A 72,089-nucleotide genomic window follows, 5' to 3' on the forward strand; every position below is an offset into this window, starting at 1 on the left:
TCTTTTTGCTTTGAGTAACTATACTGTAGAGTTGGCTCCTCCTGTTGTAAGGAGGCCATATCTGAAAGACTATATTCAGAACTCCATTTATGAGACCAGAACAATAGTCTCAGTGATCTTCTGCGGGTACCTATAATTCTTATTGCCTTAAAAAAAGTCACAATATATAAGAAAGTTAATAATGTTTGTAATATAGCCTCCAAAATAAGCTCACATACAGCAAGCACGTGGGCCATTAGGTAAGTAAAAAGGGGGATGGAAATGATTAGGCCCGACTGCACAGGCATCTGCTGATGATGGACACAGTTGCCCTGGCACTCAGATCTGTTCCTGTTCTAATTTGTTTTAAAACTCAAGGCCATGAGTCTTGATTATTTCCTGTAAATTAACTATTTTCTTTTAAAGTATCATGTAGTAGTGCGTGGCACAGTGAGCTAGGGACAAAGTTTATAGGGAAGTTTATAGGGACAAAGTCTGAGAAAGAAGCACGGCTACTGCCTTATTCTCTCTTCATACCTCACAGGTCAGCGTACTGCTTGCTATTGTGTTGTGAATTTTTTCTCCCTAATATCTCCATATGGATAGGAATTATGTTTATCAGTTTGTCTAGCATATCCAGCTTCATGGTAAGAGAAAAAAAACCAAAATAAAACAGCTATAATTCTATTGACTAGCTTGTGTTACCAGCAGCATGAACAAAAGTTAGAAATTAAAGATTCCATCATTGAATAATTGGAAACACGTACATGTTACTTCTGTCTATCTTTAAATGTGAAGCCTTTTAGGAGAGTTCAAGGTGCATGTGTGTGTGTGTGCGCATGTGTGTGAGTGTGAATGTACATATTTAAATAGTCTCCTTTAATTTAAATGATCTTGGGATCCCTGGGTGGCGCAGCGGTTTGGCGCCTGCCTTTGGCCCAGGGCGCGATCCTGGAGACCTGGGATCGAATCCCACATCGGGCTCCCGGTGCATGGAGCCTGCTTCTCCCTCTGCCTATGTCTCTGCCTCTCTCTCTATCTCTCTGTGACTATCATAAATAAAAAAAAAAAATTTTAATTTAAATGATCTTAAATCTAAAATGTCCTTTTCATGAAATTAAAAAATTAATAATTACATTATGTCATCAAAACATTTAAGTCCTGTAAAGAAGAAAAAAACATGATCCCACTAATCATACCCATCTGCTAACAATGTTTTATATTTCCTTCTAGTCTGAACATTTATGTGCTCTGTACAATTTATGGTTCAGTAATCATAGTGTATATTTTTCCTTTGAAATTTTAAAAACAAGATTATATCATGAATATTATCCCAGATATCCATATAGCTTCTACGCTTCTGTAATTTTTTTTTTTAAAAAAACAGCATCTTGGGATTGAGCTAAAGTCTAAGGACTTGGAGCCACAAGCTTTCCTCTTTCATTAGTAACATGCCAGTGGCCCATTCACTTTTCTCAGCTTCTAGCTCACTGGGCCACACACTATTACATGATACTTAAAAAAAATAGTTAATTTACAGGAAATAATTAAGACTCATGGCCTTGAGTTTTAAAACAAATTAGAATCGGCTCTACGTGAAGGATTCTCTCTAGTGTAATGCTGACTGAGAAAACAGGATAATGTCTCTATCTGTGAAATAAACTATCGCACAATCTAAACATGCTCATGCTGAGAAGGAAACATTCAGCCATTTCAAGATACAAGAAATTTGATCTTTTCTCCTTGACATTTCTGCACTCTTCAGCGCCATCTTGGGCTGTTGGCCCACCCCATTACTTATACATCCTGTTTGATCTGTGTTCATCAGTTATTGCATCAGAAGCCCTAACTCTCCATTAGTTCAAATAAACTGAAATCCAGAAAAAATAGACCTGGGTTAACTATAGACTTGGCTCCTTATTACTCTATGTATTTATTTGTAGGGTTTTTTAAGAAAGTGTTTCTATTTAAATTCAATTAATTAACATATAGTGTATTATTAGTTTCAGAGGTAGATTCATCAGTCCTATGTAACACCCAGTGCTCGTTACATCAAGTGCCCCACTTAATGTCCATCACCCAGGTACCCCATCCCCCCACCTCTTTTCCCTCCAGCGACCTTCAATTCATTTCCTATGATTAAGAGTCTCTCATAGTTTATCTTCATCTGATTTCATCTTGTTATATTTTTCCCTCCCTTCCCCTAAGCTCCTCTGTTTTGTTTCTTAAATTCCACATACGAGTGAGATCAAATGATCATTGTCTTTCTCTGATTGACCTACTTCGCTCAGCATAATATCCTCTAGTTCCACCCATGTCCTTGCAAATGGCAAAATTTCATTTTTCTTTTTGATGGTTGAGTAGTAGTCCAGTGTGTGTGTGTGTGTGTGTGTGTGTGTGTGTACACACTGGATGGACCTATCTATCATCTATCTATCTCACATCTTCCTTATCCATTCATCTGTCAGTGGACACCAAGGCTCCTCCCACATTTGGGTTGTTGTGGACATGGCTGCTGTGAACATTGGGGTCCTGGTGTTTCCCTGCATCTGTATCTTTGGGGTAAATCCCCAGCAGCGCAATTGCTGAGTCTTAGGGTCGCTCTATTTGTAACTTCTTGAGGACCCTCCACACTGTTCTCCACAGTGGCTGCACCAGCCTGCGTTCCCACCAGCAGTGTAAGAGGCTCCCCTTCTCCACATCCTCCCCAACATGTCATTTCCTGGCTTGTTCATTTGAGCCATTCTGAGGTGTGAGGTGATGACTCCTTGTGGTTTTGATCTGTATTTCCCTGGTGCTGAGTGATGTGCAGCATTTTTTCATGTGTCTGTTGCCATTTGTCTTCTTTGGAGAAATGTCTGTCCATGTCTCCTGCCCATTTTGCAATTGGATTATTTGTTCTCTGAGTGTTGAGTTTGGTTAAGTTATTTATAGATTTTAGATACTAGTCCTTTACCTGATGTGTCATTTGCAAATATCTCCTCCCACTCTGTCGGTTGCCTTTTGGTTTTGTTGACTGTTTCCTTTGCTGTGCAGAAGCTTTTTATCTTCATGAAGTCCCAACGGTTCATTTTTGCCTTTATTTCCTTTGCCTTTGGAGACGTGTCTAGCAAGAAGTTGCTGTGGCTGAGATCCAAGAGCTTTCTGCTTGTGTTCTCCTCTAGGATTTTGATGGATTTCTGTTCCCTTTTAAGTCTTTCATCCATTTTGAGGCTATTTTTGTGCATGTGTAAGAAAATGGTCCTGTTTCATTCTTCTGCATGTGGCTCCATTTGTTGAAGAAATTGTCTTTTTTTCCACTGGATATTCTCTTTCCTGCTTTATCAAAGATCAGTTGACCATGGAGTTGAAGGTCTATTTCTAGGTTCTCTATTCTGTTCCATGGATCTATGTGTCTGCTTTTGTGCCAGGACCATACTGTCTGGATGATCACATTGTAATATAGCTTGAAATCAGGCATTGCGATGCTTTCAGCTTTGGTTTTCTTTTTCAACATTATTTTGGCTATTTGGGGTCTTTTCTGGTTCCATAAAAAATTTAGGATTATTTGTTCCAACTCTGTGAAAAAAGCTGGTGGTATGTGAATAGAGACTGTGTTGAATGTATATAGATTGCTCTTGGTAGCAAAGACATTTTAACAATATTTATTCTTCCAATTTCTGTCTCAATTTCTTTCATGAGTGTTCTATAATTTTCAGAGTATTTGTCTCTTTGGTTTGGTTTATTCCTAAGTATCTTATGGTTTTTGGTCCCTTTATGTTTAAATCAATTCTTTCCTTTGCCTTAACTGTTTGCTTCCTTCCTCAGTGTCATGCATCATCTCTCTGTTTTAAATTATATTTTGGTTCTTATTTTGGGATTATTTTAGAGAAAATGTTTTGTTTTTAATTATTATTCATTATTATTCCTCATTTTATTTTGAAGAATTTCATTACTTTTAGTGACTAGTTCTATATTTCCAATTGAATCTGAAGATATATCAATCCATATCCATCCATCCATCCATCCATCCATTTTTGCATTCTTCAATTTATTTATTCATTTATTCAGAGTCCTCTTTTAAAGTAGGCAAAACTTAGTTGGAACACTTTTATGAGTTGACTCACTTAGTTCAGTTAAAGAAAGGATTAATTTAGTCAAGTACTCATTTGTGAACTATCAATTTTTTCAGAGCACCCATCCATGAAATCAGAATCTGTTTCCTAGAAATGGGGTTTTTATGCTAACATTTCCTGTTGATAATATAAAATACTTTTTTCCCAACAATTATTTAAGATTTCCTTTTCATATCTTTATTATAAAAACTCACAAATTTTGTTTCCTAAACTGATATATTGGTGTTACACTGATATTGTTTCTATCTAGAAAATAGTATTTCTTTTTTCATATGCTAGTTGTCATGATGCTTTATTGTTTTTACTAACACTGATACGTGGTCTATGAATGTACTTTGAAGAGTGACTTTTGGTTATACTAATGTACTAAGATGAACTATTTTCTTTTTCTTAGGAGGTTTCATTAATGCTTTTTACTGCTCTGTATATAGAAGCAAGCAATTATTTAACTTTTTTATACTCTTCAATCATTCTGTAAAATACCTTTGATGTTTTCTTCAAGATTATTCTCTGGATAGTCCTCAAACACAGATATTAGTAATTATTATTTTTTAAGATTTTATTTATTTATTCATGAGAGACAGAGAGAGAGAGAGAGAAAGGCAGAAACACAGGCAGAGGGAGAAGCAGGCTCCATGCAGGGAGCCCGACGTGGGACTCGATCCCGGGTCTCCAGGATCAGGCCCTGGGCCGAAGGTGGCGCTAAACCACTGATCCACCTGGGCTGCCCAGATATTAGCAATTATAAATAGATATTTTGGTGTAATAATGACTGATTAATTACCTAGCTCTTGCTTCTGGTTTGTTACATTTTAAATCAGATAATACTGAATTAAAATCAAGTAAATATTTTAAGTGATATTACAATTTTCTCTCCCCTGGATCACTCTTTGTGTCAGCTCTCCAGATGATTGTTTTCATGTTGTATAGTACAGGGATAAGTATGTCTCCTTACAAGAATATTTTCAATCTAATACCAATCACCCTATGCCACTTGTATTAGCGACATTTCTTCTTTGCTTAGTAAATACTTGTTGAAGATGATACCATTAAAAATTGTCTCTTCTTATGCTAACCATTCCAACTCTTTCAAAATTATTCATGTACATTTAATCAACTGAAAGTAAAACCCTATTTTTTAGAACTTACTTGAGCATCTTCAGAACAATGTGTAGTTTCTGCTAAAGGAAGATTTTGGGAAAGAAATGCAGAATCAGTCCAAACTTCACCATATGTGTGTACAACGATATCTTAGGCATTCCATTTCTCAGGAGAACACTTCCCTACTCTATTCCCTCAAAACTTATTTATGACATAACCTCTATGTGCTCAATAATTGTACGACCACTCTTTTACTCACATCAATTTTGGCCTTTTATGAACTGATTTTTACTTTTTTGTGTATAACAGATAAGTCTGATTTAACACAGCTTGACCTGCAACATTGACCATAGAACATTTAGATTATAAATCAGGGATCATTAGTACCAGCATATTTCTTTCTGTTACATTGTTACACTTCCACAGTTGATGAAAACACCTTTCCCCACAATCTTGCCAATACAGAGCTTTCTGCAGTGGCAGCCTGCCACTACCTAGGGACTACTCTATGCTCTCCTTCTCTCTCTGTCTCTATTATATAAGTAATATTTAAATAATTTGTCTTAAACATTTTCCAACAGTATATATATGTGTGAATAAAATGTAAATAATTTTCCTTATTTGTTCTTAAGGTAACTATTCTCAACAGTTCAGTTAGCACTTTTATAAATCCGTTTTTAAACACATTTCACTGATATGCATGTGTGTGATTTTTTGCATACACATATTAAACCATATGCATTGTTTCCTTATTTTTTCTTAAAAATATAGTAACAATATAAATCTATTTTATATTATATATAATAATATATTTTATATTATGTAGATTTTATATAAATATATATCTATTTGCATGTATGTTTTTTGTTGTTTTTCTTTTTAGTGAACATTTAGGCTGTTTCTACTTTTTCTTGATTATATTTAAAAGAATACCTATAATTGAGAATACTGAGTAGGAAAATATGAATATGTCTAATTTTATTAGGTATTACCAAATTGATTAACATTTGCTTATTAATATAATTGATCACTTTCCTCATGTCTTTAATTACTTTTAGCTTGTTTTATCTATCAGTTTTAAAAAACGGCATGGAAAAAAAATTCCCACTTTATGAATTTGTCAGTTTCTCTATAGTGTTAATTTTGCTTCATATGCTTTAAGACTAAGTTTTCAATGATACACATTTTTTTATTATTATATCTTCTTGATGGGCTGCTCTTTTGTCATGACTTTATTATCTTCCTCTTTATTTCTAATAATTTCCTTGAATTCTGTCTTGTCTAAAATTATGCTATACCAGCTTTTTTTTTTCTTTTGGTTATTATTTCCTTGGAGTACCCTTCTTTCTTCTTTATGAACCTCATATGTATATAATTGGATTAATAATAAGCCATGGTTCTTAATGCACTACCATCATTAATAGTCCTTTTATTTTCATTTACATAATTTAATTTTTAATAATTAATAACACTCATTAATGCATGTATATGTAGGTGTTGCTATGTTTAAAGTGTCAAATATACATTTTAGGGTTAGATTCATCATTCGTTATCAAGTTTCTTTTTAATACTTTTGAATTTTGTGACTAATTTCTTGTCATCTCAGATTAGTACATTACTGATTTTACTATAATAGTGAGACTGATGATGAGTTCACTTTGGGAGTAGAAGTGCTTGTGTTTTCTGTATTATTTTTGGCCTCTTGTTTCTTGGCAGAAATATTTAAAAATCATTTGACCCTTTTTGTGGGGATTAGCTTAATTAAAATGCATAATTTAATTGGCAAATCCACTTGATATAAAAAAATTAAAATCCTAATGAACAAAGGAGTAAGGTCACCATAGTCAATCTCTTTGGGTTGAGGAACTCTCATTCTTCCCTTAAGATACATTGTATAATGTACGATAATCATTCGACATGCCACAATGAGGGTACTAGTGTTCATTTGTATGTTAAATATTTAGTAAAGGCTAATTTCTTAATCATTTTAAATACAAATTACATTTCAGAGAACATATATTATTTTCCTCATCATAATGACTCAGCTAGTGTAGTGATTCTCAAAGTGTAGTCAGTGAACCCCTGGAAGTCCCAGAGACCCTTTCTAGAGGTCCACAAGATCAACATTATTTTTCTAATAACACTAAGAAATTATTTTCCTGGCTTTTTTGTTTGTTTGTTTGTTTTAACTCTGTCTACCTTTGCACAGATGATGCATATGCCACAGAAGATAAAGCACCAGAATCTTACCATGAATCAAAATAGTGGCAATAAACTGTGCTGGTAGAGATTGTATTGTTCATCGCCATGCATGTACAGGAAAGGAGGGGAAAAGTTTCACTTACAAAAATGTTGGATAAAGCCATAACAATAATTAGTTTAATTTAATCTCGATTCTTGAGTACATGTTTTTTTAAAATATGGTATATGACAAAGTATGCATACAGCACTTCTGCTACGTACCAAAGGGCAGTGGCTGTCTCAATGTACAATTGTTGAGAGCTGAACTTGCCTCTTTTTCAAAATGAAATACTATTTTTGTTTGAAAGAAATTATGGTTATTCAGACTTGAGTATTTGGCAGACATTTTCTCAAGAAAGAATGAAGTGAGTCTGTCACTTCAAGGAAAACAACTGACAGTATCTGTGGCCAATGATAAAATTTGAGCTTTCAAGTTAAAAAAATCAGAATTTTGAAAACATGAATCTGCCATGACAAACTTGACAGCTTTTCAATATAAGCCTCAGTGCAAAATGAAAATGTGGGGCTCCTTGTTCAAAAGGAAAAAAAATCCATTAAAGGTATTAAAATAGAAAGCTTTTCTCCTTTATCCATAGTTTCCTTTTCTGGCTTGTCATGGTGTTTTTGTATTTGCTACTTAGTGTTGCTCTAAGCAGAAGAAATGAAAATTTTTATATTATTAACATGAATTTTACTGTTTATATTATGCAGTGGCAGCTTAATATACAAATACAAGAACATTTGATTTATATGCAAAATCACAAAAATTGCACAATTTGCATTTCATAGTTGATATGAACATATTATTTGTTCTTACCAGAAGAGCAGAAATGATGTACAACTCTAAGCAACTTTTTATTTTATTTCTAGACATTTGTATGGTCTGTGAACACCATCTTCAGCTTATTTATGACTAAGAAAGGGCTGAAAAGAAAAGGGACTGTGGGCTGCTTGATCTTTCATTTTCTTACTGCCATCGTTTTCAGGGAAAATGGTTGGCTATTACAAGAAAGGAACACCAATGACAAAGGGTATGATAGAGTTGCCAGGTTCTTCATCTTTCTTAGGAAGCACTGTGTTCTTTGCATTCAAAACAAATTCTGATTTGATTGCTGGGTGTGGTTTCTCAGGACCGTTAGCACCCCAACTTAGTCAGAGGATTTGCAAGCTTACTTTGTACTTTGAATCTCACTGAATTCCACGTTGTGGGTGCACAAGAACTCTGTGTTTGTGGAGCGTTGTGTACACTGTATGTAAGAGGACACCAAGGAATGGCGGGCTGCTGCATATGGCACGTATCTCTTTTGCTCTGTTTTCCCACTGGGCTTCACTTACAAAACACAAGTTCAAAGATGAAATTATTAAAAATTTCAAGACCACAATAGCAGGGCACTAATAAACCAACTCGGGGAACTTTCTGAGTGTGCAGCCTTTTGCAACTGGGCAGCCTTCACTCCCATAAGGTCAATCCTGCTTGAAGACTCTTATGAGATCAGTGATGATACTAATGAATGTGAACTCTTTATATTGTGCAATGAAACATATCAACATCTGGGAGATTCGCAAAAAGCTGTGAACTGATATTTTTCAAACAATGAAAGTATAATTATACCCACTCCAAGTAGCAAATAGGCCAATGTATTTTAATGTCAACAGAAAACAAGAAGTTCGTTGCCACGGTTTCAGGTTCCACATAGCAGCTAATTTTTAATAACCAACATTCACTGATTTGGGTGCAGGACCAAAGAAAAATATTCAAAGTAACCTGAAAAGACCGGGGAAATATTTTTCCTTTCTTCAACTATATACCTGTGTGAAGCTGGACATTCTTCATATACTTTTACAAAAACATCATATCGCAGTACATTGATGGCAGCAGCAGATATGAGAATCCAGGTATTTTCTATTATGTCAAACTTAGTTAAAAAGACTTGCAAAAATACAAAATAATTTCACTGTGTTGAATTATTTTGCAAAATATTTATATTTTAAAATTATACTATGAATGCTAACATGAAATGGGCTCGGATTATTATTTTTCATTGAATTCATAAACTAAAAATTTAATAATTTCTGTTTTAATTTGGAATAGGAATATCCAATAGATAAAATGCTCTTTGGAACTCTCAATTTTTAAGAGTATCAAGGGGTCCTGAAAACAAAAAGTTAGAAAACTTCTTATCCTGTAGATCAAAGAGGGTGACATGGATTTCTCAAGACAAAATTAAACTCATTTTAACAAAAAATCAAAGATAATTGGTGTTTTTAAAAGGTAGTTAATGTATTACCTCTTAAAAAATCTTAATAGGGTGTTATAATTAGGTTTAAAAAATTGGGATTTAAGGAAGAAAGACAGAATCACCAAACATTAATATAAAAATTATGCTTTTATTGACTATAACAATATGTTTTGTTAATAATCCTCAAGATACACGCTAGTTTTTGTTCCTTTTACTTTTCTTCTAAATTTGCATATTTTTATTTTCTAATCATAAAATACCTTTATTAAAAGAATTTCAAATGTATAGATGTAGAATACTGTAAATCCTGTGAACTCTCACACTTTAAAGACATCAATTTTTGCATTTCCTCCAATGTCTTTTTATCCTCTAATATAAATAATAACATTATAATTGTTTTAATGTATGTCAAAATCTGATATTGATATACTTTAACAAAATGTCTTAAATTATATTTTATAATTTTTTCTATAACATATAAGATATACCTTTAAATATATATTTCAAGTTAAATATGAAGTTTGGATGGTTTCTAGTGTATAAAACAAATATTGACCTGAAATGAATGACTGGGATAGACTCTTATTATTCATATGGTAGGATTTATGATTACTAAGCACATTTATTAGTGGACTTTTCTACTGTGCAGTTAGTCACAACCAATACATAATTTATTAACAAATTCACCATTATGATTTGTGAAAAATTTAAATTTAATTATGGTAAAAATGAGCATTACAGAGTCTCTGGTCTAAAAAATGCTAGAATCATTTAAAGGAAACATGAACATAAATAACTATGATAATAGCAGTATGTCACAAGCCTATTAAAAAATGAGGAAAGTGTCTTGTGCCCTGTGGCCCCCATGAATTAATATTTGATGAATAAAATTAATGCTTAAATAAAGAACTTTGGTAAAGTATTTTACCAGTTTACCATATTTTCCCAAAATAAAAAGTTTTTTCAGCCCTTACATCATAGTTTACCCACGCTATTATTCATAATTAAATGAAATATACTGAATACAGCTCAGCTCTTGCTCGAATCAGAGTCCATTGCTCTATTTAGTTGTAAAAAAGAAGAATGTCCATGATTAGCTCACAAATGTCTTTTATATTCAATTTGAATACCATTCTGCCCATCTCTGCTATTGCTTAGTCTATTTGAATTAAGACTAGAGTAGATGAAGACCTCTACACAAGAAGCAACATGTAAACTTACCACAAATCAAACAGTATAAATTGAAATATATACTGTTCTTATATAAGGTTATTCGTCCAGTGTTAACATTAAAGCAAGATTGGTCAATCATCTAGTGCAAATTTATGTAATCCTTTTTGAAAGCAACATGTCAGTATATATAAAGAGACAAAAAGAAATCCACATTCTTAACTCGGAAGCCTAATTAGTGTATCATAAAAAGTATTTAAACAAAACAAGAGAAGCTATTAAAATTGTTTATTGTAGTATTAAATTTATAATATTAATGGCATCTGTAATAAATCATTGTCTAACAAAGGGTTAAATATTATGCAGTCATAAGAAGAGTAAAAAGAATTTGCAAAAATATAGTAACATGTTCAATAAGTCAAAAGGGTAATCAGAATTAGCAGACACTGGGATTAGACCTGCATAAAATTATGAATGCTTTTAGATAAATATCACTGGGGAATGCACAACACAGAAACATAAAACTTATGCCAAAGTAATAGACTTATATTTGATTTATATCCATTTTGCTGAACATTCTTTAATATTGCTTTTTCTTGGTAAAAAAAACCAAACACATAAACAAAGAGCCCAAGAGACTTTCTGAGGCAATTACAGTAAAACATATTTCACTTGAAATTGAGACTCAGGTTGGAAACCTAGCTCTTTCATATACATACATGGATGTGCTTATAGATAAGAAACCTAATTTTGTGAGCCTTAATTTCACTATTGGTTAAATGTAAATTCCACAAGCCCTTCAGAGTTATTAAATTAATAAGATTATATATGTGAAAATCTCCCTTATAGTTCCTGAAACATAGTTGATATATTCAGTATACTTTTGTTGAATCTGAAATCAGGGAGATTTTTTTCATTCTGGTGTTTTAAGAATGTTAATAAACTTTGCCAAAAGGCTTAACGTACTAACCTAGTGAAGGTTATATATACATCAGGAATTCTACTCAAAAAGTGTATTTAGTACTTTCAATACATGTTGATTGTGTGTGCTTGAATGATTTTAAGTAGGGAATCCATTTTTACCTCCAAAGGTTATTTATTGTCCCACTCACAGTCATAAAAAGGGAGTCCAGTGCAGTTGTGTACACAGTTCAGGCAAATTGCTTTGCTGTATTAAAAAAAGTAGCAAATCTGCAATGATCTTCTGTAAGAAGACTCTCTAATTCGCATTTTTAAAATGTTTAGTATCATATGAATAGTTGCACAGGATTGTAAATTCTTTGGTAGTTCGTAGTAGAATCCTACAGTCAAACTAATAGGATTCTATGGAAATATCTACAGAGCATCTACTGGTATAGTGGAAATAGCAGAAGAGTGAGATCTGGGAGAACTATGTTCTTATAAATTCAGCTTCATCTCTGCCCTCTCTTCATCTGTCAGGTTAGGGTTACATTAGAAATTATTTAAGGTCCTTCTTCATTTTTCAAATTCTGTGATCTTATGATTCTATTTATCTCTCTGTTATCTATCTACCAACCAGCCAACCACTCATTTACCTATGACTCTACTGACCTGTCTGTCTATCTAATGGCCATTACACATTTCTTGACATAGAACACATACTTCATTACATTTATTACATTATTTATCAGACAACTTTGTGTCCACAAACATCTGAAGTAACTCTGTTAAAAAGCTGCATAATTCCCTATGGTTGTCCTTCAGGCTAAATTCCTCATATATTTAATGATGGAAAAATATCCACCTCATCATTATAGGCAAGTCTCTAATATTACCACGTAGTCAATAAACCAACTTTTTTGGAGGAGGTGGGGCTAATACTTATAATTTCTTATATTTCATTCTCTTTTAAAAGCACTTGTCCTGCATTATTATATTTGAAACTCAGAGCAATATCTTAATCAAATACTGTGTAATATGTAAGGGATACCCAGAAAGCATATATAACTTCCCGTAAAGCCACATATTTAAGCAGCCAATTGGGGTGAAAACCCAGACCCAACTGCATCAAAACCTGAGCTCTTCTGTGGTATGGTGTTCTGTTTTATAGGAAGAACTTAGATAATGGACATGTCCCCAGGTGCCTCTCTTGTTTATAATGACACCTCTATAGATATCCATAGGCATCCTTTTCCAAATGGAATAGAAAGTGTCTGTTCTAGGTTTCAGGATCCTTGGTTTGCCAAGTGAAGAGAATGAAAGCATAGAGAGAAGGAAGCTTTATGTCAATTTTTCAAAAGGCAGCAGAATTGGGAGCAGCTATACTAAAATGAAAAATTGGAGCAAAGCAGGATAAGCGGAGAAAAGACAACAAAGATGTGATTGAGAAAGTATGCTTATTGAATTATTAGACAGGATGAGGTAGGAAGAAAAAAAGATGTTTCCACTAATGATGACTGATGGTTGGAAAAGATATTTTTGAAACAAGATAGCCCATTCTCCACAAGTCAAGTGACAGGACCAAATCCAAATTTTAACAGAAAAATGTGGCTATGATAGAGTGCACTTGTATGAACATCACAGGCATAGCTCCGTCAATTGATGTTTCCTGCGACTAAAGCAAGATATTACTGAAGTTGCACATTCATCACTTTCTAAACTAGATGTCAGAGATCTTAAAACACTCCAGAAGGAAAAGTCCCATTTTTTATATGGTGAAAGAGATAAAGCACACAGCAGGAAATGTAGTTCTCTTGAGAATTCTTCCCAAAGCTTTTGATAGAACATAGCATTTCTTATGTAGTTTTAAATAAATATCCTACACAGAAATTTTAGCTTTGGGATCCAATTAAAACCATAATTCCTTTGTGCTAAATGCATGTAAGGACAGAATAGATTGGAATACACAGTATTACCATGAACCCGAAGCTCAGTTACAGAGCAGATGTCAATGAGCAGTCTGTAAGTAAGCCAAAGGTACTTCTGGGGTACAGCTCACTGGGTTGTTGGCCTGTGAAAGGGAGACCACTGCCATGGACTTGGCTTATGTGTAGACCAGCCTTGGGGGGCGGGTCATAGGATATACACTAAATGCTATTCATCATTCTGGATCCTGTCATTGGATCCTCTATTCCTGATCACAAGGACAGGTAGTCAGTTTCTCATCATCTCCTTAGGGGAAAATGAGTAGCTTCCATTTCTTTACTTGTAGTCAATTGAATCTTGACCACAACTGATTTAAATGGAGTCTTGACCATAATTTTGTTTTAACTCGGTTTAACTTTTTCAGGTACACTGCCTTCTCCCTTGGGATTTTGCTTTATTATTTGATGTTGGTTAAAAAAGAAATGGGAGGCATACCAGTTATCTGTTTCTGTGTAACAAATTACTTTGAAATTTAATGGCTTAAAGCAATGAACATTTATTAGGTCGTAGATTGTGTGGGTCAGTAATGCTGGAGGGACTTAGCTGTGTGGTTCTGGTTCAGTGTCTCGGACAAGGTTGTAGTCAAAGTGCTGGCCAGGTCGACAATCATTTCAAGGTTCAACTGTAAGAGGATCTACTTCTGAGCTCACTCGTGTGGCTATTGGCAGATCTCAGATCTACTTCTAAGCTCATTCACTGACATGGCAACTGGTTTCCCTAAGAGCAAGCAATATAAAAGAACAAATTAAAAACAGCCAGCCGGAGAGGGTGAAATGTTAAATGAAACATTTTACCCTCTAACCAAAATGATACATTTACTTCTAGAAAATAATCCCAAATCTCATTCCTATTGTTTGTAGTCATAGGTCAGGAGTGTCAGAATGTGAAGAACATTATTTTTAATAGCTCATCAAAAATTGCAATTGATTTGTGTATTTTAGTTGAGTCTGATAAATGAGGAAAAAATACACTCTAAATGTAACCTAAACTCAAAGAGTAAACCAAGCAAAATTGTAATTGCAGAGTACTTGGAAAATAACATAAAAATAAAGTACGTGATTAATTATATTAGGAATTAATGACATAGGTATAATATGACTGTGACAAATCTGTGGCCTTAAACTTTTCTTTTAAGATTTTATTTATTTATTCATAGACACAGAGAGAGAGAGAGGCAGAGACACAGGCAGAGGGAGAAGCAGGCTCCATGCAGGGAGCCCAATGTGGGACTTGATCCCAGGTCTTCCAGGATCACACCCCAGGCTGCATGCGGCACCAAACCGCTGCGCCACTGGGGCTGCCCTAAACTTTTTTATAAAATGAAAAACAACAAATATATGTGAAATGAGTGTTTAAGACAGAAAGTTAGGAAAAATAAGTAAAACTTATGGAAAAACAGAGGATGATAATGATTAAAGTAGAAATGAATAAAATAGAATAAAGCAATGGAGGGTTGCAAGCTTTTTAAAGTAATTACAAAAAACATTTTTCTAATAGAAAAATCTGCAAAGCAAACTGTTAGCAAATCTAATAATTTATGCATGAGGATATGTATTATAAAAGTAGGATACATGGGTAAGTCATGGTATGTCTATATCAAAAAATATTCTCTGTTGCTTAGGTATAGTGCTTTGTAAAAATAATTTCTTATGAAAATAATAGTTTATGCCAAATTAATAAAAAATTATGCTGGAATTCATAGATTTGATTAATTTGACTATCATTGGTAAACTTTGATTTTTTTCTGTGGTTTGCTGGAATTAACCATTGAATGATAATAGTAGGATGAAATACCAAGTTGTCCTCTTATAGTATAAATTCATAAAAATGATGTAACCTTAAACTGTGGCAGAAAAGATAAGTCTTTCAAAACTTCCCTTTGAGGTCAAATAAAAAGCAAGACAAAATATAAACACTTGCTGAAAGCAATAGAGAGACAGGATGGTAGTGAAAAATTATTAGGCTAGGATACATGGGAAGAGTGAGACCCGAGAAACAAGACTGGCATTTGATCTATAAATATAGAACCTGGGAACAGGTGCAAAGTCTTTAGGGGCAAGTGAAAGGATGAGAAGATGGATACTCCATTTGGCATTGTCATAGGGCTAGGTTCCCTCACATTGGATTGGAACCATTAAGAGTTATACTGAAGACTAAGAGTGAGCCAGAAGAAGGTAGGCTCTTGCAGGGACTGCAGTTCAGCTCTGTCTATATCTTGGCTTTGAGTAAGTCCAGATTGCCGGTATGCTCTCAAGCACCTTGAAGATAAAAATCTAAATATGTTGGGAGAAAAAGAGAATGATTCTAGTACTCAAACTATTTCCTCAAACTATCTTGAAAATACAATACTCAAAACAGAATGAAAATGCTAGTCCTTGAATGAGTAAAAATAGCATGAACGACAACCAGTATCAGTAATAATAATAGAAATAAATCTACTAGAGCTCCGGATAGTAAAGTTACCAAATGCTGCTTTAAATAAAGTATGTGTCTTATGTTCAAGGAGTTCAGTATAGGAATAAAAATATTTGAAGTTGGAATAGGGGAATAAGCACATAGAAAATCTGTAACTGAAAAACATGCATATCCAAAATTAGGAACCCAATAGATGGAATTAACAGCAGGGTAGCTAAAAAGAGAATTGGTGAACTGGATTAGATAAGGACAATAAGACCTATCAATCAGAGAAAAAAAAAGAAAAGATAATACATAGGCCTATTTATGTATAATTTATTCCCAGAATAAAAAGAGAATGAGGCAGAAACAATATAATAATAATAATAATTGCAAATTTTCTAAAATTGAAGAAAGACATCAAACTATAGAGTCTAGAAATCCTATGAATCCCAAGTAGGAAACTTTAAAAGAAAAACAGTTGAGGCACATGACAGTAATAATTTTAAAAATCAAAGAGATAGTATAAACCAAAAGGATAAATATATATTATTTTCAAGAAGCAATAATCAGAATGATAGCTGAGTTTTCAACAGAAATGATGGCAACTGGAGGGGCAGAAATACTATCACCAAGGTGTTGAAATAATTGTTAACCTAGAGTTATAATTTATAGTTGATATTCTTCAAGAGTGAAAGTAAAATGAAGACACTTTCTGAAAAACAAAATATGAGAAAATTTGTCAATATACCAACACTGAAAAAGTTACTAAGGAATTTTCTTTAGAAAACTAAGGAATTTTCTTTAGGTAGAAGGGAAATAATCCCAGATAGAAGTTCAGAAATGTAATGCATCAAAAGAATAAATAAGGTAAATGTGAATTAATATTAAACATATAAAACAATAAGAACAATACATTGTGAAGTTTAAAATATATAGATAATGAAAATACATGATCTAGTGAAATGTAATTTGGGAAGTAGACAACTGGAGTTAAATAGTTCTAAGGCCCTTCCTCCAAAAAGAGAGAAAATTTAGCAATTAATGAGAGTTCGGTTTGGAGGAGTAAGTGCCTAGAAAGTTGATTCTCTTACAAATAACTGCTATAAAATTTGAACACAATAAAACTAATTAACTGAGGGCTCTGGAGACTGAATAATGGTAGATAGATTTTGGATTAGAGTAGAAGCCCGTAGCAAGTGGCTGGCATGGAGCGAACTCCCTGGATGTTGTTGCTTTGCCCTGAGGGTGGTCACAGTTGGTGTCTTGGCAGCGCAAACACAGCAGAGCTGTTGTCAGAGCCTACTAGTCTTTTGGCCAGAAGTACTTGTCTTGAAGACAAGACAACCAGGGAGACCAGAAAATGAGGAGGGGTGCCAGAAAGGAAAGTTTTGGTGAAAGGAAATCCCAAGTCTTGAATTTGAACTCAGCCTGTCTCCAGTCAATTCCTGAGCCAGTTCTGCATGGGGCAAACTGAAAGCAGCTTGCATCTTAGAGCTGGAGACTTGATCTGAGACCTAAGCCATCGCCTGCCAGGCACATCAGAGTTTACAATATGATTCTAAGTTAACTGCCTTGTGAAACAAAAACAATGTTCCTTGAAACAACATACTAGAATCCAGAATGTACAATATAACATTCACAATTCCCAGAATACAATCTAAAGTTACTTCACACTTACACATGGAGGAAAATGTGACCACATCTCAAAAAAAAAAAAACCCCACAAAACACACACACAAATAAAAATATAAATAAACCAAACAATCGATGACACATTAAAGATGATCCAGATGTTGAAATTACATAAAATTACATGGTAGCGGGTAGATAGGTAGGTAAATGGATTTGTATTTTTGCAAAGTTCCTACAGTACTAACTCTAAAATAAATTCGAGAAAAATTGAGTGCACCTTATAATTCCTAGAGCAACCATTAAAAATAATGCAAGAGGGTATAATGAAAAGCTGAATTCTAAAATACAGACAAATAAAAGGAGGCAAGAGTGAGGAATCAGAGAAAGAAAAAGGACACACAGCAAACAAATAAAATGGCAGACCTAAATCTAACTAAACCAGTTCCAATATAGATAGAATAGATGCTCCAGTTAAAAAGCACAGATTTTCAGAAGGGAAAAAAAGTAACATCTAATTATTTCTACCAGAGAAGCACTCTAATATAAAGAAAAAGGTTAAGACTACATGGATGGAAGAAGTTGCACTAAAGTAAAACAAAACAAAACCAAAAAAACGCCAAAACAATAAAGACATAGACATAGAGGACTGCTGTAGCTTTATTAATATCAAATGAGATAGACTTGAATACGGAATAATACTAAACATATATACTAATATAAAGAACATTTCATAATGAGAATGGGTCAATTTATTAGGAATTCATAAGAATCATAAATGTGTATGAACCTGATAACAGAACCATAAAACTTAAAAAGCAAAAAAAAAAAAAAAAAAATGACTGAAGAAACTTAAATCCTCTGTTTCAGAAACTGGTGGAAAAACCAGATAAAAATGTTAGTAAAACTTTAGAGGATTTGGACAACACTATCAACCATCTTGACATAATTGATTTCCATAAAACACAGTACTCAATAACTCTAGATTATATCCACGGTACATTCACCAAGAGAAATCATATATTGGACCATAAAGTAAGTCTCGATGAATTGAAATGGATGGAGATCAGGAGATCATAAAGCATATATTCTCTAACTACAAGGGAATTAAATTAGAAATCAATAATAAAATATTTAGGAAGCATCAAATATCAAAAATAAAGCAACCTAATCTATGGATCAAGAAATAAATCACATGGGAATACAGAAAATATTTCAAACGAATGATAGTATATCTTCTAGCTAATGCAATGATGATATGCGAATATTTTGAGCAGCTTTATGCCACCAAATTTGAGACCTTTGATGAAATGGGAAAATTCCTTGAAAGACATGAATTGTCTAAGCTCACTCAGGAAGAAATAAACTGAATAATAAATAGTATATCTCTCTGTATATTAAATAAATTGTATTAATAGCTATAAACTTTCTGACAAAGAAAACTGTAGCATAGGTCACTGTACTAGTGAATTCAAAGAAACATTTAATGAACAAATAATCCCAATTCTACACAAACTCTTTAAAAATATATATAGCACTTTCTCACTCCCTATACAAAGGCAGTATGATGGTATTAACCAAAACAAGGAAAAGGTATTACAAAAAGTGAAAACTACAAAATAATATTTCTCCCAAACTTAGCGACATAAATTAACACAATATTAATGAGCAGCAGTAGGTATTAATTTTAATATATCATGTGGCATTTATCACATGAATGCAAAAATTGTTTGTCATAGTGAAAATCAACCAGTGTAATTCATTATATCAACAGAATAAAGGAGAAAATCCATATGAATATTTCAACTGATGCAGGGAAGAGCATTTGCCAAAATTCAAAATTCGTCTATGGTAAAAACACTTAGAAAATTAAAGGTGGAAGTGAAATTTCTTATTCTGATAAAGGATATCAGCAAAAACCCAGAGCTAATATTAAACTTACCTGGAAGTGATAAATGCTTTCTTCCTAAGTTTGAAAACAAGGCTGAGATGCCTTTTTCACTCCTCTCATTTAGATGGAGCAGGAGACGCCGGTCATTTGAATAAGGCAACCAAAACCGAAAGGTCAGGAAGATGAGGAAGGAATGAGTAAAACTGTCTTCTTGAAGATGACAGGGTGTTTAGGTAGAAAGTTCTCAGGAATTTGCAAAACAATTACTAGAACTAAGAAGTGAACTTAGCAAGATCATAGGATTCAAGGGAAATAGGCAACAATGAATTATTAGAATACATTTAACAGTAACCAGTTAGAAAATAAAAAGTATATTTAAATCTACTTAAAATACCATAAAAAAATCCCAAGAAATTCTTAGGAATAATTTTAACAAAAAAACATTCACAACCTTTTCACTGATAATTATAGGATATCCCTGACAGAAATTATAGAAGACCAAAAATATATAGAAAGAGCCCTGGAAAGAAGTTATAGAGACATGGCAACTATATTCATTGGATACCAGGTCAAAGAAAGTGGAATGTATTCCACATATTAATACATTGTTCAATAAAATATATTAATGAAACAATTGGCAAAATTTGAACAAAATATGAAAAGCAAAGTACAAAAGAATTGTATTAAGGTCAATTTTTAATTTCGATAATTGTCCTGTGTCCAGGTAATAGAGTGTATTATTACTTTTAGAAAGAAAGACTGAAATATTTAGGTATAAATATTATGTTTCACACAGTTGAGAAATTAGTGTATTTGTGCAGATTATACAAATATAGATGAAGAGTAAGCAGGAGAGAGAACACATGATAAAGGTTAATATTTGGAGAATAGGGGTGAATTTATGGGAATTTTTTTGTACTAATTTCACATTTCTATATGTGTAAAATTACTTCAAAATTAAAAGTTTAGAAATTAACATCCAAGATAAACAATGTAACTTTAGGCAATTAACATCCAAGATAAACCATATAAATTTAGGCAATTTCATCTATAATAAAACTTTCAAGGATGTATTCTATGCTGAGGATCACTGAAGCCAGTATGATTTTAAAGATTTAGGTAGGGATAGTAGAAAGCCATTATCTAAAGCAATTAAGACTCTGTAATTTTGAAATAGTCATAGAAAACTTAAAAAAACAGATTAGAAAAGAGAACCTAGAAATAATATATGACAAAGATAGGACAGTAGTTCAGTTGTGAAAGGAATTAAATGAATAGAACTGTGTAACTGGTTATTCATATGGAAAAAAATACAATTACTTTTCTACCTTGCCACATTGAAAAAAAAAACTAGCTGATTTAAACAATAAAAAGAAAACAGAAGAACTCAAACTTTTATTTTTATTTTTTTTGTTTTTTGTTTTTTTTTATAATAAATTTATTTTTTATTGGTGTTCAATTTGCCAACATACAGAATAACACCCAGTGCTCACCCCGTCAAGTGTCCCCCTCAGTGCCTGTCACCCAGTCACCCCCACCCCCCGCCCTCCTCCCCTTTCACCACCCCTAGTTCGTTTCCCAGAGAGCTCAAACTTTTAGAAGAAAGTTTTTTTTTTTTGACTTGGGATGGAAAAAAATAGTTCTTAAATATATTTAAAAAACCTACAAACCACAAGGGAAAAGACTGATCAACTCCCTTATGTTTTCAACTACATCAAAATATACCCAACAAACAGGAAAATAAAATCAGAGCCTGGGAGAAAATAAAGATTTTAGCATTTGGAATATCTAATGAGTTTCTTGTACTCAGTTTTTTAAAAAAAATAACCACCTTGTATGGAACAGTGAGCAGAAGATGGGAGGAGGCAGATGAGAGGAGCTCGGCATTCGGCACCGGGACAGCAGCCGGGCCGAGGCAGCCTAGCGTGGAGCAGCGGCCGGAACCGGGCAGGTGCAAGGATGGCAGAGCAGCACATGCAGCTGAGGCAGCTGGGGTCACTGGGGGTCCGAGCAAGACCACGGGGGACACGGCTTGTTGGACGGGGTCAGGATGGCTGGGGCAGTGACAACAGCTTGAGGGCAGCTGGTGCCGGGGACACGGCGCGACTCGGCCGGGCCTGCTGGTGGTGGCCGCCCTGCAGCACTTGGGACACACCGGGGGGAACCGCTGTGGCCACGCACACCCCGGGCATCATTCCGAGTAACTCAGCTGTTCATTAGGGATGTGGGCATTATTGGTTTGGGTTTCTTTTAACCCAAAGTGTCCACAGAAGTAAAGACGTTTAAACTGGCGGCGGGTGGGGGTGACTGGGTGACGGGCACTGAGGGGGGCACTTGACGGGGTGAGCACTGGGTGTTATTCTGGATGTTGGCAAATTGAACACCAATAAAATATAAATTTATTATTAAAAAAATAAATAACTAGGCTTGCTTCTTCTGGTAAACAGTCCAGCCTCCAGAGTGCTTCCTGGCCTGCGGCCCTGTGAAGGTCCCGGAGCAGGTGCACCTCCCGCGGCTGCAGCCGGAGGAAGGGGCCGCGTCGACCCTCCTCACTCCAGACACGGGAAGCGTGTTGGGAAAACGTCCTGGGCTCCTGCGGAACAGGGGCAGAACCAGCAATGGAAACGGGATCCCGGGGACAGGCCGGTGGCCTCCCCGCGCGGAGGCTGAGGCCGCCCTCGACCCTGCTCGGCCTCTCCAGGGATTCCCACTACTTAACTGCGGGGCTGCGGCCCGGGGAGGCCCTGCAGGATCGAGGCCTAAGGAGAGCCTGTTCCCACGAGCCAATCGCCTTACAAACGCACATCGCCCGCATTTACACGTTTTGAGCTACGCTCTGACATTTTAGATTTTCCTCTGGGGGGAAACGTAGGCAGAAGCAGCGTCGTCCTCTCATACCTGAAAACCGAACAATATATAAATAAAAGGCAGAAAGGAAATCGCCCGACACTAACTCTCAGCACAGATCAGTTTCTAATATTACCCAAGGGGTCGAGGGTCCCGTGCGATAGGACCGGCGTAGGGGCCGATTCCTTCCAGTGGAGACATTTGCTGTTCAGAAAAGTGAGTTAAATGTCACGGTCGCAGCCAGACCCACAACCAACACTCGTTTCTTCTCGTCACGCACAGCCTCACTGGTTAATAAAAATATAAAATTCTGAAGTTTGGAAATAAACGGCGCGGAATCCGCTTAGAGACATTCTGGCACGGCACCACCTATGCGATCAGATGGAGGCTTCTGTGCCTTGCCACCTCGGGAACACATCGCTCTATTTTAAACTTTCTCTCGTTCTCAGCACTTTTAGCCTTGAATGCTGTGCTCTTGGCAGAAGATTTTTTTATGATCGCAAAGCCGTTGCTTTAACTCATGTTTCACGGTAGCTTCTGGGGGAAAGTAGCCCCCTCGAGGCGGTGCCCCTCTTTCCGCCGTGACCGGCCACCCTCGCCTTGGCATCTCCCCAAGGTCATTATTCAGGCTTCAAGATCACGTTGCCGACCTTTCTGTCCCCTTTTCGCCCTCGCAGGGAAGGAGAATGTCCTGCCCGAGTGTGCGGGCTCCTCTGCTCCGCTGGGGGGGCCTGCACGGGAGAAACGGGCTCCCGCGCCTCGGAACCTGCAGGCCAGCCGCACACTCTCACGTGGACAGACACACTCCCGGCCTTCAGGGCCCGGGAACCCTAGACCGAAAGCACCGAGGGTCATAAAACCCATCGGAGGCCACAGACGCCGCGGTGCCCTGGGGGTGTCCTCCTCAGCCCTGCACCCCTCCATCCTCCTGCACGCAGCTGCTGTTGGAGGCGAAGCCCCTCAAGCCCCTCGTCGTCTCCAGGCTTCCAGCTGACACTCAGAGGCCGGATGTCAAATGCTGAGCCCGAGTTCGGACAAGCACGTCACAAGGGGAGCCTGGCACTGCCGGGGCACCACGCGTGGCCTCCACGAGGGAAGCGGTGCTCAGGTCCCCGTTGGAGGACGGGGAGGCCAGGTCCAGGGACTCGAAGCAGCTTCGGGCCCAGGGCCCCAAACACACAGGCCAACCCAACTCACTCGTGTGCCTCATCGGTGGCCAAATCCGCAAAGGTCTGTGACCCGCTTCTGTTTGGGTTTTATCTTCCTAAGGACCTTTCCCTGCTCCCGATCCTCGCAGGCCTGCAGCTGTTCTCCTCAGCACCGTTTCAACTTGGCTGAGCGGCCTTCCTGCCCCCGAGAACCTTGGCGGCGGGCGCGGGCTCCCAGGGGCCCACTGCAGCGGTCAGGCCTGCGTCCCCCAGCAGGTGGTGCTGGCAGGGACATCAGCAGGAGGCGCCACCTCGTCCGCGGCTCCTTGGGGCCACCGGGGCTCAGCCTCCAAGGCACCTGCAGCTGAGCTGGGTCTGTGGACCGCGCGCACTGACGGGGATGCCAACACGTGGGTTTACCGTGACCAGACACAGAAGAGCGACTGCTGCAAAATGGAAAGACAACAATTTCTTTTTTTTTTCTTAAAGATTTTATTTATTTATTCATGAGAGACAGAGAGAGAAAGAGGCAGAGACTCAGGCAGAGGGAGAAGCAGGCTCCATGCAGGGAGCCCGACGTGGGACTGGATCCGAGGACTCCAGGATCACGCCCTGGGCCGAAGGCAGGTGCCAAACCGCTGAGCCCCCCAGGGATCCCCAAAAGACAACAATTTCTTGCCTCCCTTAAATGCTGACAGATTCACGAGACTGTGCCCATAACGGAGCGAGGCTCCTGGGCAGAGCTGGGGTGCCCGCCCCAAACCTTCCCGCGTAGTTACCCTCATCACTGCCGGGGATCGTGCGGGATTTAAACCTGAAGCTCGAGACCCGAGTCCTGGCTCTGCCTATAATGACTTGTGACATTTTGGGAAAGTTACTTAACCTTTCTTAGTTTTTGTTCCTCCATCTTTGAAATGAGTATTTTAATATTGAATAACGTGGTTTTGAGAATTAAAGGAGCAAAAGCACATGAAAATGAATAGTGAGCCAAAAAAAATCATACAAATAGTAGTTAGAGTCACATATGGCTAGAAATGTGACGTCATATCCGTGTAGCAATGTACCAGTGGTTCCCGAAGGGTGCCCCTTGGAACCTAGGGCGACAGCTGTTCTCTGAAAAGTGGGATTTTGGTACTTTGGGGCACATTTATTTATTCCAAAATAGTCCCTGAGTCTTGATAGATGGTCTTCTCCGCCAATAACAAAATGCGGCAGATAATTATCTGTCTTGTGAGGCTCACGGTGGCCCAGTAGGCCTCTCCCCATCTCCGGGTGCTCAGCTCCGATTTCAGGTGTTTGTGTTGTCTTTCCTGAAGGGATCCCTCCCGCCCCGGTTCATTCTTTCGTCGTCTTCTCTCTTGCCTCAGCCTCCTCTCACGGCCCCTGCGTCCTCTGGGCGTATGCACGTGGTATGAGGGGTAATAACGGACATCAAACAGTTTGGTTTTCCCTAGTCTTGGGAAAAGCGGCCAAAAGAGCAACTAAGGCTGTAGTCTATTGATTTGTTTTTATCCAAACAGCCCAGTTTATTGCCGGATTCTTTTTATATATATAACATTTTCAATCATCTTCTCCGAAGTTGCTCATAAGAGACTTTTTAAACTTCCTTTATTTTCCCAAGTCCCTTCAGCCTAAGGTCTTTACATCAGGAGTCTTAAAGTCATGTATCTCCTGCGTAAAGATCTTTTGTCTCTTTTGAGAAATACACGCCTGCTCCCAAAACTAACGTAGCAACCTCTCCGGGCGGAGAACGAAGCCTGAAGGCTAGAAAAGATGCTCTTTTCCGTTTTTTTTTTTTTTGTTGTTGTTGTTGTTGTTTTTTGTTTTTTGTTTTTTGTTTTTTTTTGTATTGAAAACTCAATACTCCGGCTTCAACCTACTGTGGGTAATCCACGTGCTTCATACTCAGAGTGTTCTACACGGTTCTGCTTCTATGCGTGACACCACGTCCGACAATGCTCCAACGGGTTCCACCTGCGGCATCCGACTGAGGTAGGACACGCGCCGATTTAGAGCCGTAGGGTCTGAGGCCCGTGAGGCCACTTGGCCTGTTGCGGTTTGTATCAAGAAGGGTGTTACGTGTTTTTAGTCGCTTTCCTCTGAAGTCCGCGGAAGTTTCAGAGAAAGTGTCTATTGTGGGCTGTGATCAGGAAGCTGAGGAAGAGGAGGGAGAAAATTTGAGCCCTGGTTCAGCTGATGCTGGATCCGTACTAGGTAGGCTTCCTACCAACTCCTTAACCCGTGTGTCTATTTACTTCGATCGTCTATTATTTTCTTAAAGCACCATTTTGTGCAACCCTCGGGGCAGTTGGCCCCTAGTTGAGAATGGCCCATTTGTTTGACCCCTGGTGCCTTTGGCCCTAGTCATGCTCCTGGGGCAGACTCCGGCACGACACTCTTTCTCCGGGGTCCTCCTCTGACTTCTGGCTGCCGTGTTCCTGCAGCTATTCAACTCAGAGTTGGCGTGTGAGGAGAAAAAAAACAAAAACCTATGGACTATCTCATCTCAGGGGTAGAGGTCATAATGTTTAAGTTATTGAGTCACTGTGCTAAGCACTTCACATGGTTTATTTCAACTAATTCTCACAATACTCTATAAGCTTGGTACGATTTTCATTCCTTTCTAACAGATGAGAGCCGGGGACTTGAAGAGGTCACGTACCTGGACCACAGTCATGCCAGGATAGCTAGGAATTGAACCAAGAGTATTCTAACATTCAAAACCTGCTTGGTTCTGAAAAATTACAGTGGCAATAAAATACCTCTATATCAGGATTTTAGAAAAGATTAAAATGAGATAAAGCGGCATATATGGGAGAGTTATTATAGTGAATGACCTACCAACGGGCACTCAATAAATATTGGATTGCTCTCTTCCCTGAAGTATATAGGGGAAGAGGAGGGGATTCTTATCTTTCCTCTGTGTTCTTTCAGCTTAAAAAATAAGACCTTTCATCCTTCTGAGCATTTTTGGTGTTAGGATAGAGCCCTTGTGCCCTATTGAGATGGTGGATGGTGGGAGACAGTCTGCCTGCAAAAGCGTCAGTAAGGCTTATCATTTCCATAGAAAAGACCATTTTTTCTTCTCCCTGAAAGACTCTTGACATCTGTAAAATGTGGATTCTTCTGGGTTGAGCAGTAGTTGATGTTGTTGTCAGTCATTTACATCTCAGCATTCGCTGAACCTCCTATGAGATGGCTTTGTAGGGCTCAGCATCAGAGTGCTTGGTTTACAAGAACTTGCACAATATCCACATGTGACAAAAGGAGAGGAAATGTAGGTGGTGGAGGGGTGAGACCAACACGTCCTCCACGGCTGGTCACGCCCAGGGTTGGTTCTGCATCCCTGATCGGCCAGACTGGCTACGTAAGGGATGATTCCAAGGTACACGTGTGTGTGTGTGTGTGTGTGTGTGCGTGTGTGTGGTGGGGGGAACAACAGTCTGAGTGCGAGACTATGAACTGTGTTGCATTTGGTGGCTGTAGAGGGAGAAAAGGAGAATTGGTCTGTGGTTTTCCTTGAATATGCCTCACTTTGAGTCTGACGTCGTTTTGAAACACCGGCCCCCTAGTGCCAAACTTCCAGAACAGCCTTGGTGTGGACCCACGGGAGACGGCGTCATCCCCGTATTCCACCAAGACCAATGAATGACCCCGTGGCTTAGGAATCCTTCTAGTGGCTAATCTCAAACCTAGTAAATGAAGGGATGTTCAGAAAAGAAGCAAGGCTCGCCTCTAAAGGAATCACCGTTAGTCGTGGCCTTGCCTGAGCGTTGGAGTAATCCCGGTGAGAAGGCTTCACACCCTAAGAGGGTGTGTGGTTGGGTCTCAAAATGAGACGACGTGGGTTCGAATGCCAGCGTCACCACTTCCAACTGGTGCAAAGCCTCTATGATCTCCTTTACACCTGTTTTTGTTAAACAGAATATTAATACTTAGCTTCCTGCTGTTGAGAAGACTAAGCTGGATGAGTCTGTCAATATGTTGGGCCAACTAAGGTGGTGTGTTCGGGCCCGTTCAGCTAATGGCACTGGGAGTGTCCTCACCGACCTCGGGAGCCCTGGTGTGGACGTGCTAAGACAGTTCTGGATCCCCTGGGGAGGCCGTGCCGCCCCGTGAGGCCAGGAAGCACAGGACTGGCCTGCCTCTGCCCGGGTGGCCCCCACGGGGCGCCGTGACGCTTGTGCTAGCCGTCGTGTGCACCACCGCACGGCCCCGGGACCACCGCGCGCTCAGGGGCAGGCGCGAAGGCTTTTCCACCAACTCCCTTTGTAGCGAGAGAAACTGCGTTAGGCAGTGAAGACCCTGAGCTAGGAGCTGTGAGGTCTGAGTTGACAGAGCACAGGGAGCGTCTTGGGGCCTCTGATTTCTCAACTTATAAAAAGAAAGCGAGAAAGAAATAGAGACAGAGGATGTTTTCCAAGCTGCTCCTTAGCTCTCTATTTCATTCCGTCTTGGTTCTACTTGACCGTCCTAACTCCTCATTTTTCTACCCTTTGTTACATTTCTATGAAACAGAACAGACTTTTCTTCCTTGTTTTTCATTTATGATTTTGGCTTCCTTTAGAGTGAAGGCCCTATGTAATGTGAGGGGGAATCTGTGGCTACTTAATTCTGAGGCAGCCTTACTCCAGAAATATTATATCGCGGTAGAGATTCTTTTGATGACCATGCACGAAAATTATTCATTTTAATTCTGTATTTAAGTAAAAATGTGTTTAAGTGCATTCTCCCTTAATGAGGATTACCTTTTAGAATAAGCCTTTCTATGGCCTTTATCTCGCTATTTTCTTTTGTTGGTGATATTCAAGTTTTCTACTCTAGAGGTCAGTATAATGTTAAAAATGGAAGACTTTTATCCGTGATAAGATCCTAAAAAACAAGGTCCTTAAATCTGAACCTCACATAAAACTGAAAAGAGAACTCTCTAACCACAAAAATACACTTGTAAAATGATGATAATCCCAAACAGAATATCCAAAGGGAATTAAACAGTAATTGAGGTTGGTGGCTGAATTGCGTGCACAAAATACTTCCTTCAAGTTATGTAATCTTGGGAACAACAACATATGATGAGCAGAAGGTGGGGAATAACGTAAGAGAAGACTAAACAAAAGAAAGTCATGAAGGAGCATCAGATAGGGTGGGAATAGATTTTTAAGATCGTTCTGGGAAACTCACTGCACGGATCCTAGGGCACCTGCCTGATGTTTAAATGACAGTGACGAGCACAGAGGAAGGACATGCCTCATGTGCATCACGAGTATCTGCATTTTGCAGAAATCACTGGTCTTCTCAAATCCCCATTCAGCTCCCAGCTCTCATTCTCAGTCCGTGAACCTGTCTCCTCCTCCATCTAGAAATCCAAGGCCGTCGCCGTGTAGACTCGGAGTCCCCCTCACATCCGGCCTCGCAGGCTGGTTTACAACTGTCATCAATCTCATCTTTCTAGTACCAGAAGAAAGGATACCCCACTTGTTGTTTAAATCTAATTTCGAAAAAAAATAAATAAAATAAATCTAAATTCGGTTGCTGTTTAAGGTCACGAGTCTCCATCCCCTCTGCCAAGATTTTCTCCAGTAAACACTGAGCTTCATCAGCAGATACCTTTAACCTTATTATTATTATTTTTTAATTTCCAGGTTCATTCTCCTCAGTCAATATATGTTTGAGCATTTCTCATCCAAAATAGGAAGAAGAGAGGAAAATGAACAACATAAAAACCCCGTATCTTTCGATCTTCTTTACTGACTATCCAACCTCTCTTCTCTGGTCCTCCAAATCACTCGTAGATTCACTCTTTAATCTGCAGTATTATGTTTGGCTTCACCAATCCTCTGGAACTAGCCTTACTGGGTTTCCAGGGACCTTCTGATTGACCAATCCAATGGATACTTTTAAATCCTGCCTATACACTTTCCTTTGCATTGGATGCTACAAATTATATCCTTCCTCTTAAACTTTCTAGTCCTTTGTCTTTGGTGACATTTTTATTTCCCCTTCTACTATAAACCTCTGGTTTTCTGCACTGCTCTTTATCCACTGCCCACTTCCTTATTAGGATCCCCAAGTTCCTCCCATACCTGAAAGTCTTTCATGTCTCTCCATCACCCTCAGGTAAAGCCAGGCCAGTCAGCACAGCGTGACAGGCATACTGTGCTCTGATGCTTTGCCTAACACAGGTGCTTGAGCCTACAATCATAAATATTTGTAAAATGAAAATAGGCAACAATAAAAAAAATAAAAAAAAAAAAATAAAAAAAAAAAAAATAGGCAACAATAAATGAATATGGTTCTTAAATGTTTAGAGTTGGTACTCATCTTAACGTTTTCGTGTGTTTATTCAAACTTGGACCATGAATCACAAGTTTTGTTTGGACAAATTAAATTTCTAAATGTTTGGCTGATAGAAAATAATAAAATATAGCTGTAGTGAATCATGCCAATCTACCCACTTAAAATAGGAAATGCTTTATTTTGGTATAAGGGCTTTTTTGGGGAACTTACCTCCTATAATAACATATGGCCAAGTTTTGAGCATGGCATTCATTTCTGTTATTATCACATTCTAAAGTATTCTAGATTCCATTTACTCTTCCTTCCTTAAAAGACCTAGCAATGAATTTATTGAAAGTTATATTTATTTCAGCCATGAAGATGGTTATTTACTTTGCCTTTTTCATGTATTGTTCAGTATCTATCAAGTGCCCAACCTCGCTCTGGTGCAAAGGCAACCATTGACAATATATAAAAAAAATGAGGGTGGTTGTGTTTCAATAAAACTATTCATAGATACTGAAATTTGAATTTCATAGAATTCTCTCATGTGTCACAAAATATTATTTCTGTTCTGATTTTTTTAACTATGGAAAAAAGTAAAAAAAAAAAAATCTATCATAAAAGGCCGTACATAAATAAGCAGTGGCCAGGTGGGCGATGGAATCAGGTAGTCTAGAACCAAAACTGGGCTTTGTGATAAATGCTGGGACTTTGAATGAGCCCTTTAACCTTTCTGAGTTTTTCCCCTTGACTTTAAAATGGAGCTGTCTTAAAAAAAATAATAATAAAATAAAATAAAATAAAATGGAGCTGAAAACACGTACAGTGTTTTGGTGAGAACTGAGAGATAAATCACGAGGATGTGTGGACCCAAAATATGTTCCTAGTAACTGAAAAATCCAGTCTTATATTTGTCTTACCTAAAATCATGCTAATTCTTGAAAGAATAAAGGTCTACTTTTCTTCAGTGTCAATAGCAATAGACCTTTTCTTTTTTAAGATTTTTAAATTTTATGTATTTGACAGAGAAAGAGAGAGAGAAAGAGAGAGGGAGCACAGAAGGGGGAGGGAGGGAGAAGCAGACTCTGCTGGGCAGGGGTCTGGATGCTGGGCTCCATCCCAGGACCCTGGGCCAGACGCTCAAGGATGGAGCCACCCAGGTGCCCTGCAATAGACCTTTTTAAATATAATTAAGCCCATTGCATTTTTATTAACATTCGCTGGGCTTTGCTCTTCTTGAGTGAGTGCCTCTCAGCCCTGGCTCACAGACGACATCCACCCCCTCTCATGTTCTTCGTCAGGCAGCGTGTCCTTGTTTCTTTGAAAAACAACTTGTCAGGGGATGTAGGAGATGTGAGAAAGAAGTTACTGGGAAACTTTACAACTCTATTTTTGGCTTAAAGTAGTAAAATGGTCAACAATGATTTTTTGTCTACTTTGAAGGACTTGCGCAGTTTCAACATCGTAATCTATCACTTTCTGAAATGTTTTCTGATATTGTTAAGCTTTAAAATTATGTCTATAAACGTATTTTGAGCAACCAGGTCATCTAGAACCAGTGGGATGGCCACACCTGACGTTTCTGTGCCCGCCAACCAGCCTCCGGGGTGGCAGTCCGGGAGCTAGAGGACAAGAGCGTTTTGTGGGGGACCTTAGAACTGGGAGCCTTTGTGACATGCAGGCATCACTGCCCTTCAGGTGGTTTTCCCTGAGGTCGGCTGCTGGCTCTGCAGGGGAAGGGAGATGCTGGTTTCTCCTCTTCCCCATCATCGTTGTGTCCCGTGTGCAGGGGGTTAGGCGGGGACAGAGTGGCCTGCCTGTGCCGCCAAGACTCCCTGGGAGGTGACGGTTTGGCTGGTGTCCTGGACGCCTTCACGGGGCTGCCTTCACCCGGCGGGGGGCGCTCTGGCTGGGTGTCTCCAAGGCGCGGGTGTCTGTGCACTGACGCTCTCGGTGACAGGGGCCTGCGTCCCTGTGGCGGGTGTGCAGTGCTCACGGGCTGCAGCACTGGGCCGGGAGGCCAGCCCCACATGGCAGGGGAGGCCCAGCAGGAAAGGATGTGGCCCAGCAGGACAGGACATGGTCCTGAGCAGAGAGGATGCGGCCCTGCAGGAGAGGACACGGCCCAGCAGGAGAGGATGTGGCCCAGAAGGACAGGACATGGTCCTGAGCAGAGAGGATGTGGCCCTGCAGGAGAGGTTGTGGCCCAGAAGGACAGGACATGGTCCTGAGCAGAGAGGATGTGGCCCTGCAGGAGAGGACGTGGTCCTGAGTGGAGAGGACACGGCCCAGCAGGAGAGTACATGGCCCAGCAGGAGAGGATGCGGCCCTGAAGGACAGGACGTGGCCCTATGCGGAGAGGATGGCCCTGCAGGAGAGGACGCGGCAGGCTGCTGAGGACAGGGCCGCTTGGGCGGGTGCACACCTGAGCGGCGAGACGGCGGGCGGCCCGGAGCGACAAGGCTGTGGACACATCTCTACTGTCCTGAGGGCAGGGCCGGAGGCCGCGGGGTCTTCTCTTCAGCCTCCGTGGTGTGTCGCTCGGGTCCCTAGAGCGTACAGCGTCCCGAAGCGTCTTGCTGTCCTGTCCTTTCCACAAATACATCGTGCGCAGAAGTGGCTTCATTTTCTTCTGTGATTTTCTCCTACAACTTGTGGTTTGCTTGTTGGTCAGGTCGCCGCGCAGCTGGCAGCGTCGGGGGCAGCGTCGGGAGCAGCGCGCTCGCTGCAGGTCCAGGCTGCCCCGCAGCCCCGTCCCCGGGCGCTCGCTCGAGTGAGGCCACCTCCCCTGTCAACCGCAAGGCCCTCGGTCCTGACGCACCAACACCTGGATGAGCACGTAGACGTTGGGCACCGACGGTCGTCCCTCGTGCGCTGTGGTGTCGTGGTCGCATCACAAGGCCATCGCCACTGCTCCTTCCAGAGTGAGCAGCAAAGGTGACAAAAATCCACTTCCTCGACTTTGCCACTGATTCTCTGAAGGCAGCGGTGACTGGGGAGGTGACTGACCCCGGGCACGGGAAGAGCCTGGGGAGACACCTCTCTCCCTCTCCCTCTCCCCCTCTCTCTTTCTCTGCGCCTCCCCGGGTTGGGCACAGGTTGCTTGGAAGGGGGACAGGCATGGGATGGACAGCGCATCGGGCCAAGCCGCCTGGGCAGAGACAAGGCACAGTTGGCAGGAAGCTCTGAGGCCCTCTGGCCCGGCCACTCTCCGACGACACCGCCCTGGGGACGCCCACGATCCTAACGGCTCTCAGTCTCTCCTCCAGCCCGTGGAGACCAGGAGCCCGCCTGTCCCCTTCCTGGGTCCCACGGTGTCTCAGCAGACATGGGTCTCACCGTGCTGTGCACAAGGTACTGCTTTCCCACAGGCGAAGCACAGTCCCATGTCCGTCATGCTCAGTCCACCGGCGGGGGTCTCAGAGCCGCCCAGCAGCCCAGGCCCCCAGAGGCCGCAGCTCCATCTGGGCCCTCTTCCCTTCAGTGACTCTGATGGTGGATGGAGGGGGCAGGTGGGTGACGGAGACTCTGGGGGCGGGTCGGCCCCTGGCCTCTGCTGGTGCACGTCACCTGAAGAGAGCCAGTGGGATTGGCCGTCAGGCCCTCCACTCTCTGCCTCCACAGCCAGGGCTTCCACTTCCAGAACCAGGAACCCTGAAGGTCGGGTAGTGGCCCAGTGAGGAACCTGGAAGGTCGGATAGTGGCTCATGAGGAACCTGGAAGGTCAGATGGTGGCCCAGTGAGGAACCTGGAAGGTCAGATGGTGGCCCAGTGAGGAACCTGGAAGGTCAGGTAGTGGCCCAGTGAGGAACCTGGATGGTCAGATGGTGGCCCAGTGAGGAACATGGAAGGTCAGATGGTGGCCCGTGAGGAACCTGGAAGAGAACATTCACGTACAGCTGGAGCTCTCCTTACCCCACAGCCCTCCTGTCAGCGAGGAAAGCCGGAGCTTGTGTGTGGGAGGGGAAATTACCTTGTGGGGTAGGGGGCTCCTCACTATCAGAACTCGGACCCCTCCGTGATGGATTCCCACGATGGCCTTTGCCTTCTGTGAAGCCAACATGGAGCCGACCGTGTGGGGCTGCTTGCGGGGCACACACCTTTCTCCTTGGTGAGTCATTAGATGGCGGCGCAGTGACACAAGCGCGTGCTAGCAGGAGTGGGAACCAAGGGGCCAGAGCACAGAAGGCCGCCCTGGATGAGCAGCTCCTTCACATCGGTCATAAAATGCCGCCACGGGGCGTTAACTCTATTCCGGGGTGTGCAATGACCCAGCGAGGTGAGCGTCTCACTAGCGCTAATGCTTCTTTTCTTAAGTTCTGTGAAAGCGCAGATGACAGCACCTAAGTCCTCCCTGCCCCCTCATGTCTCTCTTGCCCACCCCTGAGACCGTTCGCCTGTACGGGTCCTTCCCGTCACCCAAGTGACCGGTCGTCCAGGCCGCCGTGTCCGGGGGGGGGGGTCGAGCTGGTCACCTATTAACTTCAGCCGGAATTAAACCGATTTCCGTACCGCTCTAAAATTCAGTCTTCCTTATGCAGCCCCTGGGTTTCCATGCTCTCTCTATAAAAAGGCAATGTGACAAACTCCCTTGCCAAGGCTTAGATGTTGGGAACTCAGAGTTTTTATTTAATCCTGGTGCTGAGTTCCTGTCTGGCCTTGGATATGCTATTTTACATTTCAAATATTCCATCTGTAAAGGCAAAATGATATTTCTTCCCCATCTCGCAAGAAGTTAGGAGATGATCTGTGCTTAGTGTTTTAAAGAGATCGGAGACACTGGGTGCGAAATAACTAGTGTTGATGGACTTTCTGCGAACTGGGGAAGGACACTGGGAAAAGCCGAGTCCGAACCATCGTCTACCAGCTGCCCGACCTTGGCATCAGACCCGCGAAGGCCTCTCTTCTCGGGGCGCTCCCCGAGTGACGAAGCTCGGTGTGCCCCGTCACAAAAGGAATCTGGGGCATTACCCTGGACTGTCGAATTAGTGCAGTTCTTTACTCCTTGCCCTACTTGACTTTGTGAGAACACGATTCCGAACCATCATACCGGTAGATTCCAGCATACAGCAGGCGTGACTGAAAAGAGCTGTTTGATCATGGAATGCGCCGTCTTTTATCTTAAGGCTCTAGTTGGTGGTTGGGGTAAGCTCATCCCAGGCCAACGCAGACTTTTGAAGACAAATTATAATTATCTTCGAGGTTTGCCATTTCTGTGGTCCAGACCGAATCTCTGAGATTTGAGGGAATTCCTCCTCAATTTGGGTACAGTTCCTACGGATTATTTCACTTGTTGGCCAACTACACACTGAATTCCTGAGTCCAGGCCACCCGTGTAAACGTCTCTACGGCAGAGGACTTTGTAATGAAGAAGCGTGGACAGTGAGTGATGACGGAAATGCAAAGTGAGATACCGACAGGATGTTGTGTGAACACAAAGGAAGGGGACTATTGCCTTGGAAGTTCAGGAAAGATTTCTGGGACATTGAAGACATTTACATTGGGACTTTGAGGGAAGACTAAAGAAAAAGCGGTAAGAAATCAAAATAAAAGGGCATTCCTTGCAGAGGGTGTAGGAAGTGTATCAAGTGTTGTAGGTTCACCATTTAGTGCTAAGAAACGAGAGCCCGGTGCATAGAGTTACCTACTGAGTTCCACTTAGACGTTCTGGAAGAGGCCGTTTGACCCTTATTGATCACAAATTGACATCTCCTGCAAGAGAGAGCTCCTCTTTTGCAGATACCCTGAAACACAGAGTTTACGTGATTTCTCACAGTCATATATGTTGGGGGGAAGAAGTCTTTTGAAAGTCCTATTCCTCACCGCGGCCCAGCATTGCTCTTCCTTGCGCCCCGTGCCTCCCGGAGAGGACCAGAATCACACGAGATCCTCCGCACAGTGGATGGCTGCTCCTCAACAGGCCCGCTGTCCTCCAGCCCAACGACCCCGGGCGGGGAGCCGCAGAGGCCTTGGCTGACACCTGTAATAGCCCTTTGGGGTGGAGGACACGGGAGAGCTCCCCAGGTACCGAAACATCAGGGGTTCATTCCAGAAGTCTCTAGGCTCCTGGGGCCGCTACTGCAGAGGTTGTGCGGGCTCTTCCCTACTCACCCAGGGGCATGACATTGTAAATGCAAACGAACATTTCATTGCATTTGATTCATTTTTATTATACTTACAAGGCCGAGTACCATACTAGATATTTTCATATAATTATCTGATTTCCATGTATTATTTACACCAACCCCATATGTTTAGGTATTATGTAGGTCTTATGACTTTATTATTATTAAAATCTATATGTGACATGTTGGATCAGTTTGCTGTTGGGTACTTTTTTTAAAGATTTTATTTATTTATTCATGAGACACATACACACACACACACACACACACACACACACACACACACAGAGGCAGAGACACAGGCAGAGGGAGAAGCAGGCTCCATGTAGGGAGCCCGATGTGGGACTCCATCCTGGGTCCCCAGGATCATGCCCTGGGCTGAAGGTGGCACTAAACCACTGAGCCACCCAGGTGGCCCTGTTGGGCACTTCTTGGCTGTACCTCAGAGGAGCCATTTCATCTTTCATTGTTCCTAATACCCAGCAATTTTCTTTTTTTTTTTTCATTAATGTCCTATAGTTTTCATACTATAGGTCTATCACCTTCTTGGTTAAATTTATTCCTAGATATTTTATCTTTTAAATGCAATTGTAAATGAGATCTTCTTAATCTCTTTTCCTGACAGTTCCTTTTTAGTATGTAGAAGTAGTGCAGAGTGTATACAACAGGTTTTTACTTATTGATTTTGTATCCTCCAACTTTACTGAATTTATTTATTAGTTCTAACGGTTTCTTGGTAGATGCTTTAGGGCTTTATATACATAATATGTCATTTTCAAAGGGTAACAGTTTTACCTCTTTAGCAATTTGGATGACTTTATTTCTTTTTGTTGTCTGATTGATGTGTCTAAGACTTCCAATTTTATGTTGAATAAAAGTGGGAGAATGGGTCTCTGTCTTGTTCCTGATCTTAGGGGAAAAGCTTTCAGCTTCTCATTGTTGAATATGATCTTAGTTGTGGGCTTGCCACATACAGCCTTTATTATACTGAGGTCCATTCCCTCTATACCCATTTGTTTGAGAGTTTTTATCATAAATTGGTGTTGAATTTCATCAAATGCTTTTTCTACATCTCCTAAAATTATCATTTTTATCCTTTGTTTTTTTTTTTTTTTCAGTATGATGTCTCACACTGTTTGATTTGTGGATAATGAACTACCCTTGCATCCCTGGAATAAATATCTCTTGATCATGATGTATGATCCTTTTAGCATATTACTAAATTCAGTTGCTAATATTTTGCTGAGGATTTTCAAATCTATAGTCATTAGCAATACTGGCCTTTAATTTTCTTTGTTTGCAGTGTCTGTGTTATTTTTGATATCAGGGTAATTTTGGTCTTACAGAATGAGTTGGAAGTATTTCTTCCTCTTTAATTGCTTAGAATAGTTTGAGAAGATATATATTAACTCTTCTTTAAAAATTTGGTAGAATTCACTTGTGAAGCAGTCTGGACCTAGACTTTTGTTTGTTGGAAATTCTTGGTTACTGATTCAATTTAATTACTATTAATTGGTCTGTTCAGATTTTCCATGTCTCACTAATTCAGTCTTGGAAACTTGTAATGTTTCTAATAATCCATATATTTCTTCTAGGTTTTCCAATTTGTTGGCATAAAATTGCCTGTAATAGTCTCTAACGATCCTTTGTACTTCTGTTGGGTCTGTTGTAACTTCTCTATCATTTCTGATTTTATTTATTTGACTCCTTTTTTTTTTTCTTGATAAATCTGGCAAAGATTATCAATTTTGTTTATTTTTTCAAAGAACCAGTTCTTAGTTCCATTGACGTTTTCTATTTTCTGTCTCTGTTTTATTTCCTCTGATCTTTATTATTATCTTTCTTGTACTAGCTTTGAACTTTGCATTTTCTTCCTTTTCTAGTTCTTATAAGGATAGCTTGTTTATCTGAGATTTTATTTTTGTTTCTTGAGTTTGATCTGTATTGTTATAAACTTCCCTCTGAGAACTGCTTTTGCCGCATCCCATAGATTTAAGAATGTTGTTTTTTCATTTTAATTTGTCTCAAAGTATTTTTTAATTTCTTTTTAAGTTTCTTCATTGACACATTGGTTGTTTAATAGCTTGTTCTTTAATCTTCATGTGTTTGTGTTTTTTTCCAGTTTTTTTCTTGTAATTGGTTTCTACTTTCATACCATTGTGCTTGATATAATTTTAATCTTCTTAAATTTATTGAAAACTGTTGTGGTCTAATATGTGATCTGTCTTGGAGAACATTCCATGTATACTTGAGAAAAATGTGTATTCTGTTCATTTTGGATGACGTGTTCTGTATATATCTATTCAGTCCATCTAGTCTAATGTGTCATTTTAAGACTGATGTTTCTCTATTAATTTTCTGTCTGGATGATCTATCCTTTGAAGTAGGTGAGATGCTGAAGTTCCCTACTATCATTCCTTTGTGCCTGTTAGTATTTACTTTATAGACTTAGATGTTCACATGTTGGGTGCATAAATATTTGCAAGTGTTACATCTTCTGGTTCAATTGATCCCTTTATCATTCTGTAATGTCTTTCTTTCTGCATTGGTACAGCATTTGCTTTATTTTTAAAAAAGATTTTATTTATTTATTCACTAGAGACACAGAGAGAAAGAGAGAGAGGCAGAGGCACAGGCAGAGGGAGAAGCAGGCTCCATGCAGGGAGCCTGATGTGGGACTCGATCCCGGGTCTCCAGGATCATGCCCTGGGCTGAAGGAGGTGCTAAACTCTGAGCCACCTGGGCTGCCCCAGCCTTTGCTTTAAAGTCTATTTTGTTTGATATAAGTAGTGCCATTCCAGCTTGTTTTGATTTCTTTTGGCATAGAATATATTTTCCATCCCTTTACTTTCAGTTTGTGTCTTTAGAAATAAAGTGAGTCTCTTGGAGGTAGCATATAGATAAGTTTTTTTTTTTTAAATCCATTCATCTACCCTACATCTTTTGAAAGAAACAGTCCATTTACATTTAAAGTAAACATTGAGGGACGCCTGGGTGGCTCAGTGGTTTGGTGCCTGCCTTCGGCCCAGGGCGTGATCCTGGAGACCTGGGATCGAGTCTCACATCTCATTCCCTGTGAGGAGTCTGCTTCTCTCTCTGCCTGTGTCTTTGCCGCTCTCTCTGTGTCTCTCATGAATAAATAAATAAAATATTTTTAAAAAGTAAATATTTATAGGTATGTATTTATTGTTATTTTGTTAATTGTTTTCTGATTGTCTTTGTAGTTCTTCTCTGTCTTCTCTTGCTCTCTTTCTTTGTGATTGATAGGTTTCTGTTGTGTTATGTTTGGTTTTCTTTCTCTTTGTGGTTTTTTTTTTTGTGTGTGTGTGTGTTTGTGTGTATGCTTACTATTTTTTTTTTTTTGTATACCTACTATTGGTTTTTGATCTGTGGTTACCACGAGGTTCATATATAACAACCCAAGTATATAACAATCTAGTTTAAGTTAGTAGTCACTTAAGTTTGAATGCATTCTAAAAGTACTACATTTTTACTTCCCTCTACCCTCAAGTTTCATGCTTTTGATGTTATAGTTTGTATCTTTTTTATTTTTTGTAACTTTTGACTGATTATTGTAGATGTAGTTGATTTTACTTTACCAGTGAGACTTTTTTCTCTCATGCCTCTTTTGGCTTCTGGTTACAGCCTTTCCTTTTCCACTTAAAGAAGTTCTTTTAATAAGTGTCCTTTATAAGGGTAGTTTAGTGGTAATCAATTCCTTTTGATTCAGCTTGTCTGAGAAACTATTGTCCCTTCACTTCTGAATGATAATCTTGCCAGGTTGTGTATTCTTGGTTGTAAAGTTTTCCCTTCCAGCACTTGGACTATATAATTCCCCTTCCTCTTGGCCTGCGAAGTTTCTGCTGAAAACTTAATTAATATCTCATGGGTGTTCCTTTATATGTAACTAATTGCTTTTCTCTTGTTGCTCTTAAGAGTCTCTCTTTAGCTTTATTTTTTGACATTCTAATTGTAATGTGTCTTGGTGTGGATCTCTTTAGATTCATCTTCTTTGAAACTCTCTATGCTCTCTGGTCATAGATATCTATTTCCTTTGTCAGATTAGGGAGGTTTACAGCTATTATTTCTTCAAATAATTTTTTTGTTCCTTTATTTGTCTCTGCTCTTTCTGGTACCCCTATAAGGTAGACGTTAGTGTGCCTGGTATTATCCAGAGGCCTCTTAAAATATCTTCAGTATTTTAAATTCTTTTCTCTATTTGTTGTTGAGTTTGGGTGATTTCCACTACCCTGTCTTTCAGATTGCTGATCCGTTCTCCTGCATTCTCTAAAATGCTACTGATTCTCCCTAGTGTAGTTTTCATATTTGTTATTGTATTCTTCAACTCTGCTTGGTACTTTCTTATATTTTCTGTCCCTGTTGCAGTTCTCACTGTGTTCATTCATTCTTCTGAGTTTGGTAAGCATATTTATGACCATTATTTGAACACTCTATCAGATAGATTGCTTATCTTGCTTTCATTTAACTCTTTTTATAATGTTTTCTCTTGTTCTCTCATTTGTGATATATTCCTCTGTCTCCTCATTTTGCCACTTTGTGTTTCTTTGTATAAATTAGTTCAGCTACATTTCACTGTCTTGAAGGAATGTTCTTATGTAGGAGATGTCCTATGGGGCCCAGAAATTCACCATTAGAGCCAGGTGCTCCACAGATGTCCCCTGTGTGGGCTGTGTGTGCCCTCATGTTGCAGTGAGGCTATGACTACAGCAGGTATACTTGTAGGTGGGGCTGACTCCTGACTCAGTGGCCACGAAGCCTAGCTACAACTGCTGCAGGTGGGCAGGGAGAGCTGGTTCCTGGCTTGACTGGAAATGAGGTATGGCTGTGACTGTTGTGGGCATGGTGGTGGGTAGGGTTATTGTCCTGTCTGCTGAGAGGCCCAGATGAGGCACAGGGTGGTATGGAGCTTTTAGCAGGGCATGCCCCCGACCTTAATAGTTTAGAGGCAGGATTCCAATATGGTACCTGCCAGCATTTGGATCAGTATGCAGACGAAGATAGCAAAAATGGCTTCCACCAATGTCTCAGTCCCTAGGGTCAGGCCCAGTTACTTCTTGCCTCTCTGGCAGGTGCTTTCAGATTAGTAAAAGGGGCTCCTTTACCTATAGTCTATGAAGTTTTTAATGTGGTCTTTTTGTACTGGTTTCCAGGTCAGGAGAGTCTGCATGTGATCCCTTTCAGGGTGACTTTTCCTTTCCCTACAGTTCTATAGTTTTCCCGGTCATATCATGTTCCCTGTTTGTTTTCTCTTTCTTTCTTTCTTTCTTTCTTTCTTTCTTTCTTTCTTTCTTTTCTTTCTTTCTTTCTTTCTTTCTTTCTTTCTTTCTTTCTGATTTTATTTATTTATTTATTTATTTATTTATTTATTTATTTATGAGAGAGAGAGAGAGAGAGAGAGAGAGAGAGAGGCAGAGACACAGACAGAGGGAGAAGCAGGGTCCATGCAGGGAGCCTGACATGGGACTCGATCCTGGGTCTCTAGGATCATGCCCTGGGCTGAAGATGGTGCTAAACCACTGAGCCACCCAGGCTGCCCTGTTGGTTTTCAGTACCAGGTGTTGTGGGGACTTGTGCCCTCTAAGGGTTGGGGTGCCTGATGTGGAGCTCAAATCTTTCACTTCTAAGGGAAAAGTCCCATACCTTTGAGATCACTCTCAACTGTGGAATGCCATATATTGAGGTGTGGTTTGTTCCTTAAGGAGACTATATCTCTGTATGTTTTACCTGTCTTGGTGCTATCCTCATTGTGGAGGCTTTGTTCATCTAGTTTCTAGGTCCCCCTCAGAAGGAATTATTCCACATATAGTTATAGATTTGTCATATCCATGGAAGAAAGTAGGCTCAGAATCTTCCTATGTTGTTATCTTGAACCTGTGTTTGGACTTTCAACATGACTTTGAAGGTACATTCAAGTCCTTCCAGGAACCACATATCAAGCTCTTAGGCTCAAATGAGGGTCAGGCTGAGTGGTACAAAACCAGTGACTGTATTCGTTTCCTGCCCTGCATAACAAATCACCACAGACTTAGTGGCTTAAAACAACATACATATATTATCTCCCAGTTTCTGTAGGGCAGAAGTCAGGCATGGCTCAGCTGGGACCTGTACTTAGGATCTCATAAGGCTCCAGTAAATTATCAGACTGTTCCTTTCAGAGGTCTGGGGTCCTCTTTTAAGGTCACATCGTTGTTGGTAGAGTTGAGTTTCTTGTGGTTGTTAAGACTGAAGTACCCAATGCCTTATTGGGTGTCAGCTGGAGGCCACTCTCAGCTCCAAGAGGTCACTTACAAATTTTACCATGACTCTCCCACAGGTCCTCCCACAACATGGAAGCTTACTTCTTCAAAACAAGGAAGAGAATCTGTTTCACCAGTCTGCTAAAATGAAGTTATAGATATTGTAACATATAATGGAGGTGACGATCCCACCACTTTTACCATATTCATTGGCTAGTTGAAAGTCATGGGTTTCTCCTGCATGGAAGGGGAGGAAATTATACAAGAATGTGTATACTGGGGGTTGTCTTAAGGTATGTCTGCCACACTGAAATCCAGAGTGATGCTTATATCCAGCGAGCAAGCAGATGTCCCTCACTCCCAATCACCTGAGCTTGATTAATGATTATTAGAATAACAGTTGTGCTAATACTTATGTTGATTTAGGTGCCAGAAGAAATAAAAAGGATACCCATGCTTAGATAGATGATTCAAAATGAGTGTGTATGGAGCCCAGACTCAGGCTTCAGAGTGATTAAATTGGGGTAAGAGAAGTCCTTATTAATGGACATATAGAAACATCATTCTCAAATCTGAAAGTATTTATTGTGCAGCATAGCTATTATGATACAGGTCTGGATCACTGGAATTTAAAAAAAAAAAAAAAAAAGATCTTGCTGCTTGAGTATAAACCCAAACCAGTAAGATCCAAATGAATTGAAATAAATGAAAATCCACGTATGTATGTATATTTAGCATGTTCCCCAATCCTTGTCATTAACCTCAACTCCAGTCCCCATGAAAGAGTATTAATGAAAAAGAGATTAGTCTTTGGAGGAACAAGTGTTACCAATATATGAATGGTATTATATGGCATCTGATAAATATAATCACAGTGACCAGATAAAGGGTGATAAGAATCCCTCTGATATCTATTCTGATCATACTCCATCTGGAACCCTCTACTGGGAACAGTGCCAAGACACCACATTTCATGAGGAACAAACCAAGCTTCTAGCATATTATATCTAGCATAGATATAGAAATAGATTCCATTAGTGGAAATTGATAGGAGAAATTTGTCTGTGAAAAACACCTAAGATAAATTAGGTTATGTTGTGTGGAGATTACAGATGATTTAAAATGTCTGAAAGCTACCATGGAAGAGAGAGGATGGTTTATTTGGGGTAGGACCAAGGGGGACCAATTGGGAAGGCAACTTCTTAGGTGGAAGTGCTTTTCCCAGGCCTGCTTAGAGAAGGTTTTAGAGCTTGGTGAAAGAGGACATACTGGCATTGGGAGGAAGGTGCCTTTTTAACTTCAAGGCTTTTGAGTTCATAAGGATGGAAGGTCTTGAACGGTGATGCTATAAAAGCAGAAGAATGAAGCTTGGATCTCTCAGAGAAAGAACAAAAGAAAATGAAGAACCTGTTAGAATAGAAGGAAATATAGTCCTAACAGCACAGAGAATATGGCTGAGTGGCAGAGAGACCTCAAGACCACGTCATTTGAAAAAAAAAACAAAAACAAAATAAAAACAAAACAAAAACAACAGTTCAGAGACCAAACACTGACTCAGGGAAAGTGTAGCCGGGTGGAGGACGGTTTCATGCACAAAATCCACAAAGGAACCAATGGTGCTTGGATTAACTACCTTTAAAAAAAATTAAAAAGATTTTATTTGAGAGAGAGAGAGCATGTGCACATGGTGGGGGAAGGAATGATGTGGGACTTGACCCCAGGACCCTGGGGTCCTGCAGAAGGCAGATGCTCCACCCACTGACCACTCAGGTGCCCCTGGGATTAACTACCTTTTAGAAAAATATTTCTAACCAAGAAATGGAGATGGGATGTTTCCTTGCTAAAGACCACAATAGCAGAGAGAAAGAGCCCTGGATATGTAATGGAGAAATTAGAAGAGAAATAAGAAAAATGAGAGGAGAGTTAACAACGGTTACGAAACCTATGTATGTGGGTATTTATAACTGAGAATTTGTGTACAGCTTGTCCCACAGGCTTTTCTAAATTATAACAGCATCGCCTGTTCATGTTAATACATTTTCCAGAAATGGCCACTGAGGAACGAGCAACAGGATTCTTTCTGTCCAATGGTTTTAAAGGAATGCTCATTGGTCAACAGTCTAGTGGGAATAGGAGAAAACCTGCTAGAGGATTCTCTGTTTGGTGGCTTCTCCTGGAGGGATTTTTCCATGATTTCTGGAACCGCGGAGAAGCAGCTAACTTTATTCATGTGCCAAAGTAAAGCACAGTATTTTTCTGTGTTTTATTTATTTAATCTGGGTTATATACCTTTTCAGTTTGTCTCCATAGCACCTGTGCTTCCATGTTTAATGGCTTTTTATCACATCGGATGGTTCACTTGTCTGCCTCTTTCCCTCTCCTGAGAGCTCCTTGAGGACAAGAAATATATCATTTTATCTCTAGTGCTAGCATTTGCCATATATTTAACAGGCATTAAATATTTTCTAAATGGATGAATATTGTCAGTACATGAGAATTATATAAATCCAGCTCTTTGAAGTCATGATGCTTGTATTAGAATACTCAATAAAAATACTCTTGAATTCTGATTAGAAAGCATGATATAAACATGGGTAGAGACACAATATCTTAGGAACACAGGAGGAATTTGCATCTAGAGTTTAATATGAGTTTAACAAAAATCTATAAAAAGATTGCCAGAAATTAAAAAAATAATAATAATAAACTCATTAACCAGGGTGTCTGGGTGGCTCAGTTGGTTAAGTGGCTTCCTTTGGCTCAGGGCATGATCCCAGGGTCCTGGGATGGAGCCCCCCATCAGGCTCGCTGCTCAGCGGGGAGTCTGCTTCTCTTTCGCCCTCTGTGTTGGTGCTCTGCTCTCCCTCTCTCTCTCTCTAATAAATAAATAAATAAATAAATAAATAAATAAATAAACAAATAAATCTTAAAAAAAAAACCTTTATTAACCTGTTCAGTATATACCATATATTCTGCTGGATCCTAGTGGTCTAAGATGCATAGGACAGTATTTCTGTCCAAGATGTGCTCCCAGTCCAGAGGGAGAGACAAATACGCAAGGAGATAATTCCAAAACATTGAGCAAAATACTAATGTACATTTGCACAGTGTTATCTGAATACAGAGGAAGGAATAACTAGTTAAGGCCTCCTGGAGTTGCTGATAAACATCACATAATGGGTGAAAAGAGAGGAAGGACGTTTCATATGCAGATAACATGCAAGAGCACATTGACGTGAAGGATCACGGAGCACTTGGCAGTAAGAATGAATACATTACTTCTAGGGGACCATAGCGTCCATGTGGAAGAGGGGTTAGAGCAGTGGTAAGGACTGCGCTGAGGTGGGGTCCGTGGGTCAGGATAGGGAAGAGAGAAGCTATGGAAGTCAAGGAAACAACAAAAATCTTTTTTTTTAAATTAAATTATTGAAGTATAAGTACTACAGAAAAACATGCAGATATGTAATGCACATAATTTGATGAGTTTGGATATAAGCCTCTACCCCTGAAACCATCACCATAATCAAGGCCATGAAGGTATTCGTCATCTCTAAGTTTCCTCATTCCTTCATACCCCTTTGGATTTTCTTTTGATTTACTTAGTTGTGTGATTAAGAACTTCATATGAGATCTGTCCTCTTAACAAATGTTTTAACTGGACTATACAGTGTTGTTAACTATAGACCCTGCCACAAAGCAGATGTCTAGTGCTTACTCATCCTGCGTAGCTGGAACTCTTAGCTGTTGAACAATAGCTCCTCATTTCCCTCCTCTTCCCCAGCCCCTGGCAACCATGATTCTACCCTCTGCTTCTGTGAATTGGACTATTATAGCTATAGTGGAAGTGGAATCACGCTGTGTTTGTCGTTCTCTGATTAGTTTGTTTCACTTAGCATAATTCATCGCGTTGCATATGGCAGGATTTCCTTTCTTTGTAAAGGCTGAGTAATATTCCGTTGTATGTAGATACCACATTTTCTTTGTCTACTCATCCACTGATGGTTGTTTCCCTAATATTGGCTATTATGCATAATGCTGCAATGGTCATGGCAGTTCAGGAGGAAAGTATTGCCAAGTCATGTATTTGATAAGGGATTATTACCCAAAATATGTAAGAAACTCCTGTGACTCAATAGCAATAAAAACAAACAACCTGAGTTTTTAAATGGGCAAAGAATGTGAACAGACATTCTTCCAGGGAAGACATACACACGGTGCACAGGTGTACGAAGAGGTATTGAACATCACTGGTTATCAGGAAATGCAGATCAAAACCTCAATGAGATATCACCTCCCACCTATTAGAATGGCTCTTATGAAAAAAACAAAAGGTAACAAGCGTTGACTAGGATGCGTAGAAATTGCAACCCTCACACACTGTTGGTGGGAATGCAAACTGGTGCAGTTACTATGGAAAACAGTATAGAGGCTCCTCAAAAAAAATTTAAAGTATAACTACCATATAATCCAGCAGTCCTACTGCTGGATATACATCCAAAACAACTGAAATCGGGATTTTGAAGAGGTAACAAAGACTCTTTAACTAAAGTATATGGTAACTGTTGCTCCTGAAGGCCTTTAAAAGTACGTATTTATATTCCTCAGACAAGTAGGCAAAACATTTTCTGCTCTTGGTGTAGAGCTTGTTGGTGCTAATTTGGATAACAGAGCTAGAGGCTGAGATGACTGTCTGAGAAAATTGTGGAAGTAATTATTTTTCTACGTTCCTGTGGTCCTACTCCCAACAAAGGAAGAGTTGACGCAGAAGAGTTCCCCACCTTCTCCAGCTAGGATGGATGAGTTAATGTAATCCTCATTCTGGAAGGTGGATTCTATTGTTTGAGTCTCCCATAGCTTTGAAGAGATGTCAAATCCAGAGAAGACAAAACAAATGACAGTGAGACAGCCCAGGAGCCAAGGACCAGAAGTCTGAATCAAAGGAGTTTCAGATATGGAGGGAAAAGTTTCAGGATTTCAGGACCTGTGGAAAGGGGCCATGCTCCCAGCTCCAGCAGAGACCAAAGGACGAGTTCTTGGTATCTGCCTGGAATATCCCCAAGTGTATGCGACTGGCTTTGCTTTCCCGTCCCAACGGGGGCATATGGTATGAGACAGCATGAGGTATAGGCGGGTTTACTTGAAGGGAATAGAATGGGTGTATTTAAATCACGGGTAGAGGTGAAGGTTTTTAAATCTTCCCTGATTTACAATTTTCACTTTGGAAGGAGAAATTGAAGCCTGAGGTATAAAGCTCTGGTAATTAGTTGTACGGATCTCTGAGCAGCAGCTTGAGGAGGCCTGAGAAGGTTGGGGGGAGACGCAGCACATGTTGGCAGCCAGTGACCACACCGTCCACGAGTAGATCTTGCTGGGTGCCATGGGGGCCCACAGACTAGGCCAGGGGGCCAAATCTGACGCGTCTGCAAGGCCTGCTAGTGAAGAAGGAGCTTTATATCTTCAGAGGGTTGTAGGATACACACGCGACAGAGCCTGCATGTCGCCTGGAAGGCCTTTTTAGGCCTTGCCGTCTGGCCTTTACCCAAGACGTTTGCTGTGCTCGGTCTGTGAGGAAGGCCCGTGTGTGGGGTGTGTGGTTACCCCCGGCCTCGCACGGCCTGGCCAGATAAAGGCCTTTCCCTTCTCGGGCTTCCCAGGCGTGCGGCGCTCGCACTGCTGCTCCGGCGCCGTCCCGCAGCCTTGGAGCAAGTCAGCAGGCTCCACCTCAACCCTTAGTGGATTGTGACAGGGCAACCACGTGTGCAAATGCGGCCCTTTCCAGCAGTCCCTGGGGGCTAAGCAGCCCGTGGCGACCAGACCACCGACTTCTGTGTCGCCAGGTGGCACCTCGCCAAGGCCTTTAGAAGTTTTAATTGCTGATGCCTTTTCCTAGAGGTAAACAGTGGCTGGCGGTGTCAATCTGTCTCCTTCCGGGAGCACGAAAATCATGAAGAATTCATGGGAAGCTGCTGTAAATGTCGAACGTTTTTGAAAGAAAGCTTTTTAATCAATTTTAAAAAATAATGTTTTCAAATCAAAACTTCTAAGATTTATATGTCTTCCTTCATTGATCTCAAGAACACCATTATTGATGCATAATTGCTTTGGTTTTGAAGTGCTAGAGTCTACAATGAAAACATCAACGGTTCAGAAACTATGGATGATTCAGAAACTTGTTTCTCATTTTACCCTTATTGTAATAATAATGATGGCAACAACAGTATTATCATCTTATATTTCTATGAAAATTTATAGCATTGCATGCATCTTCATATTTACATTTTATCTAATCCACATAATTATCCAATGAGTTGTGAATGGATCAACTGATATTAAATGTATTTTTTCACTAAAGAAATCTATACTTAGCAAGATTAATAATCTAAGGCAATCAGGCCAGAAAATAAAAGAACAAGGACAAAAATAAAATTATTTGGACTTCCGGTCTGTGATTCTTCTATACCAACATAATACTTGTCTAATACCATGAAAAATTTTAATATTTAAAAATTGTGATTATAGAATTGAAGGATCAAAAAGGCAAAATGATTAAAAATAATTTTAAAAATATCTTACCTGATAGGTATTACTATTAATGATCATGATCCTGACCTCGGGCAAATTCTGTTAAGTCTAAAAGTTAAAAAAACAGATATTAAAAATGTTACATGTAGATTGATGTCAACTTTTTGTCCCTGGTAAATATTTTTCCTTCTTCCAATCCTTCAAAACATAGAAAAACAAGCCTTTTATTACTTCCTGGGCTAGATTATTCATGGTCGAGTCACTTTTTTCACAACCACCTGAGGCCGTGATCATGGATGAAGAGATCCCTTTCCTATAAACTTTAAAAACAGTTTTCAAATCCTGTCCAATTCCTTTGTTTTCAAGTTGACTGCTCTGTTCTTTGTTTAATGGAAAAAAGCAAACATAGTCAAAATGTATCAAGATCAAACTAAAAAATCAACTCCTATTTTAAAAGTGAAAGAATTTGTAGTATTATTTGAAAGACCGCGTACAGTTAAAGGTAGATTTATTTTCCATAAAATATTCTAGCAATCGGTTGGTATTTAACAAAAGATACAATTTAAAGGTGAACAAAAGAAAAACTGTACTTTAATGTCGGTCAGTAAAACTTAAAGGAAAGGTTAACATGCTGGTTATAAAATAAAACATCATATTTCAATTGTATGTTAAAAACAAAAGAAAAGGGCAGGCCGGGGGACTCAGGGATTGAGCGTCTGCCTTTGGCCCAGGGCGTGATCCTGGAGGCCCAGGATCGAGTCCCACATGGGGCTCCCTGCATGGAGCCTGCTTCTCCCTCTGCCTGTGTCTCTGCCTCTCTCTCTCTCTCTCTTTCTCATGAATAAATAAATAAAATCTTAAAAAAAAAAGAAAAAAGAACAGTCTGAGGACACAGAGAAGGGAAACATATTTTATTTATGTAGCACTGATTTCAGACAAAAGAATAAACTTCATTAAATAATATAACACTGATTTACACATCTAGGAATATGCTCAAACTGGTGAGTTTTAAGGAAAACAAGGTCCCTACCTAAGCCTGTCTTGCTCTTTTCCGAGAACCATTCTTTTTTTTTTTTCTTTTAAATATTTTATTTATGTATCCATGAGAGACAGAGACAGAGAGAGAGAGAGAGAGACACAGGCGGAGGGAGAAGCAGGCTCCACGCAGGGAGCCCGATGTAGGACTCGATCCCGGGTCTCCAGGTTCAGGCCCTGGGCTGAAGGCAGACGCTCAACTGCTGAGCCACCGGGCAGCCCGAGAACCACTTCTTTTTTTTTTTTTTTTTTAGTTAATTTTTTATTTTTTTTATTTTTAATTTTTTTTATTTTATGATAGTCACAGAGAGAGAGAGAGAGAGAGAGGCAGAGACATAGGCAGAGGGAGAAGCAGGCTCCATGCACCGGGAGCCTGATGTGGGATTCGATCCCGGGTCTCCTGGGCCAAAGGCAGGCGCCAAACCACTGCGCCACCCAGGGATCCCCCGAGAACCACTTCTTAAATACATTGATGGCTACTTTTCTGAAAACAAAATAGTTCTCAATGTATAAAATCAGGAAACGGGGAAAAAGGAAGAAAACTATTATCACATCAATTCTTATTAATTTTTTTTATTATTTATTTAGTCATTTTGTAAAAAACCTTTTGTTTAGAATTCACTGGGTCGGTAGACCTACCAGTGAAGTCTTTCTAGCCGAATGGGGGTTACTTGATTCAAACTACACCAATCCAACTCTCTCCAGACACTTTGAATATAGTGATTCAAAGACAGGAGAGAGAAAAGAAAGATTTCAGTCCCATAATGGTAAGCAGATGAGGCCGGCAGTTAGCCTCCGCTGCCTGGATCCCCGGCCTGCCTCCTCCGGGTCGGATCCCTGAGCTCCCTTTCTCCTTCCTCCTCTCCTTCCTCTCCTCCTTCTTCCTTCTACTTCTCCACATCCTCCTCCTCACCATGTCCTTTGGCTTGAGTTAGGTGCCCTTTGTTTCTGTTGCTTGCAGCCAGAGAACCACAACTCAGGCACATGCCATTTTGTATCCTCTCTTTGTTATTATTATGTAATTTTATTACATAGTATCAAAAATGTTCAAGGCCTTAATAATATTCTTTTTTAAAGGATTTTATTTATTTATTCATGAGAGACACAGGCAGAGGGAGAAGCAGGCTCCCTGCAGGGAGCCCAACGTGGGACTCGATCCCGGGACTCCAGGATCACACCCCGGGCCGAAGGCAGATGCTCAACCACGGAGCCCCCCGAGGCGTCCCTTTAAGAATATTCTATCAAATAGATGTTTCAGAATTTTTTTAACCAAACCTCTAGTGTTAGATATTAAAGAAGCCATCAGTGAATATCCTTGTGTATAGATCTGTGTCCGTATGCATAATTATTTTCTTAGGTTACAACCTGGATCCAATTCCTGGATCATGGGCTTGTTAAGAATCTTGCTCTTTAGAAAAAATGTTAATTACATTTTAACCAAGATTATATTTGAATATATTTCTCATGTTCTTACATTATTATGACTTAAAACTATCTTGTGAATTCAGTGGGAAAAAAATGCTATATCTTTTTACTTGATTTTGTAGATTTCTTTCACTCCGAATGCATACTTTCCTTTTGTCCTCCCCATTGAGTCTGAGGTATCATGTGGAAAAATATGTAACATTTTCCCTCCAATTGGTGCTGTGATCCAGTGGTTTATAAATCAGTTCCGTTATAAAAGGTTTAAAATGCAATAGAGTGTCACATTTTAAATTGGCTTAGGCTCATGCATTTATCGAGATTTGGAAATCTTACTATGTAAACACTTTGTTTCATCTTTCAATTCACTTAATGGGAAGGCTTATATGCATTTCCCACATCTCTCAAAAAGGGCTTAGTTAAGTTCAGTGAAAAAAAAATTGCTTTGCATTCTTTGCATAAATGTGTTATTACTCTGTTGGACCACCTTGCTGTAGGAATTGCTTCTACAAGTTAGCAGCCTTGACCTTGCATACAGATTTACAAATGTAACGGAGTCATATTAAGGCATGACTCACAAACTCAAAAACATGTTTTTCTATTTCCCATGTGTTTTGTTTCTGGTTTTCATCCTCTGAAAAAAAAAATACAATTAAGATATCTACTTAAAGGCCTAAGTCATTGAGGCATTGGTTAGACTGTGGTCAGTGAACATTGCACAGCACAGAGTGATGTTATATGTAGTCATCCTAAATTCAGTCATTTTTTTTGTATCAGCGCAGTTACCAGATTTAATTTGCTAAATAACTAGTGGGCGTAGAGAAGATTCCATTCACGAAATGAATGACAGGATAGCTTTGGAGCCCATTTTCACCTCGGTGTCCTTAGATGGTGAGTCTGGTCAAATATACAGCAGAAAGGAGACTTAGAAAAATGGAGAGAAAAATCTAAAGAAATTGAGATTATGTGAAAGATAATCCAAGGTGCAAATGCACGCACAAACTCAGGGCCACATGACTTACTTGCATATAAAACGGAGACAGGTTTAGGACCAGGCAACCTTATTGGCCACTGTGATTTATACTCCACGAGGTTTAAAGGTAGAACAAGTCAGATTCCTCGCTCGTATCTGCGCCTCTGCGCTGCTGTGGGGCCTGGTTCAGGCAGTTCTATTGTCAGGAAGCCTCCTGTTTTCTTAAACCTCAGCTCACCATCAATTATTATTCTTGCACTGTGGTCCTAGCAGCTGGACTTTTGTCCCATGACTCTCATCTGATGCTTGTTCTCTAGCTTCCTGAGCCCAGGCCTCCTCGACGTGCAGCCAACTGTCCCGGACGCGCAGGCCGCCCTCCCTCAGCCTGATGACTAGCTTTCCGCTGCGTGCTTGCTACGAACTCGAACTCAGCGCTCGGCCCTCCCACCTGAAGGAAGAACAGTGCTTCCAGCTACGGTTTCCACGGATGCTTCCCACCCACGTGAAACTTACCCTGGTACTTTATAGCGTGCATGAGGCCATTGTGGTTCCTTTTTGCAGGTGGATTTTCAGGATGACCTTTGTCTAACAGCAGGTACAATTTGCATGTCAATACTTGGGAGGGACCTAGTGTCTTCCTCTTTCTGGATGGAAGAGGTCTGATTCAGGGCGGTGTCTGTTGGCTCCACTCAGCAGTAAAGATGTACCAAATAGCCGACCAAAAGGTGGTACGTGCCCTCCCCCCGGCCCCCTCGGAAGTGAGAATCTCTGGCACTGATGACAGCCCTCCAAGGAAGGCATTTAACCACCCAGTGTAGAAAAGTATAGCAACTGTTTCTTTCTACGTGGTAATACATGAGAGCAGACAGGCAGACAGACAGATGGACAGATAGATACGTGGGAATTAAGAACCTTGGTATCTCTACTTCCCGTTAGTCTTGTCCATTCCCATTCTTCAGCGATGGATCCTAAGGTATCTTTGCGATGACTCCCGGACTATTTAGTGACCATCCCAGTACTGACGGAGATCAGAAGCACCGGTCAACAGGATTTCAATTTTCTTTAGTTGTGAGTTATCTTCTCTCCCCTTGACATACAAACTATGCAAATACAGACATGCATTCAAAACGGTAGAAGAGAAGAAAGAAAGAAACGGTAGAAGAACCATCTGAAAGCCTGCTGCTTGGAAATATTTTTAATCTTCTATGAAACATAAAGCTGGTTGCGAGGTGATCCCCAGGAAGAGCTAGACTTGGAGTCAAGATACTTGCATTGTCCCAACATGACTGTTCACTAGCACTGCGACCTGAGGTCATCTGCCCCTGAACCTCAGTGTCCATTCACTAACCTGAAAAATGTTAAGTCCAATCTTGACACTCTGTAGTCTTTACACATGTGTTCTAAAGGCTAATTCCAGGATTTCATAAGTTAAATGTCTCAAATAATATCAGTAATTTGGGGTATATCGATATTTATACATTCTGTTTGTTTCTTTGTGCTAACTGTACTCGACTTTCCCTGAACATAATCCTTGTGTTGAGCTGGTGTTGTCCATTATGTAAAAAAGAAATCTTAAATTCAGATTTGACTTTTAAAAATATGCTATCAATTAGAATTTCACTATGGCACATAATGATATTTCTAACAGATGTTGTGTAAAATATTGGACTACAACTACTGAATATTCAGATACACATAGTGCAAATCTTAGAAACTCTTAGTGACATTTTGAAAAAATCGTAATGTTTATAAGAAGCAACACAAATTAACATGAATTCTTTGTTCCAAACAGTACAGAGAGAAATGTAAGACTCTGACTGTGTTTCTGTAATATGTATATAAACTGTATAATAAGCTGATGTCTTTAAGGTAAACAGAAAGATATATCGGTAGCATCTGTACTCCAAAAAAAAATTTTTTTTTCCAGCTTTGGCAATGAAATCTCACTCTTTCATCCACAACCGTTCTTAGGCAATCTTTCTTATGACAGAGTTATGACCACAGATTGCATGCTGGGGACAGGGAAAAAGCATCATCATTTAAGAATGCAATCAAATCCCTGACTTGGTAAGTGCATCGTGTTCTAACCAACCTCGTTAAGTAGGTGGAGGAAAGCTCAGGATAGAATTTACCCTCGACAGTCACAGCAGCACATCCCGAGACCATCACAGACTCCTAAATTTATAAACGCTGTTATTACATGATATGTTTTCTTTCACAAAACCCAGTAAAGTAGAACCAAACTAAAACAGATATTATTTCTCTCTCCTCTCTTTAAACTGTCCGACTCCTATTTATTCTTCATGTCTCAGCTTTCCCGGCGAGACGTTTCCTGTCCAGCACCTTGGTGAGGACTCGGAGTTCTCTGAAAATCACCTTTTAGAATTCTCATCATGCTTTCTTCCTGATTTCTTGCCTAATGGCTGTTCCATAGCTGCAGGCTCCTTGGATTCAGGGACTGAACCCGTGTGGCCACCAATGTCTCGCCCACGTCCAGCACAGCACTTGTCATGGTTGCTCAGTAGCTGGTTTTGCTGGTTTTTTTGGATGAATGAATGAATGACCCAAAGTATGTATTTACTTACCTGGATCCCTGTGAAATTAGCAACAAGTGATAAAAAAAAATAAAATATTAGGTTGAAACACAGATGCTGGGCAGTAGCTAGATCCATTCCCAAGTAACGGACCTAGATGTAAGCATGCCTTCGCACAAACGGGTTCCAAAGTTTTATTTTTTTTAATTTTTATTCATTATTTATTTATTTATTTATTTATTTATTTATTTATTTATTTATTTTGTTCCAAAGTTTTAACCAGGAACTTTCTAAATTTGTACAAGTCTTTTCCGAGGACCTGTGAGTAGTTAACTGTGACTGCTCCGAGCATCCACAGCCTATTATGCATTAAGCACATTCGTCTCGTTTTACGGTCATGAGCAAGTTATTCAGCTTTTATCAACCTCAGTTTCTTCATCTGCAGCATGGCTATTATAATTCCTTTCATGTTTAAGTCACACATGTTGTTCTTGAGAATTGAGTGAATTAATTTGTATGAAAATTTCTTGAGGAGCCACTCTACAACTGTATGGTGTTTGCATAAACTGTGATTAGGGCATGGTGCCATAGTTATTTCAAAGAGAGTTGTAGCTACGACGTTGTCTGCTAGAGGAAAGATAAAACAAGCATGTGTTATTTCATAGCTATTTCATTCCAGTTTTCAGCAAACTCCTGATGATTGCAATCAATGAATCTACAGAGAGACATTCGCCTCAGAACATGTGATGCAGCTTCACCTGGCTGAGAGCCACTATAAGAAGCAGAATTTGTCACAGGCTTGCATATCCAAATGTTCTGAAGGAAGGAGAATCTCCTTAGAAATACAATAACACTGTTCATATTAAAAATTGTGATGTCTCCCATGGCATCAATTTTAACTGAGCACATTTCTTTCTAAAAATTCTTTGAACATTTATGCAATTAATTCAAATGCAAAAACCAATTAACCGTACATCCTATAATCAAATCAGTTTCAAGCGAGTGCCCCAAATTTCAAGAGGACTTTGAAAGCACTACCAAAGTGAGACGGAACAAATGAAGTATTTAGTGCTAGCGCAGGAAATTTTTCATTATTTTTTCAGGCCCATATACAGCTGCACAGTATTATGCAACTTACCAAATATGTCAGGGTTGCCCTAATTATGCTGTTTTCATTCACCAGGATGATTGTGTGTTGGTATGTCTCTGAAAGTCAGGGACTTTGGAAAAAGACACCCAGAAGCCTTGGTTCCCAGTAGTCCTAGAGTCAGACGGACTTGTGTTTAAATACCTTTGAAAGCTAGCCGTGGGCTCCCAGGTTAATTAAACCCTTGGGCTTGGGGTTGTTTTGAGGAAAATGCCAAGCATGAGGTGTGCAGGTAGTTCACCCACCAGGAGGGCCTGTTGTTCATTGTGCGCACTCTGGGTCAGGAGTCGCCTTTGCTTATCCCCCCATGACCTGGTCTTGAGCATCTGCTCGTGGGCTACACAAGCATCTATCTGCCTTGGAGGCAAACACTTGAGCAATGCACCTCACAGTGGTCATGATGATCTCTTCACACCAGACTGTGGCTTTGGTACTATTGTCCCCCCTCGTGGAGTATGACGTGGTGCGGTGCTGAGCCAGCCGAATGCCAACGCCAAAAGACCAGGCTGTGCATGTGACTTCAGAAACCCTAAAAGTGTCCCTTTCCCCATTGCGGGGATGCTCCTCCCAACCCATCTGTTCATATTTAAAACTAAACCAATACATTGGAGCACTTTTTCTTCCCCTTGATTATGCAAATATCCGGAGATGGGTCCCTGTAGAAATCTATTAGTACAGATAAAGAATCCTTGAGCAGGTCTTGATGGGAGAGTGGGAAGAGGGCCTACGTGTTATGGGCACGTGGCAGGAGTAGGGGGTCTTGCCCAAGTGGGAACCAGCGTACCTCTAGACCAGAAGCTAGACTAGCAATGGCAAAGTGCCTTTTCAACAAATACCAGAATATATCTATTAATAATAGTTCCACAATTTCTTAGCTATGTGACTTCATGTAAGGAGTTGACCTCTTTGTCAGTTTCCTCACCTGTGGGGTGGGGGTAATAAGCCTACGTCATAGGTGCTTGTAAGAGCATTGCATTAGTGCCAGCACATTGTAATTATGTGCTTGGCAATTACGTATTTTTAAAATGGCACGACCAATTTTTTTTCTTTTAAAAAAGTTCAGTTTTATCAACTGTTAAGTCCTCAAAGTACCTTCATTAAGAACACGGTCACACCAAAGTTGTTTGTAAACACGTAGTTTTGCTTGTATTTAAAATCTTAGTTCCCAAGGCTACTTGCTTTTGTAACTGCTTTTAGTAGTTTTACACATGTGTATTGATGCTAGTCATCATCATTTCATTAAAATGAGTGACATCTTGGAGCTAAAGCCTTTACCAGACACCAGATTTGCTGACCTTTGTTAGACACGATGTTCTTACCAGAATTTAGCTAGCTGTCTACAATTTGGTTGAGTGAATGTGAATTTATTTTGGTATATGATGTTGAGTCACCTACAGTTAAGCAGCTGTCACCCTCCTATCCAAATATACTAAGAGACTTTCTTCCATTGTTGTTCCTAAAAATATATTTTGTAATTTATACCGAGGAGGCATCATTAATAAGGTTTTTAAAGCGCTGTGATGCGCAGAACACTTTCCTAAATGGAAGGATGAATGTTCATCATTGAGAAAGCCTAAAATTAAATTATCAGAAAGCAAGATAGCAAAATCAGTCTGTAGTTGGATACTCACCCCTCGAGAGATCAAGCGGATGGACATGCAGCCGAAGCTGGTGTCTATTTTGTCCTTTCTCTCACAGTTCCATGGTAGCAAAATGGGAAAATTCGAAACTAAACTAGTTTGCACACAGTGGTTTCCACCATTCAAATAGAACAAAATACATATCGAGGATGGAACAACCAGGTGAATGTTGGCATCACATATATTTTAAATTCCAATTTTGGAATTTAATTTAATTTAATTTAATTCTTCTCCTGGTTTTTTATTCATCTACTCATTTTTAACTCACTTGTTCATTTGTTTACTCATTCACTCCTTTGTGAGGAAGCATCTGAGCCAGGAGCTCTAGGAGGTAATGAGAGTGACAACAGCTCCGGCCATGCCCTCAGGGAGCCCACAGTCGTGAGGAGACAGACGTGTGAGACAGTCGATGGGAGTGCGCGGTGACGGTGACGAACGGGCAAGAGGACTGCATAAAGCAGTTGCCCCTTAGAGGACATTTCAGTGGGCCCGAGGGTGGTTTTAAGGACGGCTTCCTTGTGGAAGTGACAGCTAAGCCTTGGGACCCTTGTTGCATAGAATGGTCTACACTGTCGTCTTCGACCCTGAAGTGGGAGTTGGGCACTGCTGCTTGCTTCTTGGTTTGTGTTCCTTGCCTGCGGTTTGAATTGGACTATTGTTCTGTATGGAGGGGGTGGGGGAGAGAAACTGTGAGGACTCACTATCTCTCATCCTTCACCTTGATCGCTGAAGGGTTTGCCTGAGGTCGCTCCGTCACCGGGTAATAGAGCCAGGGCTGCCGCCGCTGAGACTTGCCGTCTGCTGGTCTGAACGTCCTTGCGCTATTGCCATAAGCTGTTTTCAATTGTTCTCCTTGGTTTTCTGAAAAGAAGATTTGGTGAACTGTTAGGAAATAAGACGTGGCTCTTTGGTGGTTTTACTGATTAGGAAATTACAGTTTCAAACTTTGTAGAAGACTTGTCTTACTTTGTTCTCTTACCATCACCACTTTCATATTGAGGGGGGAATACACTTATTCATTCATTTCTTTATTATTCATATTTTTATGCAAAGAAGCTGAGGGTAAGGAAGAGGATGTAATTTGTTCAAGGTTACCAAGTGGTCACCAAAACAACTTGGTTCCAAGCCAGGAAGGTCTTTCTCTAAGATCTGCACCTTTCAACTTCATCTTTCTGCCTCTTCACATCGAGGTGAGTCACATGGTTCGTCCTCTGAAGGAGTAATTTTGTAGAGGGACACGTAAATAAACAAAACCCAAGGAAAAGAAATAGCTTAATCATGATCCATCAAAATAAAGATGAGGAATTTCTATAAGAGTTCAGAGAAAGGACATGAATTTAGAATGGATCTGTGGGAAACGTGTATCTGCACTGGTATTTTGGGCACTTGTATGGTTCAGGCATGTGGATGTGGCATGAGCATGGGTAAGAAGATCCTGGAAAAAAATTAAATATAATTATCATATCTAAAGAGGTCTTAAGCTGTGTATCCAGTGAGGGGCTCATTCTGAGCGACACTGGGGTATACAAAGGACATTTGTTTGCCAACAGAGGCAGAAAGTCCAATGGGAGACAAAGCCATGAGCAGACTCGATGTCCAGGGGAGAATTCGGACATGTCTGCACATGCTGTGGAGAGGTCCCCGCCCACGTAAACCAGAGAAGTAGAGTCATCTGTGTTGAACTTTATTTTCTTCCCTAAAAAACAAGTCATTTCCACCAAAATTTCATTTTCTTTAAAGCCTATTTGCTAGAATATGCTTTTTAAAGTCTTTCGGTTCAATCAGTATGAATTTAATAACGTGCATAATACCTTTTATTTTCTGCCTACCTTAAGTTTCGAGCTATTGTTTTCAGAAGGATCAGGTTTGTGTTCATCGATGAAGAGTGAGCGAGACAGCAAGTACGTTAAATGAGCAAGTTAAGAATCACGACTGGGTCCACGTTGTCGCACTGGACGTTGGCTCACTTCTTTCATGGTAGGAAAAATAAGAATCACAAGTTGATGCACTTAATAAATTACAATTTTTTTTTCCCCAAGCTGTGCAAGGTAATCGGAATAAAGGAGGGCGTGTGGCTCCGGGTGGATGATAATGAGAAGCACTTACGGGGTGTTTGCCACAGCCGAGTGCTGGGAGGGAAGCTCACCTGCCTCGCGACTTCCCCGCAATCCTATAAGGTGCATTACTGTTGCTGTTGCAGATGGGGAAACGGAATCCGGGCGATTGGGAGAGTCCCCTGGGTCTCGTCGCCGGTGACCGGCAGCACAGGCACCGACACCCCCTGCACCCGATCTCAAAGACGGTGCTTCAGGCACGTCACTCGGGCTCACGGCTGTGGAGTATTTTGTGTTTTCTGTGGAGCACGTGTGGCGTCTTGGTGGACGCGGCCCATGGCACAGAAGGCTGAGTTCTGTCTAACAACCCAATTCTCACCATTTTAAACGTATTTGAATTCCATGTTTCAGTGTAGAAAAAGATTCGTCTTAGCGTAGAGCCGTAGCCTGATTTTACTTTGACTATCGTCACCTGGAATTTCTAATAAAGCAGAAGGCGGAAGGAACCAGGGTTTATGACCTCCGAGATGTCGGTATATACTCTAAAACCACCTTACCTGATGTCACGAGGGACATCGGATGGGGTTTGAGAAATACACGGTGTTCTGCCCTGTGGCATTTTCTGACCTGTCATGATGCCACTCGGTTTCAGAATGACCGTTCAGAGACCTGGAGAATATTTCTGTTGAATAAAGAGGCCACTTTGAAAATGTGTGGAGGTTAGTATTATGCACACGAAACTGCGCTTTCAGCTTTCCAACACCCTGTCAAATCTGAGCAATTATTCTACCAACTTGCTGCCTGTCCCCGCCCCCACATCATTTCCTTAAATTGCTATGGAAATTAAGTCGAGAGACGCACTCTTCTTTGCAAGATGCCTCCTTCAGAATTCTCTCTGCTTTGCCCTCGCCAGTTTGGAATGGAAAATCAGTCCACATTTCCATGGGATTCAGCGCGGCCTGGGCCAGATCTGAAAGGCATAATTTGCCTGACATCTGTGTTCCAACGTCGTGTTGCATCAAAACAATTCGTGATGCTCAGATGAGAGTAAGCACCCTGTCGTTTGGCAAGCTGATGGCCGTCGCTTCCTATTCCCGCACCCGTAGAACCTCATCCCACAAGGACAGTTGCGCTTGTAGAGTATCCAACTGCAATTACGTTATTCCCGGTCACACTGATACACTGGATATATTTCCTATCATTTTGTTTTCATTTCTTCTTCCAGTGGGTGTTGTGTGTAGCACAGCTACAGGAGAGCAAAGGTTTTTTTTTGTTTTGTTTTGTTTTTTTTTTTTTTTTTTGGTCTTTATTGAAAGAGACTAGGTGTCTACTTTATGGCGGCAAGAGCCTACTGATAGATTGCGGGTCCTACCCTTTGCCCTCGTCCTCACCCTCAGGACCTAGGAGCTCATTGGGGCTGCTCTGCAGCTGTGTGGTTATTTAGCCAACAGTGACTCAGCCTCAAGGGTTTAAATGGCCATTGGGAACCAGACATCTGGGTCGACCGCTTTACATTGCTGCCCTTAAAGCAAGGCAGTGTTTCTGAAGTTTTGGAAACCAAGACTTCTGCTCCTTTTATAATTATTGATGCTCACTCAAGTTTCTAAATACCTCATGATCTTGCAGCCTCAGATGTCTCCCCCGTATAACTGCAAATCCCCCCCTCCCTAGAACAATAGCTGCCATAAGCTAGACCGAAGTAACTTATAACTTGAATATTACAGGAGAGATGGCGGTGAAAAAGAGTTTGGGACGCGTTAGGTAGACTTTACAGCTACTGAGGATCAACAACTGTATTAAAGAGATGTTAAGAGCGCTTCACTATAGAGATATGAAACAACAGAGTAATAGTAAGGGCTATCATAGCAAAGTAACTGAACTTGGGAAACTGAAAATGAGAGAATTCAGTAACATAAATTTTGGAGCATCTGGCTAGCTCATTCAGCAGAGCACCTGACTCTTGATCTCAGGTCCCAAGTTTGAGCCCTGGTTTAGGCATAGAGTTTAACTAAAATTAATTAATTTAAAAAAATAACGCAAGTTTTTCCTAAGTGACTCTTCTAGACCAGTAACTACTGAGGTAGTTTAGGTAGGTGCTCAGCTTCTACCTAAAATCCTTGTTCTTTGGGGAAGGTGAGGAAGGTAAGTGTTCTCTGAGGTTTAAGTTGAAAATTTCTGGCTTTGACTATGACTAAAAAATAACTTCTTCTCCATAAATACAACACGAAGTAAAACTAGGTAATAGAATCTCACCTTCTGTAGCATAGATTACAAACAAATCACTTGATCCTGGTATTTAGATGTGCTGTCCCCCATTAAATGATCAAATTATGGCTTTATAAAGACAGAGCATGGTTTCATTAAGGATTATCCTTCCTAGCTCAACTGGATTCTTTGATGTCTTAATTATATCCACTATTATGCCTTTCTGTACTTAATTTCCCTGTTTTCTTTAAACACAATGAAACACTATCTTTGAGCACATGGTTTTGGGTCCACCAAATTCGGTAAGCTGTAAATAAAGATATACCTCACTGTGGTAGTCAATTTAATAGTTTATTCTCCTTTTGCCCTTGGCATTTCACTCATCTCTCCTTTTTTTTAAAAAAAATATATTTAATTTATTTATTCATGAGAGACACAGAGAGAGAGGCAGAGACACAGGCAGAGGGAGAAGCAGGCTCCATGCAGGGAGCCTGATGTGGGAGTCGATCCTGGGTCTCAGGCCCTGAGCCGAAGGCAGATGCTCAACCACTGAGCCACCCAGGCGTCCCTCAGTCATTTCTCCTATTTCAGTTTTCCAGCCCAGTCACAGAATTCTCATGGTTACTTCTGTTCCACTGTCTATCAGGCAGTCAATAATAGTATGAAAATAACTACTCATTTTTAATCTAGAAGACCATTACCAAATATGCCTTTGTTCTAGTATTGGCAGTTTCACAATGGAGTTTTCAGAAACTTCGGTGAAGACTTTTCCCATAAAACACCCACTGTTGAGTAACTGATATAAATCCTGAACAGTTAAAGCTTTGGGCTAATTGAGCTCTCCAGGACTTGCCAGGCTGGTGCTCATCCGGCAAGATGGTTACAGACACTAATGATTTATGACTGCACATCCTGGTTCCTTAAACTGAAATTAGAAATAAGTGTTGTGCATAGATTCTACTGCTTTTTTGGTAATTGTGCAGTGAGCAAGAGTCCTGTGGGAGGTTTCATTCCGACACGGTAGTTTTTGAAGACACTGCGTGGAAATCGTGTTAGGAAAAGGAAAAATGAAGAGGCTTATATTTTTCTTTGCTAGGACAAAGCCTCCTTTTAGTTCTGAAAAGATTATAACTACAATAGCATCATGAGCATAATAGAGATAGTTGCTATTTAAAGTATTAGTAATGGAATTAGTTTTATACTAAATATTTTGTTAGTGAATATTACTGCCACTTGTGTGTAGTTTTTTCCCCTCACACTTTTCCTGATTATCATAACTTCATGATATATCATGAAGAATATCCCAATTGGTGAACACTGCCATATTATTTTTTTATTAATTTCTATGATTTCTTGATTTTGACTTTAGTGTATTTGCATTATCCAAAAAGTTCTAAAATTAGGATTTTTTTCACTTGAGAGTGTAAAGTGGATAAAAAGGTAGATATTATTCATGCTATAGTTTCAGCTTTGTCAGTATGATAGCCCTTCTGCATCTGTGGCTTTGCTTTCCAAGGTTCCACTTATGTGGGATCAACTGTGGCCTGGAAGCAGATGATCTTCCTTCTGATGTGTAGTCAGAAGATCAGTGATGGCCTAACATGACATCACAACGCCTACGTTATCCACCTCAATTCGTCTCATCATGTAGGCATTTTGTCATCTCACATCATCACAAGAAGAAGGGCGAGTAGAGTACAAGAAGACATTTGAGAGAGAGATCACATTCATATAACTTTTGTTATAGAATATTGTTATGATTATTGTATCATTAGTTGTTAAGCTCTCACTGTGCCTAATTCATAAATTAAACTTTATCACAAGTATATATGTAGAGGAAAAAACAGGGCACATAGGGTTTGGTACTATCTACAGTTCCAGGCTTCCACTGGATCTTGGATGAGTGGGGAGGGGGCTACTATAATTAGTTTCATTCATTTGGGGAAATCATTCCAACTCCCTAAATCCCATTTTCCTTATCCTGTAACATAAATTTATAGTATAAGGACTCTAAAATTTTTCCTAGTGCCTACACCTTATGATGTTACGTTGAGAAGTTTCATTCTTACTCTACAGTGTTTTATGCATGACATTATAAAAACAATGACAAAAAAGCAACTGATTAAAACGAGTAAATGGCTTGTAAATACATGAAACAGAAGACCCACAAGATGCACAGTCAGATACAGTGGTGTGCACAACTCCTGTTCTAGATGAGTAAACACTGACAAAATTTTATTTTAATCAAGTGAAGGATGCATTCTTCTTTTTTGTTTTTGTTTCTGTTTTTTTGTTTTTGTTTTTTTTTGGAGGATACATTCTAAGTGCAAGAAGGATTGCTTCCTTGTATTAATTGACACATGTTGTGGGGTGAGCATTCCTTTAACAAATGCTCACTTCTATGTGATAGTCTAGTGAAAAGAACATTGGATCTACTTCCCCTAGTCTATTGCTTAAAGACCTCTGTGACCTTAGCTAAATCGCAGGCTTGCACTTAGTTTATCTCTAAAACTTTTTACACATCCGTAAAGCTTATATTATCATTTACAGGGATATATGGGAGGATTTGTAGAGTATAGATTTCGAAGCCAGGCAAACATAGGTTAAAACGCTAGCCTGTTTAATTCTTATCCTAGCTGCCTAAACTTGGCCAAGCTCTTAGAGTCACTGAGGTCACTGGGTCTCAGTGTTATAATTGGTAAAAGTTCAGTTGCTTCACTGAATAAGCATTCTCACTCATGTGACAGTCCAATGCAAGTATTCCCGGTTTGAGGTCACTTTACTCTATGTGTGTGATTCAGGAGCTTTATAGGGAAAGGAAGATGATGGGGGAAGCCTTATTTTCTTTTTAAAAGTCTTGGCCTAGAGGAAGTACACATCACTTTTGTTTATATCCCTCTGTTGAGAATTAATATACGGTTATTCGTAGATGCAAGGAGGGCTACAAAATAGAACCCTTGTCTTGACTGTTCCAGAGGCCATTCCAGAAAGATTTTTTTTTTTTTTTTTTGCGTACAACTAGCTGACCTTGCCACAGTAGGCATCCAACATTTTTTTCATTACCCATTTTTTCCCTCTCTTGATTTGACTTCCATCTTTCAGTGAATAGCAGGGGTTAGAGACCCTTTCCATCACTCATCTCAAAGTAGTTATGAAGGATGATCTCATTCCTTAGCAGAGGAATGAGAAGAAACATGAAGCCAACTCTAATACACAGAGAGGCTGCTTTTTTCAGACATCGTATCCTGAATGCCGTGTGTATGATCTTGGTACATGGCTACGTGCTAGTATTTGGTATGTACTTGAAAAATACTGTTCCAGTATAAACTAGACTGGAAGTATTTAGGAACAATGCCAATAATAACCCTATTACTTGAAAATGTTTCTGACACACCACACTTTTCACTTTTATAGCAAAATAATTTCTTGATTTATGATAATTTCATAAATCATTCTGCATTTATCATCTCTACATCCTTTTGTAAAGTCTGCTATTCATCCAAGTGCTCTTAAGAGTGAATTGACAAAAATGCTTTAGTCTTATATGAATGAATTCAAAAGCATGGTATATGATTATTTTAGGATGCTTCTGAGCCCAAGCTATGTTACAGGGTATGTGTGTGCGTGTGTGTGTGTGTTTGGTATGTCACTAGAGGAATAATATGCTTCAAGAATTTCATTACATTTCTTGGGAATTACTGCCTACAAATAAAAACAGCCTCTAGCATTCAGCTCCATGCTGTTTTTAAGGAAATAAAATACCCTTTGTTATTCCCTGGAAGTTATGTTTTAGTTTCTGATTATTGTCCACATTGTGGTTGTCTGTAGTATCTGTTAGCAGAAGTCCAGATGGCTGACATATAATTGATAAAAACAACTTGAAACTTTCATCTCATATGCAAGTTTTTACTCTGAAGTATATGTCTAAATATTAGGCAGAGTAGACTGCCAGCCCGTATCTGTCTTCAGTGGGAACATATCATGCTGCTTTTCCCTACTGTGACTGTCATTCTTCTCCGTACGCACACTGCCACTGGCCAACTGATCCCTTCAAAAACGAAGACAAGGGGAGGAAGAAGCTTCCGTGCTGACTTCTTCATTGATAGAATTGCCAGCAGGAACACGTTTGATTCAATTAAATTAAACAAGCGTTTATTGAACACAGTCACTGGGCTAAGGCTAGTGCAAAAGTAAAGAATAATGCAACCAACATGGCCCCTGTCTATAAGAAGTTTATTCTACGTGGGGAGATAAATTTACAGACTAGCAGTTTCAAATCTTTTGCTAAAAGTGCTATATTTTTTCATGAGTGCTATGGGAGATTACCTTCAGGCATCAAAAAAAAAATAAAATAAAAATAAAAAATAAAACAAAATAAAGCCTCAACATTGTCAGCACGGTGAGATACTACTATGCACTCAGCAGATGACAAGACCCCAAATACCAAATATTGGAAAGGGTTTGGGGAAAGTGGGACTCTATGACATTATTGGTGAGGGTGTAAAATGATATAATTACTTAGAAAAATGTATCCCAGTACATTTGTATCTTTGAACATACAACAACCCTAAACCCCAACAGTTCTGCTGTTACATATTCACCCAAGCTACACAAGAGCACATGTCCCAAAAAGACTTGAACAAAAATGTCGACAGCAGCTTTAGTCACAGTGGCATTCATCACGGGGGGACGGTGACACAACTGAAAGCCACTTCCTTAGCAATAGGAGGAATATGCTGTTGATCCCCTTAGCAAAAGCGTGACCCTCAAAAGCATTACGCTGAGCCAAAGAAGCCTTATACAAATCACTCAAGATGGCTCTATCCCATTCTCATGAAGCTTTAGAGCTGGAAAGTATGATCTATATGGGAAAACATCAGAGCATCACAGCAGTGATAGCCGCCGGGGGCACGGGTGAGGATCCCCTGGAAACAGACATGAGGGGACTTCCTGGAGCGACGGGAAGCGTCTCTATCTTGATAGGGGTTTGGGTTGTAGGGACGTGTGCATTCGTCAGTAGTCAGCAAATGTTCATGAGAAATGTTGCATTTCATTGTTTATAAATTTTATCTTAAAAGAAAAACTATTGGGCACCTGTGGGGCTCAGTCACTTAAGCATCTGCCTTTGGCTTAGGTCATGATCCCCGGGTCCTGGGATGGAGCCCAGGGTGTGTGTGTTGGGGTGGGGGCCCTGCTCAGGGGGAGTCTGCTTCTCTCCCAGACCCTCCCCCGCTCATGCTTGCACTCTCTGAAATAAACAAATAAAACCTTTAAAAAAAAAAAAAAGAACAATTACTGTAAGCAAATACTGAACTCTAATTAATGAAATTCATGATACAGATTCTCAGGGAAAGCAATTTATTTCAAGACGTCTCTAAAAATAAATGGAAGGATTAAGGGGTAAATAAGCGGATAGACACGTAATGAAACAGCAACATGCTAATGGCAGATCATAGTGGTGGGTATATAGATATTCACTGAAGAAATTCTTTTAATATCACTATCTGTTGACACATCCATAATAAAAGAGTTTGCGTAATTGAAGCAGAAATGATTCTGGTCCCCACCCCCCACCCCCATGTCATTGAAGCTCCCCTATTCCCTTTTCATTTTCCTCTTCAATCTTTCCATTGGTTTTGTTTTTCCAATTTATAAATTTGCTTAGCTTTCCACTACCTTAAAAAATGTTCATCTCCAAACCTGGTCTCTCTTCAAATTACTCTTTTTTTCTCTCTCTTAGTAAACTTTTTTTAGAGCGAACGTATCTAAATTTGCCATCCTGCTAGCTTCCCTTTCTCTCCCCCTCACAGTTGGGTGTTCATCCTTATTATTCAAATAAAGCTGCTCTCTCCACGGTTACCAAGAGCCACCTAATTGCCAAATCCAATGTTCCTTTCCCAGCCCTCATCTGCTGCCTCTGAGGTCACAGCAACAGGCCGAGGCAGCTGGTTTGGCTCAGAACATTATTATGGCTATAAAACGACAGAACCCGCCAAACTGCTTCCTGTGACAGACAAATAAACTGACAGCTGAAGAAGTGCATGGACGTCACATTGCAACGTCTCCTAGGACACATTTTTTCCTGCTTCTCTTCTCTGAATATTTACTGCAGCTGACCCTCCACGGGTGGAAGTTTCATCCAGTTTCTACGCTTTAGAGTTGAGTGTTTTCCTGCTCCTCTGTTTCCTCCATGTGCTGACCATCATCAAGCTTTTGTTAGCTCCTCCTTTTCTTCTTTTTTATTTATTTTTTTAATTTTTTTTTCTTCTCTTTTAGATTTCAACTTTGAAATGAACATGTTTCATAAATATTAATGGCACCTATGTGTATTTTTAAAATAGTGTAAGATACTGAGAATTAAGGCCCCAGACAAAGCAGGTTGTGTGTGTGTGTGTGTGTGTGTGTGTGTGTGTGTGTGTGTTTTTAGGATCCTCAGCCTACAGGTTGGGAACCACCACTTTGGGGTCTTCCCACCCTGTCTTGGGTCTTTCAGAGATCTTCACTCCCCTCAAGTTAGGGGAGTGTCTCCACTTTTCCTGGAATAATGTCCCTTAAAATGTGTACACATTCTAATTACCTGAGAATTTTATAAGGATGGAGGTTCTGATTCAGCAGGTCTGGGATGGGATCCAGGAGGCTAACAAGCTCTCAGGTGATCCTAGTGCTGCTGGCCCACAGACCACACTTAGGGAGCAAAACTCTAGACTTCCTTGGTGCCTCATCTGAATGCAACGTGTAAGCTTATCATATTCCAGAAACTCTCTGATTGTTCTGCCCTTTAGGAGTATTTGTTTCTTCAACGATCGAGACAGTAGATATTTTATTCTCTGAATGTATAATTATCCCTCCGATATGTTTTCGATTTTGAATATTCTATTTGGAACTGGACATTGGCCAGGTGGAGTGATAGAGGAGACGGTATCCACATCTTCTTTCAAGAATTAAAGTAAATAGGAGGGGAAGGCCTAGAGACACGGTTTAAGAACAGAAACCAAATCAAAACTCTCCAAGGAAACTCCCCCCTCTTACCGGGGGCCAGCGAGTGTAGTCACAGGAGGACTCAAGGCAGGCACCCAGACTGTGAGGATGTTTAAGGGCTCTGCTCGCATTCAGAGATCCCGTCCCTCTCCTACCATGGCAACCAAAACCCTGTTCAACGGGGAGTGACGTCGGATGCAAATAGATTCCATGAGTCAGAGGTTAGGGGTGAAATCAGCAGAACTGGTGGCTTCTGCACGCAGGCTGCAGAGCACAGTCTGTCACTTCCCAAACGAATGGGGCCATTCCTCAAACTGAAGACCTCCTTCCTCTTCCCTCTAGATGGCCTTTTTTCTTTCGTCTCCAACTCATTTTAAATTCTAATTGATGAGCTCCATATCTTCACCCTCAGCTTTGTTCTTTCTGGAGTCTTTATTTCTGTTCCAAAGGTCATTCATTCATTTCTCTCATTCATTCATTTGTATATTCGTTCATTCATGACATATCAATACAGAGACATAAAAAGAAAGCATAAACTAGTCCTTACAGTTCCTGTGGGGAAGATAGAAAACCCAGGAATTCCAATTCACTAGGGTAGTTGTCCATCCCTAATTCCCCTAGCACTTAGAGTCTGACACTTTTTTTTTCTGACACTTTCCTTCAATCATTAGACAGTATGACTCTGGTCCTCCTCCCACATATCGTGGGATGCTTGGTGACCCTCCTCACTCCCATTTTTGAGCAGTCCCAGGGCTCTTTCTTATACCTGGAGAGCACTTGCTTCAAGTTCCTATGTCGTGTTAAGGACATGTTCCATCCCGGACCTGCTGTCCTGCCTCCACACAGGGATCACCCCTGCCTCTCCTATCTCATATCCTGAAGCCTTTTACAACAGGTAATGGGCACAGTGGAGGAGAACGACACAAAACCAGGAGAGGAATCAATGAAATACTGATGCTTGGTGGCCATTTTCTCCTTGATACCTTTCTCTACAGATCTCAGCCTCCTTCCTGCCTTAGCTGTGAGGATCTCCTGTCTCCCATGGTGCTCTCCCTCCTCCGGCAGTGGGCCCACAGCCCCTACAACCCCCATCGCATATAAGCAGCGCCATATAGTCCCCTTTGTCTTCCCTTTTCTGATCTTCTACAGGGGACTCTCCTTTCATAATCAATACAGGTCGATCATGGTGTCATTGTAAGAAAAGAATATATTCTTTTTCTCCCTAGAAAGAAGTCCTGTCTTTCTAGGGCAATCATCTCTAACTTAATTATAACTTTTTTTCTCTTTTGATACGTAAGTGACAAGTGCTGTAAAAATGAACGTCCTATAGCTACCCACAGCAGAAGTAATCTCAGAAATATCATACTTAGTGTAAAAGGGAACTGAGAGAAAAGCATGTGATTCTATTCTCTAAAGACTAAAAATGAATGTAAAAATGTATCGCAGACATACATATATGACAGAATTATTTTAAAGTTTATGTTTAAAAGATAGCTCTAGTCTCAAGACAGGACAGTGTGTCTCTAAGGGCTGGGAGAGGCAGCAGGGAGAGCTGGACGGGAGCCCGCGGGGAGCTTCAGTGCGAATAGGAAGGTTCCAGTTCAGAACCTGGGTAGGAGCAAATGAGGTTTTATTTCATTTTTATGCTTTGCAAGTGCTACACGTAGTACGGAGATCCTTTGTAAAGGGATATGATGAGGAGGCATGCCCAGGGTTCTCTGGTTCCACAGATAATTAAGTTCAGATTTGGAGCAGAGGATTAGAGGAAGCTCCCAGAGAGTATGATTTCTGAGATAATACTGGAAGGCAAATAGCCATTTCTATCTGTAAGTTCCACTCGCAATTCAAATTCAGCGTGTCTGAAATAAACTCACGTTTTCTTTTAGTTTAATCTAAGCCAACTTCTCGTATCTGTCAAAAGCTAGCTCTCCAAAACAGCACAGAACTAACCTGCTGATAAGACAAAAATTTGTATTGCTCACCGTGGTAAAGGAGGGCACTACCTCCAACCACCTCAGTAGCGTGGTGAAAGGAGAAGAACAGGAGGGTATTTATGAAGATTCCGAAGTCTGGCGCATGATCCTGAAGTTATATCGAAATCAGTATGGGACAGACATGTGGAGAAGATACGCTCGGATAGGATTGGGTAAAGACCACAACTGATAGTGTAGACTTGGTGGACGCAGGAAGAGGCGGATTTTAACGCAAACGCTTGGGATGTAAACTGTTGTTTGACGCTTACTATTGACGCCTTGAAATTCCTGGAATGAACCATTCATAACTGTTCATCAAAATATTGAACTTGTTCAATAAAGTGATTTGCAACTTTTATCTTCCTAAGAGTTTCCTGGAATATTAAAACTTTCCTGGTGAGGGTAGTAGAATATAAAGTCTTGTTAATGCAGACAATAGGCTGTATGGATTTCAATTTTTAGCAAATCCTTTCTATGTTATTCAAAAGCAGTATTAGTTCTCCAGTGAGGAGAAGTGATTAAATTTATTCAGAAATGTTGCATCTGCTTCCTGGTTCTGCCATTGACAACTTGGATGAGTCATGACATACCTTTAAATCTCATTTTTGAAAACTTTAGAAAGGGGGACTATGTTTCCATTTAAAATGGATGATGGAGCTAAATGAAGAAAGGGCAGTAATATTACAGTATTAATTCACCCTAAATCTCTGGGAGGGGGAGAGTATCTTGTTCTTCTACTCTTTTAAGTTTTTAGCCAAGGACCCTATAACAAAAGATGGATTACCAAGAGAAAAACATATAAATTCGTTAAATACAAATTTGACAGGAAACTGGAGTCTTCGTAGGGAAATGAAGACCTGAAGACATGGATAAGCCTGAATTTTTTATGCTAGATTTGAGGAAGAACAGAAATGTGCAGGAAAATGTGATAGCTGATAATCTTGCTTGTTGTTTTCCTAAGTACAACAAACCGGGGAAGACGGCAAGGCCTGTTGGCTCGGCTTCTCGCTGGGCCTTGGGGATAAGCATGTTCCCTTACTCCAGGGGTAAGGAGGGCACCTCTCACAGGAGGGTTTTGTGACCTGCTTTAGGGGAAGTTCAGAAAGACCTTCCTGTTCCTGCCATTTCTCAAATTCTTTCAGCTTGAAATATTCAGTATGCCAAGGTGCTATATTTTGGGTAGTGTGTCCTGAACCTTGTCAATCCTAAACACCCATCACCTCTACACTGGCCAGAAAATCAGCCCTGAATGTGGACCCCTCTCCCAACACGGTGCAGTGCAGGCACAGTATTCAAAGCTT

Source organism: Vulpes lagopus, chromosome 17, assembly GCF_018345385.1.
Source record: "Vulpes lagopus strain Blue_001 chromosome 17, ASM1834538v1, whole genome shotgun sequence".
Lineage (NCBI taxonomy): Eukaryota > Metazoa > Chordata > Mammalia > Carnivora > Canidae > Vulpes > Vulpes lagopus.